Source organism: Drosophila serrata, unplaced genomic scaffold, assembly GCF_035046125.1.
Source record: "Drosophila serrata isolate PLE 108 unplaced genomic scaffold, ASM3504612v1 contig_82, whole genome shotgun sequence".
NCBI classification, from domain to species: domain Eukaryota; kingdom Metazoa; phylum Arthropoda; class Insecta; order Diptera; family Drosophilidae; genus Drosophila; species Drosophila serrata.
Window position 1 is genome coordinate 348,982 of NW_028256980.1, and position 52,431 is coordinate 401,412.

The following is a 52,431-nucleotide window of genomic DNA, read 5'->3' on the forward strand; positions in this document are numbered from 1 at the left end:
GCGAAAAGTTGTCGGTTCAACTTCTGGACTAGGAAGTAAAGGAAACGACGCTTCAAGAATTATCTCCAGAGTGGGATGATAAGCATCTTCAGGATAGGAGATAGGGTCAATTCTTGAGACAAGGGCGTTGGCGAACTCGGACGCAAAGATAAGGTCCAAGATTTTATCACTACAGTTCTTGACGTAGTTTAATTGGCCCAAAGAAAGGTCAATAAGACCTTGGACTAAGTCATGAGCTGCAGTGGGAACCAGAAAATTGGTGTCTGGTGATGGCAACCAAGATATGGAAGGAAGGTTAAAATCGCCCATAGCTATTAAATGGTCATTAACACCCAGAGTTGAGTGAATTCCCTGGATTAAGGACAGGTGCTGTAGATAAATAGTAGCGTCAGACCGGGGTGGGATGTAAGAGCATGATACATAGAGAGAATAGTCGTGAACTTGAACACGAACCGCAACAAACTCCAACATATTATCTGAGTAGGTTATGGGAACCAGTTCAGAAATAAGGTCAGATTTCACGGCAATAAGAACGCCGCCGCCAGTACGCATTTGACGGTCACGCCTATAGACAATATAGTTGCCAGCGAATAATTCGCAATCGGAAACAGAGGAGTTAAGCCACGTTTCGGTGAAGGAAATAACGTTGGCATCGAAGGAGGCACTATTAGCGTGCAGCTTGCTAAGTTTCCCTAACAAACTACGAGCATTCTGATAGTGCAAAGAAAACGAGTTAGTTAGGTTTTTGGAGGCCTGGTTGAGGGAGTCAGAGGCACTCCAGCCCGTGGGTTGCTCTTGTAAAGAAATTCGTGAACAATAGCATGTACGGGCCATACGGAAGCATCAAGAACCTTACTATATAACGTGTCGGAAAGTGCAATTTTAAAAGAGGAAATATCTCGTTTCTGCTTAAAATTGAATTTTGAGACAGAGAATTCAGTTAAAGGAACATTCAATTTGTTGCTCAAGTGAATCGCGACGTCTTTCACGGTTGCATCAGGATTAAGGCGAGAAACAAAAACTAGCCTTTTTGGGGCAACGCCGGCAAGAGGCGCCGGACTCCTTGGGGCGACACGAGAGATAGTTGAAAGTTGAACTCTGGGACTAGAAGTCGGAGGAGATGCGATGATGACCGCCGGGCCAATCGCAGAGTGAGCATCCTTCAGTTGGTTTAAGGCCAGCAGGGCTTTGTTTGCTGCGGCAGCATGCGACGTAGACGCCAGATCCATGTTGACTGGCTGCAAGGTTGGAGATGCGACGATATCACCTAGTCCAGGACAAGGGGAAGCATTCGCTGCTTGACCCGACGCAGCGACATCGGCGGCTGAGTCTTCAGCAACACCCGTGGTATGAGCATTGGGTGGGTTGCGTGGGCTAAACAGCAAAAGAGGGCTCGCAGGGTCTGCAACAGGCAAAAAATTATTAGGAATAGGTCCCGTGTTGTTATTTGGCGTGACACTTATCAGTTTCATAGATTTAAAAAAAGTTTCCGTTTTTTTGGAAACGGCTTGCCAAATCCTTGAACCCAGCCGCCAAAGATTGAAACTCTAAATGAGTTTGTCTCATAAAAATCCGCATTTCGGATTTAATATGAAGGCAGCTCGGGCACGTCCAATCCAAGCCAGCGTGATCTCATATGCGGTCGGCGATGCGCGGGCCAACATGCCCAAGATCGGCGCAGCCAGGGTGTGCGGCATTACTGCACAGCCAACAATAAACGGTGGCCTGCCGCGAAGTAATTTTGCGGCTATGTGGACAATCCGTGGCACAGCAAGTTGACATTATGTTACAAAATAATAATAAATCGTATGAAGCAACGCACAAGTAATAGAAAGGCAATTAACTTGAGTAGCGAAGGAACCGATCAAAACAAAAACAGTGCGAGAGAAATATGTAAGTTTTTATCTCAGCTCAAGAAAGTATAAGATTGTGTGATTGTTCGCGGCTTGCAGATCACTTGCAGCAACAACAACACTGAGACCGGCGCAGCAAAAAGCGATAAACACACGGCGCAAGAAAACAAGGGCGAAAGAATATTTTTCTCCGATTATGTTTTCGGAAATTAAAGTCACTATCTTTAAAATAGATGATCCAGATGTTGTGGGTAAATAAAGAATAGCCAAAACACTGATCACTTGCCAAAAATTTGGGTGTTGATTCCATTATCGAGCTAAGGGTCGATGGACAGACTCTCGTGATAATTATTCTTATGTCGTCTGTACAGGCTGTTATCCTCTCGAACCTTTTAATTATGTCGTCAACCACTAGATTCCATAGAAGGGGCGATAGGACTCCACCAAGGGGCATGCTTCTGTGAGCTCCTTTCACCACGAAAGCGGTACCCACCTACAACTTAGTTGATTTTCAATCCAAAAGTTGAAAATCCTAGGCTCCTAGGCGGTCCATTATTACGTCTGTGTTTACAATGTTAAATGTTTTTACAAAGATTCCGAGCGCATATTCCTTTTTGTGCAGGGCTTTCTCAATGGTGGCTTCTAGTGAATGTGTCCGCCCGCTGTCTCAACTGATTATAGATCCATCAGCTTTTCTTGCGTCTTAAGAAGAAAATAGGTAAGGCTTATTGGCCTGTTGTCCTTGGGACTTATGTAGCTGCTCCTTCCTGCTTTTGACGGGAAGACAATTAGCGAGGTACTCCGTTGGATTGGGATATATAGTACTGACAGCAGGTCTGTTCCTAACCCACGTTGGCTATATATAGTAGAGAGTCATTTATATCGGGGTTCCCTCAAACGCTGTGGTGCGCGTTGGCGTCTGCACTCACTAGCAGTTGCTGGGTTCTACCAGACTCCTAAGTTCTTCTGGTGGGGCTGGCCTATCGTGTGTCATGTAGGAGGAAGCTACCAGTAGGCGCTTCTTCTTGCTTTCTAGCATCACCGTAGTAAAGTCATCCGAACTGTAATGAGACATAAGGTTAGTTTGAAGTACGTGTACGGCAGTTCTGTTCCTGCTTACCGATGGTGGGTAAAATGCGTTGTAGTTTGAGGAATTTATTCCTGCGATGGCATTGTCCGAGACAATCCATGGCTCTTGGACTAAAGCTACATCGCCGTAACATTGCTCCGGGGCAATGAGGAGTTGCGCCAACGCGATTTGGCTCTTATGGGACATGGGTACCGGGTCTATCTAAACTCGACAGGTTGGTATTAACGTCAGGTCACCGTCTTCCTTCTCCTCGGACTCGTTAGTTTCTAAGTCCGTGCTCATGATGTGCAGTACCTTCCAGTCTGCGGTTGGGATGTCCGGATTTTGACCCTGCAGCAGCTTCAGCGCTCGGTCACCTGGAATAACGATGGGGAAGAGTACCTTTGACCAGAACATTTGCGTCAGCCACATTCTCGGCGGGTCATCCATACACTCTAGTATTTTGACCCCATTCAGCCACCCGGCACACTCAAATGTGGGAATGGGCGCTTCTGGGTATTCCTCCTTTCTTTAAATGGCTGGCGACACATAGAGGGGATTGCTCCCCTCCGTGCCCGCCGATGGTAGCAGTAACGCCTTCCACCGACGTTTGGGCTGACATCCTAGCCCCGGTTGTTTTCCTTCTGTTCTCCATTTTTCAGTGTCCATAAATTGGTTAGTTATACGGGGAACCATCCAATCGCATTTGATGGGTGCCGCCAGGCACCTCCAGCAGGAGAAATTTAATCGAAGCCTAAGATAGACACTGCATTACCCCGGACAGAGCGTGCGGCAATGCATTACCTGTTACTCGGGATACTACCGTGCCAATTGCCCAGTCGGCGCCTTCGTGGAGGGTTCAGCAGGAAGGTTTTTGCCTCGAGTAGATTATTTTGTAGATATATTGCAAAGGCATCTAATTGTGATAATTGCAGAGCGTTACTTATTTAAGAAAACGAGTAATTAACTGCTCCATCTGAGCTTTTTATACATGAAAAAAAAAACTGCGCCAGCGATTTGGACTTTGGAAAAATAAGAGCATCTGATAATTTCTGTAAAATCCCCATAAAAGTTTTTGAAAATATTTAAAAGAATAATAAAATATATAACAATAAAAAATAAGAAATTTATTGTGAAACAGTGTATTAAGTGCACAAATAAAAGTATTGATTATTTATTATGCTTTGATATAAATAATGAATTATATATGCATAAGATAGGTCTTTTAAATAAACATATAAAAGATTTACTTTTTAAGCATTGCAAATGAACTGTGATAGCTGATAGACAGAAGGAGCAAGCTCAGCTCAGTATTCCTCGGTTCCCCGGTTTCTCTTTTCCTCGGATGTTGTTATTTCCGGGTACCCAGGCTATTTTAACCCTGTTGCCCTTTGCTAGTCTGTTAAGTGCCTCTTTGCATTTGGCCCCTAGTGTTGATGTAGTTCTTGCTGTTGCGAGGGCTTTGATGACCGCTTGGTTGTCTGAATAGATCGTTACCTTGGTATTCCGGAGGTCTCGATTTCATGAGATTTCGAATGCTCTTAGCATTGCCAGATCATCCGCCCAATTGAACGCTTCAGGGGGTGCCGGTTCGTCGTGGGCCATGTAGCTGGAGGCTATGATTACAGCTGTCCTATCCCCTGCTTTAAACCTGGCCACTGCTAGATCTCAGTGGCTAAGGTTGGGATATAGAAGTGCGTTAAGGCTGTTTTTGATAATCATACCCGCCCTCGGCCACCTGTCGAGCTGTCCTGTCCTTTTAGAGTCATGCCAGAGATTTGCGCGTCTCTAGACCATGGCTCATGTATTAGGCCGATGTTGATGTCCTTCTCTCGGAGAAGGACTGCGAGATTTACTGAAGCGGGGTGGTGTTGGGAGTGTCGTCGTCGATGGCTATGTCGTCCAATAGCTTGTTGGTGTCGTCGTCTTCGTCTTCGAGGACATCGTCCAGCTCGGTTAGGAAGACTATTATCTTGGCCTTTCTATTGCCATACCGAACCATGTCGTCTGATTCTTCCAATAATTCTAGGCATCGCTGGCTGATAAGGAACAAGAACGGCTGGCCTCTTTTCAAATCCCTCTCCGCCTTGAGGATGGCCCAGTCCTCTATATAGACCCCTGAATTCTGTGCTTAAACACCTTTTCGTGGTTAGATTGTCCCTTTTGAAATGAGATGCGAGTCCGGGGTCTCCTTGGGATATCCTTGGCAGAGACTAGCTTCATAAGCATGAAGCCCTTCCAGGCGTTGCTAATGTAACCGCTCGAACTCTTCGAACACTGCCTGAAATCGAGCTTTGTCCGCTTGGTCTCGCAGGTCAGCTGGTCATTCTTGGCAATCTTTGCCAGAATGAACCGGGCCTTGCTGGCCTGCGCCTTCATTTGTTGGTGGGTAAACCTGGCTGGTCGTGTAAGCCACTCACCTTGAAGTGGCTCGTTTTGGTGAAGTTAATTGTTTTGTGGGCCATTTTGCGAGTGTTTCTCTTAGTACGCTCATCCGAACGCAGCAACTCGCCTTCGTCAAAGTTGTGCTGTTCTTGGCTGCCTTTGTCTGATGCACGCTAACCCCCTGCAAACGCTATATATTGTTATATATATATATATCTTTTGTAATATTATTATTGTGACATAAATACGTATAAAGTTTACATTAAATATTGGATTTAAACACTTAGTATATATATCTTGTATCTATACTATTATATAAAGAGGAAAGGTTTGTTTGTTTGTTTGTATGAATTGAATAGGCTCCGAATGTACTTGGCAGATTTGAAAAATTCTTTCACTGTTGGAAAGCTACATCATTCCTGAGTGACATAGGCTATATTTCATTTAAAAAAAAATAGGCATCCTTACTAAAATTACGATAACGTAATCCAAGGTGTTAAAAAAATATCAAAAAACTACCTTACATCCCTCTACAGGCAGCCAGCTGAATCAAAGCATTTCCTGTCAAACATTCAAAACATATTGAAATAAGGAATTGGAGATAAAAATTTTATTTTTTTGTTCAGGTTCAGTAAGAAACGAAGTCATGCCACCCAAGAAGTCGAGTTTGGGTCGTCGTAATCGTAATACAGAAGCAAAAAGACGTACGATTACGAATATAACTGACGAAGAACGGGCCTCCATCCGAGAGACTGAGCGGCTGAGAGCAATGCAGATGCACAAGGAAGAATCAGCAGAAAGACGAGCAGATAGGCTTGAGAGAAAACGATTAAGAGTTAGACAGTCGCGTTCTGCAGCAATCGATTTGATTCACTCTCAAAATAATGAACGCGACAGGGCAAGGGTAGTTGAAGCGCGCTTACAGCTTGCAGAAGATCAGATATAATCCAACTATTGATTACAGCTCGAATCGAATGTCGGTATTGGCCGGATGCATCAGGTCTGCATATACTGTCAGGCCTCTTAGATTGAATCAGACGAAACTTCGGTCCGAGGAATATATCCATTTGCGGGATGCTGTGATGAATGCTGCAACTCTCTTGAAGGATGGCAAAACTGCTCATTCTACTTTTAAACGTCCACTATCCGTCAATCTTGAACAACAATCTACATGTTCCATCCGCAAAAATGGACCTATTGGTAAATTACTACGAGACGCCTCATTGATTATGTGGGACGAATGCACGATGAGCCATAGAGCACATATAGAGGCCGGGAACAGAACCTTACAGGATCTAAGGAACTCCTCTGCAGTCATGGGCGGGATTACTTTTGTATTTGCTGGAGATTTTCGACAGACTCTACCCGTTATTAACAGAGGCACGCGAGCAGATATCATTAAGGCATGCTTAAAATCGTCTCCCATATGGACTACGATTGAAACATTAAAATTAAGGACAAATATGAGAGCTCATCTTCATGGAATCACTGATAGCGATTTCCCACAGCAACTGCTAAAACTTGGGAAAGGAATTTTTCCAACTCCAAATTTAAGCGGTCATTGTGACATTCTTCTGGATGAGTCTCTAGGCCAAATACTCCATAATTTGGAAAATTTAATAGATTCTGTATACCCTGATATCGAGAATTTGCACGAAAGAGACTTCCATTGGCTGTGTTCTCGGGCTATAGTATCACCTAAGAATGATACTGTCAATGAAATAAATAATTTGATTGTTCAAAAAGTCCCAGGCCAAACAAAAACATACAAATCGATCGACACTGTAACGAATATTGAAGATGCAGTCCATTATCCACAGGAATTTTTAAATTAGTTGAACCCTTCTGGACTGAAACAACATGAATTAACGTTAAAAATCGGAATTCCAATCATGCTTTTAAGAAATTTAAACCCTCCGAGCATGTGTAATGGGACGAGGCTGCTTATTAAGGAGTTAAAGGACAATTTAATAGTAGCAAATATTATCACTGACCCAGCAAGTGGTCAACTAGCTCATATACCGAGGATACCGATGATCCCAACTGATCTGCCAATCCCATTTAAACGGCTTCAATTTCCGGTAAAAACATCTTTCGCATTAACAATTAACAAGTCCCAAACCTTCGAATTAGTAGGGATCGATCTGCGAAATAAATGTTTTACTCATGGTCAACTGTATGTTGGTCTATCGCGAGTCGGAGCCCCTGAAAATCAATTTATTTTGCTGCCACAAAATAAAACAACATCAAATATTCTTTACAGAGAAGCACTAACAAAATAAATGTATTTTCTTTTAGGGTTATGACCTCAATAATTGAAAAAAAAAAAAAACAAAAAAATAAAGGATGAATATGTGTAATATTATTATTATTATTATAAATGTGTTAAAATTGACAAATCTAAATGTTATGTTTAATGCCCGTGCGAAGCCGGGACGGGCCGCTAGTTTCTAATAAAACAAAAGAAAAAAAATAATATAAAGGCATTCAAGGACTAAAAAATGTAATCAAGCTAATATGTAAACATAGAAACACATTGACATACACATGTATACAAATACAGAGCAATACGTGTTTTAGATCAGCTGTTTCTGCTGCCGTTCTCACCCCCTCTCTACCTAACAAGCGGTCAGCAGCACAAAATATAAACTTAAAGTTTTTTCGTGGTTGCGCTTCCGTACAGGAGCACACATATTCACATTACACATACGCACTTCTTTGTTCTTCTGTTCACTCATACTAGCAAGCGCATTCTATTTTTAGATTAGACGAATGTATGGCCGACCCAGAGGGGTCAACCTATGCTGAATAGAGCGTTCCGGCAAGGCACGCTTAGACCTTGGGCAATTATGAACGCCTTTGAACACTTCGCGATAGACGAGACCGACGGAGCCAACGAGATGGTAAATAAGCGGAACATGCTCCAGCGGAGGAGATCGCGGAAATACGTCTCACCTGCCTTCGCTTCAGAACATTGCTACAGCGAGCTAAATGCACCTCACGCCTGGCTGCACGCAGAGAGCTCTATAAAGCAGCGAGGAAGGTGCTAAAAAATGCCATTTGGGACAGCAAGCGGGGATGCTTCCTCAAGCTGTGCGACGCCGCCCTGGTGCCTATTAAATGGTCGTAAAAAGGATCAACGCGTGTGGGATTGCCTCATCGGACCGGGATGCAATAGAGGGGATTGTTAGAGCCCCCAGATCCAGGTGGTTCTTTTGTTTAGTAGTTAGATATTACATTAAAACCGCGTTCAACTCGGCAGACTGGGGATAAATCCTAAAGTCCCTGAGGCAGTTCAACATTCATGGGTACCTGGGTAGCGCACAAATTAATGATGAATTTAACATTGGAATATCCTAGACTGTCATCAACAACAATTCATCAACCATCATCAATGATTTATTAACAATTAATCAATAATTCATTAACAAATTCATCGACAATTCATCAACAATTTATAAGTAATTTAGAAATTTAAAATTTAAATTTTTTATTGTTCCTCACAGAAAACACTAAATTCCACTGTTTACCATATAATGCCACAGATACCTATATGATTCCACTGTTTTCCATACAATTCCTGTTCATATAGTTCCAATAAAATCCATTTCCACGTTTTACCAGTTAAAATACGTATATTACTCTTTATATGGACGTTGATACACTACGGTTCGTACACTTAAGTGGCCCGTATGACACCAGGCACGTGCCGGTTAGGTGTTAGTAGGGGTGATGGAAAATAAGGTTGTTTGCTTGCATGTTTACTAAGTGTGTTGATATTAAAGAGTTTTATTTGGGAAGTCTATTTACGTTGGAGATGAGTGTGTACAAATCATTGTTATTTGCACATAAGACTCTAAAATGTTAATGCAGTTCGAAGGTGGGGCAACACTAATGGTATATAAGATCTTGTACTTCTACATGGTACGTGGAAATTGAGCTGACTCAACAAGTCAGCACTTTCCACATCCCATGGATAAGGTTAAAAATAAAGGTTCTTCCCAGCATCGTTCTAGGCTGGCAAAAATTCTTCAGCTGAATTCTCCACGGGGGCGCCGGCTGGGCAATGGGCACTGTATTACCCCGTATAATGGTAATGCAGTGGTGCATGTTCGATTCAATTTTCCCGCCTAAATGCCGCAGAAAATGAATCACTAGCCATGGTTGGAGGTGCTGGCGGCAGGCATATATCGCAAGTGGGTGGTTCCCCGGAAAAAAAACAATTTTTCATAGGATGGCGACAGGAGAGGCAAATGGGGCTGGAAGGCGTGATTGCTACCACCGGCGGGCAAGGAAGGGAGCTCTGCGTGTCGCCAGCGATCACACCTCTAATTTGACGGGAGCAGGTCAAGTCAGTTGTAACGCTACTGCGAAAATAACAACAAAAAGAAGCTAAACCGCACGGGTGCCGTTGTCTATACAGACTCGGAATTAGAGAGCGTGCAGCTTTTGAAGGAAGGGGAAGAAACCTTTCTTCGCTCGCCAGAACCAGGCACAAGCTCCCAGCGCAGGGACGGGCCGAAGCGTTCAAGCGAGGGGAAGAATGCTTAGGTGCAGTATAAAGCTGCCCTTCGAATCCAGAGCCGGCTCCGGACAAAAGCTGCCCTATCCGAAGAGGAGAAGGTAAAGCTCAAATGAGCAGAGGATCGAGAAAAGAAGGCTGCACTTCGCCAAGCATCCTAGCATGGCATCAACGTCCGGTTTCGCCAACAAGGTGGAGAAGATGCTTGCCACCAAGCTGCAACGCTCTAGCGAGAGCGCCATAAAAGACACTCCGGCGAGCAAGCGGCAACGCGCGCCCAAGGAAGTAGGCCCCCCCTTGAAGGCGAAAACACAAAAGGGAAGAAAAATCGCGAAGGCCAGTGAGGTGACCAAACGACATTTGATCGTGACACTCATTGACAGGAGCGATGAGAATGGCAAGATGACCGAGGCGCGGTGGAGGACAGTGCATGCGCGGCTCGTAGAGTCATTAGTCACACGGATGGAGAAAGACCCTGTAGCGCTCATGCCCACATTCGATGGTGCAGGGTGGCTAAATGGGGTCAAAGAAAATGGCTGACACAAACATTAGGCCGGATGGAAGCGTTGTGGGACGGGGCCAAGCTGGAGGTGGTGGACAGGGAGCAAGTCCCATCCTGCCGCTGCTGCAGCATCAGAATCCCGACATCCCAACCGCTGATAGGAAGGTACTGCACATTACGAGCCCCTAACCCAAAGATGGGGGCCAGAGGACATCCAGTATCCCAGATACGGGAAGATGGCGTGGGCAAGGTAGCATTGGCGGAACTCCTAATAACCATGGAGCAAGGGTCCGCCTATGTAGCTCTAGTCCAAGAGCCATGGATTACCTCGGGCAATACCGTCGCAGGACTAAAATCCTCAAACTACAACGCGTTCTGCACACCATCGGTAAGCAGAAACAGAACCGCCGTACTCGTACGAAAGGGTCTTCAAGCTAACCTTATGTCTCATTACAGCTCGGACGACCTGACTGTGGTGTTGCTAGAAAGCAAGAAGAAGAGCCTAATGGTAGCTTCCTCCTACATGACACACGATAGGTCAGCTCCACTGGAAGAAGTCAGGAGTCTGTTAGATCCCGGCCCAAAGGACCAGCAACTGATCGTGGGTGCAGGCGCCAATGCGCACCACAGCGTATAGGGAAGCCCCGACATAAACGACAGAGGTGAGTCACTTTTAGACTTTATTCTCTCTACCAATTTAGATATAGCAAACGTGGGGGAGAAACACACCTTTGTAGGCCCCACCTTGTCCAACGTTCTAGATATAACACTCGTAGCGGGACAAAGTACCATGGTATCAGACTGGAAGGTCCTAGAGAGACCAATGCGAGTTCGATCACTCTCCAAAACCAACAGTCTTTAGAAACCCCCGCAACACTAACTGGGGAAAGTTTCAACAGTAAAATCCGATGAAGACATAGAAAAGTCCTTAGAGACCCTCTCAAAGGAATTAATAACAAAATGAATAAAAAGAAATGAAAACCCGAAATCATTTGAGTTAAGCTTAAAGGTTTTTAAATTTTCAAAAATTACTCTCAACTATATTTAATGATAAATAAAATTTAAATATATATTTATATTTATTCCTGAATTTTATAATAATAATTGAAAAATTAGAATCATCATCTTCAATTGCCAGTTTTTCATTAGCAAGAAAAGTTTAGAAATATATAATTCTTAAATATATATGGCAGTTAACACATTTTATAATTTTCACATATATATCACCATTTGCTATCGCATGTTATTTATATTTATTTCTTTTACACAATTTTGAAGTGGCTGTAGCTGTCATTCTCTTGTAATGTAGGCTTGCACTATTTAATCGGGTCACTCATGCTTTTAAGCACTAAGGGTAGGAGTGGGCAAAATAGAACCTCCAGAACACAAGCGGAAGTAAAGAGGGTAAATCAGATAAGGGGGCAAGACGTTTCTCTTTAGCAGTTCTGTAATTTGTGTGTGTTATCTTTAACCCCGTCTTATGGTTGTTGTTTCACGCGATTATTTCCCAGTTAATATTAACAGGCATTCCGAGATTTGAGCAAAATCATTATCAGACGACGATCCGATGTCGGAAAAGTATTTCGCAAGCGCTCAGATGTTTCTGTCAATTGTGTGTGGATTTTTTCAATGTTTTTTGTTAAATGTTTGATGGCTGGTATAAGGGATCGCGCACTGTTTGTGGTTTTCTAATACTTTTCTATATGTTCTAAGAAGGCATTGTCAACAACGTCAAACTTGACGAAACGTTACAACACTAGTGTTAAAACTGCACACATTTCTCGACACATCAGAGTGAGCATACGGAGCGGCAGTTTATGTACGTGCCACATATGAAAATAATAATAATTGACCGTTTCCTCTACTCAAAATCTACCTCGTCTAGAACTATGCGCTGCAGTTTTAAGAGCTGAACTAACCAACAGAGTCAGAAAGGTTTTCGCATGCCTAATGATACGGGTATCTTCGGCAGTTACAACTGTAGTCCTCACCTGGATAAATGAATCACCATCATCAAACAACACTTTTGCGGCGAACCGGATTGCTAAAATCCAAGCTGATTCACACCAATCTCAAAGACGTCATGTATCATCGGCAAACAACCCGGCAGGTGTTCTATTGCGATGGAGTGCCGCATGTTATTTAGCTGAGCATAACATCTGGGTATATGAAACAATATTGCTACACTGTTCCCGCGACATGTGGTCAAAAGTACCGACCATCGTCGCCAGCGAACTGGAACGGGTTCTGAAGCAAGTAAGTTAGGTCAAATGTAAAAGGCAGATTGGAAGCAAACTATACTATTGCAAGCACAGCAACTTTTTTCATAAATTACAACGTATTATAGCATTTATGATGCGTTCCCTTGAGTGCCAAAATTCATTTCCTGTCCGATTCCTGGCGTCATGTTCTAAAAACAAAAACAAATCTCATGGGTTTCGGTAAGAGAACTCCGAAACAAAGTAGGCAATGAAAATTCTACCTGTGTTCGGTTACTGCTGAATTTCTGACTTTAAATGACTGACTTTTGGCAAATAAGACAAAAATGGAAATGATGGAAGGGAAAAAATGTGTTTCAAAAACTAAAAGTATATCGTTTCGACATCGGAATACTCTTTTTAGAATTAATTGGAATATTTATAAATATTTTTATGTTATTTATATTTTATATAATGGATGTTTACTTATTTTATAGTATGCTGTATTGACACGTATTAACAATTAACAAATATGGATGGGTTGTATGAAAATTTCCCTTCAGTACCAAAATTCATTTCCTGTCCGATTCCTGGCGTCATGTTCTAAAAACAAAAACAAATCTCATGGGTTTCGGTATGAGAACTCCATAACAAAGTAGGCAATGAAAATTCTACCTGTGTTCGGATACTGCCAAACAATTAATTGTTGTTTTTGAAGGGATTCGGAGCAGTGGTTCCAAAATTAGATTGAGGTGATGAAAAATATTATTCAACGAACAATCGATTTTTTCACAGCTCTAATGACAGCTGAAGTATTCATAAGAGTTTTGCATTGTAGTTTATTAAATATTGTTAAAGGGTAACTGACTTTTTTTATTTTTTGTATTCAGTTAATAAATTCATTTCCAGAATCGCTTTTTAACCTGGACTCTTTTTTAACCTAGAGGGTGTGAACGGAAGGCCATTATATATCCAGTATTTATTTACTTCTTAATTGGTGTGTATAATTATGGAAAATATTGTGTATTTGATTCTAATATCCATATGTATATACATATGTATTTTAATTATAGATTGACGAGACAACAGCCGGAAAGAAAGACACGTAACATACTTTTAGGGGAAATACAAGAAGTTATGCTAAGAAAAATTGTGGTAATCATTAAACAAATTATAAAGTTTTTTAAATGAATAAATAAATAAAAAAAAATTTATTATAAATTTTGTCAGGTATTTACTATGGGGCGGGGGGTTCCGGGGATCTTCTACACGTTTTCCTCTGGGATTCCTATTTTATTCTACTCTAAATTCCACTACGATTCTTTGGTGATTCCGCCTGGCACTCCTTTAAGAGTCCTACCTGATTCTACTCTGAATTCCCCATGATTACTGCCTGATTCCATCCCAAATTCCTGGATGATTCTGTTCAGAATCCCTTCCGAAATTCCCTTCTGATTCAGGGGGCAATTCGTGCCGAAATTCACGACAAATTCCTAGCAGGATTCCTTTTTGTTTCCCTGAAAATTCCTCGGATAGTCCGAATTCAGGTTTGCTAACGCCTACTGTATGGAAATTCCTGGATGGCTTGTATGAAAGCTCCCTAATGATTCAGGATGGAGTCCGGTCCATTCCAGCCTGATTCAGACCTGAATCCTAAAGGAATGGTACTGAAGGGCTCCTATAATCGGAGGGAGATTGAAAGAGTCTAGAATTACATAGGATGCAAATGCATGAAGATAACTAACATTACGGAGCACAATCACTAAGAGCAATTGCCAGACAGCAATATTGGATTTTGAATGACAAAACAATGGCAAGAAAGAAGGAAAAAGCCATCTTTACGGAAAAGGCTCAAGTAAAAATCACAAATCAATGTAACAAGAATTAGGTGGAATTTAAGATTATACCGCTCCAAGCGCCATCATTTAAAAGAAGCTGCAGTAAAAGCTGAGGAAAGGTGTCGTGTTCAACCCTTTCAACGCTACTGGCAATGCTACTCATTTTTCCATGAGCAATGGAACAACAGACAATCGTAAACACATTTAGCACTATGATCAGCAAAACGAAGACTGCATACGTTCGCATCATCAAATAGCTTCCGATGTGGCCCTAGAAATTTCAATATTATTGATCATTTCATGGGATCTGTTCGGAGCAGACCGCTAGCGCCTGATTGTGCGCGCATGGGTGTATGGCTGCACCTGCTGCGCTCTTAGCTTTTCTCTTTTCTTATCTATTTCTCTCTCTCTTCTTCTGTCGCCTTATCTTAAGCTAAGCTAGATTGTAAGCGTTTTGATATATACATTGAAACTAAGCATTCGGTCGGTAGTTGCAGCTCCGACCAGAGAAGTGAAACGAAAATATACACAGCATTTAATTAACCTATTCGTGCTTTGTAATTATTGCTAAAGGATGGCAAATTTGTTGTCTTTCCCATAAACATTTTGGTGACCCCGAAGTGATTCTTTGGTTCGGAGCCTGCAACCCGGTGTTCGTTGTTTAATATCGTTTAAACAAATCGCTTCGCTGTCGCTTACTGGCATTCGGTCATAAGCACACAAGCAAACTCACATACACACATACCTTGTACATAACAAGCTGAGTGCATATATTCGTCCGCTGATTTTTGGTTAAATCGCGCTGATAAACAAAAGCTGTGTTGTGCCAAGCATTGTATAGAAAGGTGGCTCGCGCTTAAGCGTAGTAAATAGCGCCTATTGAACATAAATATACCTATGCATATATAGCATAGACGTGCGTGTGCCAAAACTCCGCTGTTTCGAGGCAGACAATTAAAATAACAACATTGTCGAGGTTCCGTTGCATCTCGGTGACGCTGAATTAACTATAATTTGCGCGGTGAAAACCAAACGGGTTCCTATATACCGAAGCGGTCAGACATTTTCCCTTTATTAATTCTTTTCGCGTGAGAAAATAAAGATGTCTAACACGGAAAACTCGGTTCAGCATCAAAATGAGCCGCCAAGTGACGTGGACTTCTAATGAGCCAAGGCCCAATCCCTTTTGCGGCAATTGAGCTCGATGAATTATTACTTAAATCCGGAGACTAGATCAGTTTGATGAAGCTGATTTACTGGCGCGACTGGAGTGGATTAATTTATTAAATCTGGCCTTTGATTCCGCTCAGACTTCGCTGGAAAAATTGGACTTTTCGGAGATAGCAAGCGATCATCGGATTGAATTCTCCACGGCGTTCATGTGAAGGCGAAGATAAATCGAGGTTTAGCGGCGCTTCGCAAATCTCAATTGCCGGCTGCAACCGCTGCAAATTCAACATCCATCGACATTATTAATCATCCGGATCTTTCATTCCGATCTAGGAAGCCTCGGTTGCCAATTTTGGAGATAGCTCGGTTCCATGGATCCTATTCTGATTGGCCGGATTTTATTGCGACGTTCAGCACGGTCATCGGAAATGATGAAGAGCTAAGTGATATTGAAAAATTACAATATCTAAGGTCAAGTTTAGGCGGCGTGGGTCTAGAGACCATACGTTCGATTGAGCCCTTGAATGCCAATTATAGAAAGGATTTGGATTTACTTACAAATCGATTCGATAATAAAGTTCTACATTTTCAGGCACACGTACAGGCAATATTTGGGTTAAAAGGTGTCGAGAAGGGATCAGCCAAGGGTCTTCGGGAGTTAAGCGATTGCATGAATTCGCATCTGCGAGCAATCCGTACCCTGGCCACTAAGCAACAAATCTTGGACGGTTTGCTGATTCACATCGTCGCACGAAAGCTCGAAGAGGATTTGTCCATCAACAACCTAGCTACGTGGGATTCTATGGAGTCGTTCTAGCAAAGGAGGTGTAGGATTATGGAAAATTCGGATCAAGCCTTGGTAAAGCAAACACCAAGCCGGCAGGTGGGAAAAAGCCCTGCATAAGTATAGCTTCATTGCTTCAGTTGGTAGCTCAAATCTTCCGCTATGTACGTTTTTTGATGCGAGGGATCATTATTTGCCAAAATGCTCTCGATTTTTAAATTTGAGTCCGCATGTTCGATTTAGACAAGCAAAGAAGTTGCACCTGTGCCTCAACTTTTTGCGCAAGGGGCATAGTTTGCAGCAATGCAAGTCAACGCACTGCAGATACTGTCATATGAAGCACCACTCATTGTTGCATTTTAATCAGGACCTGTACCATCCACCACCTCATCTCTATCATCCGATCCATTTCCCAACTCTCAGCCATCAACATCATTTTCATCAGCATTAGCATCATCACATTCATCAGCGCATTCATCATCCCAACCTAATCACCGTTCATCGAACCCTCCACCAAGCTCCAAAGATATTGTGCCTGTTGATAACGTGTTGCTTAAAACCGCTATTATCTATGTGAGGAATAAGGCTGGAGAATTTATGCCTTGCCGAGCAATCTTGGACTCGGCGTCTCAGATAAATTTCATAACGTCTCGTCTAGCGAATCAACTTAATTTGAATTGTCGAAAGTCGCATACCCTAGTCGTTAGAATTGGGGAATCCCCTTTGAATTCTGATAAGGCAGCCGACATTCTAGCGCAATCCCGGGATGCAAGCTATCGTGCCTCATTCTCCGCGGTTGTGACTGATAGTATCACTGAGTATCAGCCCCATTTCGATATAAACGCAGTATCATGGAAAATTCCGGAAAATATTTCGCTTGCTGATCCTCACTTCAATCGATCAGATCGAATAGATCTCATAATTGGTGCTGGACTCTTCTTTAAAATAATGGCTACGGGATAAATTCATTTGGGTAGCGCGTTGCCAACCCTTCAGAACACCAAACTTGGTTGGATCGTGTCTGGAGGGCTGCCGAGTGCGTCAACTCCTCAGTCTGTCTCAGCTGCCGTCGTCAAGGATCCTACGAATCATTTTGATGGTGGAGGAATAAGGCTGGAGAATTTATGCCTTGCCGAGCAATCTTGGACTCGGCGTCTCAGATAAATTTCATAACGTCTCGTCTAGCGAATCAACTTAATTTGAATTGTCGAAAGTCGCATACCCTAGTCGTTAGAATTGGGGAATCCCCTTTGAATTCTGATAAGGCAGCCGACATTCTAGCGCAATCCCGGGATGCAAGCTATCGTGCCTCATTCTCCGCGGTTGTGACTGATAGTATCACTGAGTATCAGCCCCATTTCGATATAAACGCAGTATCATGGAAAATTCCGGAAAATATTTCGCTTGCTGATCCTCACTTCAATCGATCAGATCGAATAGATCTCATAATTGGTGCTGGACTCTTCTTTAAAATAATGGCTACGGGATAAATTCATTTGGGTAGCGCGTTGCCAACCCTTCAGAACACCAAACTTGGTTGGATCGTGTCTGGAGGGCTGCCGAGTGCGTCAACTCCTCAGTCTGTCTCAGCTGCCGTCGTCAAGGATCCTACGAATCATTTTGATGGTGCCACACTTGCTGCCGGAGGAAGGTCAGCTGCCTTCTTGACCCCATTTCGGAAAAGTTGTTGGCCAATTGGAGGCCACAAAATCGCCAAGCTAGCCGTTCTGCCCCACGATGCCGATATAGTTGAAACAGTACCTCTTCCAACGGGGGGAGTATGTTCGTAGCAGACCGCTAGCGCCTGATTGTGCGCGCATGGGTGTATGGCTGCACCTGCTGCGCTCTTAGCTTCTCTCTTTTTTTATCTATTTCTCTTTCTCTTCTTCTGTCGCCTTATCTTAAGCTAAGCTACATTGTAAGCGTTTTGATATATACATTGAAACTAAGCATTCGATCGGTAGTTGCATTGGTAGTTCCGACCAGAGAAGTGAACGAAAATATACACAGCATTTAATTACCCTATTCGTGCGTTGTAATTATTGATAAAGGGTGGCAAATTTGTTGTCTTCCCCATAAACAGGGTCTAAGACGGAAGCCCACCAAATGGACACCACAACGCCGAACATTCAAACCCAGGCATTCTGTAATTATAACCATGAAACTATTCATACAAAACAATACGTTATATAATAACTCATCAATCGCAGCAATATGTATTTATTTTTTATAAAAATAAAGTATTTAATTACCAGGTCAAGCGCATGTGCATATTGGCTGACACGAAGTGTAATGGGCAAGGGTATCATTTCCATATATTAAGTGTTGTCTAAATTTCAAATAGATCTACAAAGTAAGTGCCCCTATCTGCATTTCTAAAACTAATTATATGTTGTAGAGTTAACCATTTTTTAAAGGTTCTTAACTTACCTAAATGGCTACGGATATTGAAATTTGTATATATATTAAAACACTGTTTTAAAACAGTGAGAGAGAGTGAAAGGCAAATAGCTTAATAATAAAGTAAATAAAGTTGATATTGATTATTAATAATATAATTTAAATATGCACGTGAAATACCGGGGTTGTTTAAAGAATAGTTATCCTTTGTTAGTACTCAGGATAAGGAACAAAACACAATTATCCGGAGAAATCTATTTAGTTAGTACGACTTCCCGTTTCGATCACAAAGTTCGACCATCGTTTTTAGATTTACCAAAAATAACTTTCACTTTGCCTTTTGTGTGCACTGGGTTGAATCTGATTCCCTCTTTCAACATTCTCGCCTCTCAAAAGAGGTGGAGGACCGCCTCCAAGGCCATGTATTTGGCGTGGTGTACGTAGATGCATTCTATTCATGTCTGCTCTTGAGTCATATACATATACGTCGTTTGGTTCGACAATCTGATGGGGCCGGTCCGTCTTCCACACGTGATTGGTTGTCATCTCCCGAAGTCATACGAGCGGAGTTGTCATGGTGGGATCCTGAAGTCAACCAGCGAGAGGTTGTTGTCGTTAGACCCTAAAGTCAACCCGACCGAAGTTGTTATCGGACCCGAAAGTTATCTCGAGAGAAGTTGTTATTGTTGGATCCTAAAGTCAGCCAGAGAGAAGTTGTTGTTGTTGGACCCTTAAGTTAGCCCAAAGAAAAGTTGTTATTGTTGGACCCCAAAGTAAACTCGAGAGAAGTTGTTATTGTTGGACCCCAAAGTCAACTCGAGAGAAGTTGTTATTGTTGGACCCTAAAGTCAGCCAGAGAGAAGTTGTTGTTGTTAGACCCTCAAGTCTGCCACAGAGAAGTTGCTGTTGTTGGGCTCTCAAGTCAGCCAAAGAGAAGTGGCCAAAATACGGCTGTGCTCCGCTTTTATTAGGGCTTCGATAGTGGTGTCCAAGAGTTAATCCGAGTTGTGGTTGTGTTTCACCAGTCACAGGCTATTCCTTCCAAGATGAATGGCATTGTCTGTACCAGTTGATCCTTTTGTATCCCGTATCCGGTGGCCAAATGTTCCATCTTTTCCAGGAACTCCAGTGGGTTCGTTGTTCCTTGGTATTGTATCCCCCTGCTTCGAACTCGGTCTGTCTTTCTGTCTCTACTTTCCCTCCTTGGTTTCCTTTGTGTTATCCATGTTTTGTTTTTCCGACTTGGTTATCACAATCTCGGGTGTCGTTGTCGGGATTCTGTCTCTTTTGTATTTTGCCGCTAGATGTGTTAATCTTTATTTCACCGTTTCAGTGTGATCACTTTTTTTTAACGTTACTAGTGATGGTTGCAACTCCTCGCTCTTTCCTGATGAGTCTAAACAAACTCTCTCTCTCGCTCTCGAATTCTGCTAGTTTCGGTTTTAGTCGCGATGTATACCCAGCCTGACATTACCCCTTCCGCCTTGGATTTTCCTAGCAACCACTGTTCGGGCGCCACTTAACGGTCTGTCGTCGTTCGGGTATTTCGGGGACGGCCAGGATCCGTTTCACGAATTTCTATTGGTTCCGGTGTTAATGCTGTTAAGATTTCCGACCCGATTCCCAAAAGGAACACAGTGAATTTATGCCGTAAACGTGTCTAAAGTCAACTCGACAGAAGTTATTATTATCGGACCCTAAAGTCAGCCCACGGAGAAGTTGTTGTTGTTGGACCATAAAGTCAACTCGAGAGAATTTATTCTCGATGGACCCTAAAGTTAGCCAGAAAGAAGTTCTTGTTGTTGGACCCTTTAGTCAGCCCAAAGAAAATATGTTGTTGTCGGACCCTAAAGTCAGCCCAATGAAAAGTTGTTGTTGTTGGACCCTAAAGTCAGCCAGAGAGAAGCTGTTGTTGTTGGACCCTCAAGTCAGCCTAAAGAGAAGTAGTTATTGTTTGACCATAAAGTCACCCAGAGAGCAGTTGTTGTTGTTGTTAGTCTCTCAAGCCAGCCAAAAAAATATTGCCGAAATACGGTTTTGTTTCGCTATATATAGGGCTAAGAGGGGTTTAATGTTCCCGCCGCCTTTGCGGAATTTCCCTTTCGTAGTGTACCCGTGCCGGTGCCTGGCCTAGTGTGCCATCTTAGGCGCGCGCGCGCTTTTAAGTATAAATTTTCCTCTTGCTCCCATGCTCCAGCTATTTATTGATCCTTATTTCCTTATATTATACTCCTTATATATATACAGCCATTTATTCCTTTTTTTTTTTTGTTTTTTTTCGCGCGTTACGCGTCACAAATAGTCCAGAGGCTTGATAATAGCCAATCTGCGTTGGTCTCTATTCAGAGCAGGCAAAAGCCGGCCCCCAAGCGTGAAGTTACACGCCGGGAAAAATTTACTGAAGTACTATGATGCGCGACTAATGCTGTCCAAAATGCAAATATAACGAGCTTTTGACACCAGTGGGTACCTGTCTGAACGGATATGTCAGCGAATGGACTGCTATGTAGTAGAGCATTGCAAAACATCGGATACATATCGACGTAAATTTATAAGTCAGCGTTATCCATCAAGTATTGTAAAAATTATAAAAAAAAAGTCACTTAAAATTTGCTCAAAATCGAACCAATTTTGCCAAAGTAGATTGGAAACGAGTTTTCTGGTCTTATGAGTTCAAATTTAATCGTTTTCAGTATGATGTAAATGTTGGATTCGACGCTCAGAGAAACCATGTACAATAAATAATTTAACACGACTATGGAAATACATATAATGTTTTTGGGATGCTTCACATGGTGGCATCTAGTTGAAGCAATTATGAAGAAGGATGACTACCTATAAGTCCTTGAAACTAATCTCTCAACTATTCGTTTTTCAACAAGGTGGTGATCCGAATAACACAACCAAATTAGCTAAGGAATGGATTAAGAAGCAGCTGTCCTCAATCCGATTGAAAATCTTTGGTCTATCGTAAAAAAACATTCACAACTTTTGGGGACGTGTTGCAATTAAATGGAGCAGAATTCGAAAAGATATTATTGAAATTATACATACACTCAATATTGCTCGCCACTGTATATGGATGGCAGTTGAAACTTCAATACATTCAAGTTTGAACTGCCATCCATATACAGTGGAAAATACAAAGAATTTATTATTTACTTGTTCTTTTATTTGTTCCTTAATTAAATTTGCGTTGCTCGAACATGGTGGTTTGCTTATATATGTAGTTCACAACATGGATAACGAAATGTGGATTTATCCCGTAATAAAAATTAAATTAATTACTACTTCGGGAAATTAAAAGTAGTATGTAATTAATTATTGTCAAACTTATTTATTACGGAGCCGGAAAGATGGAAATAAAACCTTGGCTCTTGGTCGGGAGAACAAGCAGTGCAACAAAAAACACGGACGCTGTTTCAATTCAGATTCAGGATTCATTGGCGGTTGTTGAACTAATTTTTAGTTAAGAAAATTATCTACCTCAGATGTTTATTTATTGCAAGCCGTAAAGGTGGAATTAAAACCCTTCTTTTCGCGGAGAAAAAGCTTAAAGCAAAGACACTGCCGCTGCCGCAAATTTTTAACTATTTAAAGCCTTAGAAGTGGCATTAAAACACTTAGTTCCCAAGAGAACTAAACGGCAACAAGAACAACAAGCAATTACAAAAAATTCTCGCATTTGCGTTTTGGTTTTGCTCACTTTGATTTTTTTATTAATTACTTTATTAAAGAGTTGAGACGTCTTATGCTAAGATTAAATTCACCGGTTCTCAATCTGCTCTTTCATTTTTTTTATCAGCTCGGTCAAACTTTACCGTGCTGGACGCGCAGTGTTATAAAAACTATTTAACTCGTTGTAGGGCCCAGTTCTCACAGGACCCAAAACAGTTTTATAATTTTGTTAACACTAAACGTAAGCCTAAAAGAAATCCTTCCTCGCTTTCATTTGAAAATACTACCGCAAATAATGATCAGGCTTTAGCCGATCTATTTTCGTAGTTTTTTTTAAACAACTTATTCAAACTCTTCGAATTTACACCAGACTTATTCCTATGACATACCCAAATAAAACCAAATTTTCTGTCCTAGCCTAAACGAAAGCTTTCTTCTTTTAGATCTTCATCGTGTAAAGCAAGTTTAGTTGCCAGGTCCCGACGGAATTCCTGGCTGTGTACTCAGGTATTGTTCTTAGGCTATGCTATCCCCTCCTGCTACCTTACCCTTAGAAACCTCCCACTTTCCCATTATTTGGACGGAATCGCTTATTATTCCTCTCCGCAAAAAAGGAAGCAAATTGGATGCAAGGTAATTATAGAGGAATTTCTAACTTATCGGCTATCCCTAAACTATTCGAAAACATAATGACTTATCACTTGCAGCACCTTTGTAGATCAGTTATTTCTCCATGTCAATATGTTTCTATTAAGCGAAGATCAACAACAACAAATCTTTTGAAGCTTTCTTCCTATACTATAAAGGGCTTCCTTTTATATTATAAAGGTCTTCCATAATAATCGATACAGATTTCAGTAAAGCTTTTGACTCTGTTAACCATTCTCTACTTGTAAGAAAACTCGATTTAATGGGTTTTCCAAGTGATCTTCTTATTTGGATCTCAAGTTATTTCAATGGCAGGACGCAAAAGGTCCTATTTAAGAATAATTTATCTAATGCTCTAAGGGTTACATTGCTTACATTATTTATAAATGACCTGCCCTAAGTTTTGACTAACTCCAGAGTTCTTATGTACGCTGATGACGTCAAGCTTTGCGTGCAATACAAGGCCAGTCGGATTTACAAACAGATCTGAAGAATTTTCAAACTTGGTGCCGTGTAAACTTATTAAACTTAAATGGCTCGAAATGCAAGCTAATGACATTCTCTCGTGTCATCCCTAAGCTTGCTACTTACACTCTGAACTGCTGCTCTTTGGAAAGAATTAATTCAGTTGATGATTTGGGCGTCCGCTTGGACCCAAAACATGACTTTATTGATCACTAGTAAGCCCGACGACCTCCGTATTGCCACCAGATGGCTTCGTTTTATGTAACATTTCGTTTGGTGATTAAAAAATTAAGCATTTTTTTTTTTGTTTTATATTTGAAAGGTAAAGTCAACTTTTCCACTTGCGCAGCACAATCCAGCCGTTTCTCTTTTGAACTTGAATGCATTGCAATATTGGGATATAGTCGTCATTCTTCCAATATCTACATTTTCATCATCACTGTAGCTCTTAGTGGAATCTTATTAGAATGCAAATCGATTGTATGATGCCATTGATCTTTGTGTCCTCACGCTTTGTCTGATTAAGGCATTATCTCTAATTATATTTTGTCTTTCTTTGCTTACGTTGTGTGAATTCACTTGTTGATGATGTTGTTAGTTCGCACGTCGTCCTTTTGAACTATAACCTCAAATGCATGATCCACATAATTAACACATTTCAACTTACCACCTTAAATACAAACCTACACTTTATTTATTTTATTGTTTCCAATTGAAATGTACTTGATATATTGGTTTGTAGTTAATGCTATATATCAGAGATGGATTTCCCGCTTTTCTGTTTAACGGGATAAAAAGTATCTCATGTTCGTTTCTTGGCTCTAAGGTACCTCCGTACCTATTTTCACCCAAAACTGTTTTGCCGATCTTGACTGGTGTAACTTACACGACCTTCTTTTATATCTATATATATGTCGCCTCATAACATGAAAACGTCTTGACCGATTTGGCTATTTTTTTCTTTTTGTAGTTTTCTAATACTCTGTAGAAGGTTCTTATGGAAACAAATATTAATAAAATCTCTCAGAAAGATTGAAAAAAATAGATTTAATTTGCATATAAAAACGCGCGTAACGAATGTCAACGTTATTCAATTAAAAAAAAATCTGTGGTAATCTGTGACACCACATATATAACCGTTTCAGATTCAAGGGAAAATAGCTGGCGAATTAAAGAATTACAAATCAAATGATTACTAATGCAGATGAATAAGTTGTTTGAAAAAACTGCGAAAATAGATCGGCTAATGCCTGATCATTATTTGCGGTAGTATTTTCAAATAAAAGCGAGGAAGGATTTCTTTTAGGCTTACGTTTAGTGTTAAAAAAATTATAAAACTGTTTTGGGTCCTGTGAGATCTGGGCCCTACAACGAGTTAAATAGTTTTTACAACACTGCGCGTTTAGCATGGTAAAATTTGACCGAGCTGATAAATAAGATGAAAGGGCAGATTGAGAACCGGTGAATTTAAATTTAGCATACAATCTAGATTTTTTATTCTTAAGTCGGCTGAACTCTTTAGTAAACAACGGCGGTTTATTCGAGCTTGGCGGATAATATAACGGAACACATTCAGTAATAAATGAATTCATGGAACTGTAAAAAATATCCACGGCAACTGCCATGTCAGTGCACATGTATAGATCGGACCAATTGAACTCGTTTATTAAATTATTCAGCTGTTCAAAGTCCGTCTTACGAAGACAGGACTTTATTGGCTGGACGGTCAGAAACATTCTCTACGTCACACCCAATATCAAGGGTCACATCGAAAGTTGGATGATAAGGATCTTCGGGCTGCGTCAGGGACGCCCTTCTTGCTAAACTGACTCTCGCAGGATCACAGACGAAGCAAAGATCGAGCAAGAGCTGTAAGGAAGCTGTAAGGTTGACTTGAGACAGCAAAATGTCGAACAAGCCAGCGAATAAGTCATGTTGTGTAGGTGGATGGAGAGTATTGGTGGAATTATTTGAGCACCAAATAGCACCAGGGATATTAAAATCTCCTAGAACTACCAACTGGTCTCTATCCAAAAGTCTACTGGAATCCATCTGATTAGCGGAAAGGTGATTCCAATAGATAGGATGTTCCGACAATGGAGGTATGTAGGAACAGGTAATAAAAGTTGAGCTACTTTTAATAGATAGCTTCACACAGAGGAATTCAACATCGTTGCATTCCTCGAAGGTTAATAATTCTGACGTGAGTGAGGAGTCCACCGCTATAAGAACTCCACCCCCGCCTGATAGGGCGATCTAGCCATTATACTGTGAACACAGCTGGAAAAACTTCGGAGCTCAGAATCTCCGGCTTTAACCAGGTTTCTGTGAGCACAATAACCTGAGATGCAAACGAAAGGCTATTAGAATACAAGTTAGGGAGCTTACTACGAAAGCCTCTTGCATTCTGATAGAAAATACCTAGGGAGTAGGTTAGTTTTTTGGGTCGGGATTGAAAGGCGTAGAAGGCGCAGTGGTATGATCAGGCCTGGGAAGAGTTATTCCTACAGGCCGCTTTTTCTTTAAACAACAATGTACTCTGGCCAGAAGTTGGGAGAGCAACTAGTGTTAAAGAGCGTGTTAGGGACATTTATTTTGATAGATGAAATGTCCCTTGCGTAAGAAAATTTAAACTTTTCCAGCTTTGTCTTAATTTTATCGGCTCTGGTGTTGCCTTGTATAAAGGCGAGAACAACCTCCGATGTTTGATCAGCGGAGAGCCGCGAAACAAAAATATGTCTCGTCGGTGGAACCGCTATAAGGGCTTTTGGCACGGCAGATTGGTTATCTGACGTGCCATTGTCGGCCGGTATTCCGGGCCTAACACCCTTGGCAGATATATTTGTGTGCTCGGGACTTTGAGGGGTCAATATTTGCGACCCCCCAGGGGACAAAACAGAAATCACCGGCGGTACGGGCACACCCTCTGCACATTCGGGTTCCGAATCTTTTCTAGCGCTCGATCTCAGCACCCTTGGAATTAATGCTGAGGTCGAGGGCTGTGCCGAGGGAGGCTGCTGCTGAAAGCCCGTTGTAGGTAGTTGGGGTCCGTTTACGTGCTGGCCACCAATAGCAGTTTTTTTGCGCCTAGGAGACTCATATAACAACGTAAGGCTATTAAATTGGGTGTCCAGCGCCAAGAACATATCAAGAGTTTTACGAAAACGCGTTAAAATGCCCTTAAAACCGTTTTTGGTTTGCCGCAAGAAAGACATTATTTCCTTTTTTACGTCCACCGTCCGAGCTGCATTACCAATACACTTGCCGTGCATGACGTTGTCGCACAGCCAGTAGCCTATTGTAAGGTCACCTGCAGAAATAGCCTTCTTGCTAGTTTTGGCGAAACAGACAATATTTACGGACATTATAAGGACTTACCACTGTACTTGTACTTGAAAAAAACAACACAGCTATGAAGATAAGAAGTGAAGAGTCACAGCGACAGCGAGAGAGTGGAAGAGCGTGGGAGATAAATAGAAAAATCGTTTAGCTTTTGCGACGGCGCAAACAAAAGCTAAGCGAAGAAGGAACAAAAAGGGATGCAAAATATGCTAAAGCTAGCACTAGCAGCACGACTAATTTGACAAATAAAACCAAATTTATACACAATTCAGAATAGCTGTATGCACACGCGAAGTGACCGGGAAGTTATTAACACAAAATAGAAAATTTAAGTTAACCCCGGTGGTTATTTTCATACTTTAACACAAAACGAGAGCGCAAGAAAAAAACACATCCGTTCACTTTGAAAGATGGTTATGACGGCACGCCCTGGCCCCCAGAGCTCGTGCGGCTCATGCCGTTATGTTTTGCAATAACACACAGTCTGTCGGCATAGGCCTCAGCCAACATCTTCACATAAACATAATACATATTTTTTAAACCTGCAAGTCATACATACAGCAGCGTGCTTGCTCAAGGACCCTGTGGAAATTCAAGTACCTGGGCGGTTTGATTTCTAGGGGGTCAAAAAAAAAACGATATGCACGTATTATTTTTGGATTCTAGAGATCAAAATAAAAAAAATTTGCTCAAGACACCATACCTCCAAAATAAATTATGATGTCCCTGGTTTTAACTCGTAGGTACCCAAAAAATCCAATTCCAAACAATCTTGTTTTGACCCACTTAGTATTCCCCAATCGAGTCCAAATGTATGACCGATCCCCACTTACTTTGGAGGGTCGACCTACCCAACTAGTCTAATCGCATTCTACACAAAAAATTAGGGGTTGTCATCCATACATTCCATTACCGTAGGATGCACCGGTGCCATGATAAGTAGTTACCATTGCAACAAATATCACCACTGTATTAATTCTTATGCAATCTCTCTTAAACACATAATCCGAAAATCATATATCCTAAGCGATTTTTAGATCGACCCACCCTACTGTGTACCCATGATCCACACCATCGGTTGCTGATCCTGTAGAAATCCAAGTACCTCAAAAAGCTTAACACGTTCATCTACTTTTCGGGAGTTAGATAAATAGACGGGTGACATACATTTACTAGCAAATTCGGCAATGAGAGAATGGCGAAATTCAAGGAGAATTTTGCAAGCCCTGTGTGCAAATATGTGGGTAAATATTCCGTCTTTTGGATGGAGATATAGCTTTGTGGAAATATATTTTTCACACGGATGCACTATGTGGTAAGGCGATATACTCGAAATTTGTGTAATTGTAATGAAAATAGTCATAACAAGAAAGGAAGCTAACTTCGGCACGCCGAAGTTTACATACCCTTGCAGATAGAACTTCGATGATTAGGAAGCCATACAATATAAATTATATATATTTGTGTTAAAAAACAATGAAGTAATACCTGCTTTCATTTCATTCACCTATACATATTATACTTGCAGTTTTATATTCGCTGATTTGCATTTTTCCTCCACATCAAACGATCGTTTGTATGGTACCTATATGATATAGTCGTCCGATTTTTATGAAATTTAACACAAAATTTAAGACTTATATAAAATGGCTATACCTCAAATTAGATGAAAATAAGCTGAAAACTGAAAAAGTTATAATTTTAATTGTATTAATTCCTCGATCGTTCCTATGGGAGCTATATGATATAGTAGTCCGATTTTCATAAAATTGTATGCAAAATTGTAGAGTTTAATAAAATGGCCATATCTCAAATTTGATCCAATTCTATTGAAAACTGAAAATGTTAAAATTTTTTTTGGAAAAAATTTTTTGATCATTCCTATGGCAGCTATATGATATAGTCGTCCGATCCGGCCCATTCCGACATATATACAAAGTTTCATTCAGATAGCTTAAAAACTGAGAGACTAGTTAGCGTACCGTAACGGACAGACGGACAGAAGGACAGACGGACAGACGGACATGGCTAGATCGACTCGGCTGTTGATCCTGATCAAGAATATATATACTTCATAGAGTCGGAGGTGCCTCCTTCACTGCGTTGCAAACTTCTGACTGAAATTATAATACCCTGCAAGGGTATAAAAACAGCATGTTATGTTTTGATACCAATATTTCTTTAAAATATTGCACCTCGTTCAGCAGAAATTTGTGATTGAATTGGTCTACTTCATAAGCCACTTTGGAATTATCTTAAAAATGGATAATTATTTGTAATCAATATTTGCACCAGTGAAAGAGGTAATAGAAAGCTAAATGTTGAGCCTTTAGTTAGAAATACAAATAATTATGAATATTATATTGTAAAAATTTAAGGAACATAAATAAATTTGCAAAGTTTTTATTGAATATTTTTGCTTATTTTACCGCAGTTGGATTACATAGCTTTTTGCTTTGTCTTGTAGTTCCTTCTGCAGTTCCTAAATGATATCACCCCAGTCGTTATTATTGGGCGTACCCTTGGAACCTGTGATATATGTATGTGCCTCTCTATCTTTTGTGTTAAATCACAACTTTCAGTCACCACACTCTTGCGCTTCTATAAAAAAAAGTAATTTGCAGCTTATAACTATATTTTAAGATGAGGCGGATTTCCCACCCAAAGAGAAATAAGAGCTGGATTTTTCCTTTTCCAAATACTGTAGATCCTTCTCCAACTCTAGATTCTGCTGCTAGTAAAAGCTCTTTTCGAAAGAGCTATTTGCCTTCGGGCCTGCAGCATCTCACCCTTTTGTATATACTCAATTTTGTTTTGCTTTATCAATCCTATGATAGTAGCGCATTCTGTCCCGCACTGATATCCATTGGGTTTCACCATAAAATAATTCAATTTTCTTGAGAAATTTTATTAAAAATTAATCACTAAATCTTATTCTGTAACACCGGCAACGCTTTGCATTTTACGCTTGGAACATTTATCCTCCCGATTAAAGAATCAAATAATAATTTTACCTTCTCTTTTCTGTGTTTTTTTTTATATGGAGCTTTGGCGCTTGAAGAATATTTATTTATGTTAGTACTAAGCTTAAAAACATAATTACTGATTAATGATTAAGTTGTTATTGTAAAGGCAGGAATGAATGGTAATGATATAAAATTCTTCGGTCAGTAACTTGCTCAGTTATAAAGTTAGAATAAATATTGTTCATGCAAAGCACCATACATAAAATAGAGGTAGCTAACCGAAAAAGATCTTCTGACTTTTCATTCGCCCGGGTACTAACATACGATAAGATGTTTAGAGCGAAAAATGTGAAGCGTTGCTGGATTAAAAAAAAACTAAGCAGCTGTGGTTTGCTAAGCTAAAGAAATGAATCAAATATATTTTGAAAGCCAAGATGAAGGAAAATTTAAAAAAATAAATGATTCGGATGCAGTGCTTTTCTAGGCGGCAAGAAGAGTTTGAAATTATTAAATTCCGCAATGAAAGGTTAAACTTATTTAAAAAATACGAAATTAATCTATTATTGGGAGGCGACAGTGTTGGTGCCTCTGATTATTTGTCTTTTTCACGATAGCGGTGAAAACATAAATACATTTTAACATCACTACATTAAGTTTTTTTTACAAAAAAAAAGGACTGTCAGTGTCAGTCCCTTTTTGTTCCTTACGTTCAACTTCTTTGGTCACACTGATTATCGAGCGAAATATATAGCCATTTTATTACCAATATCCTATAAGTGGATTTATCTTATGTTAGCTTGGCCTTAAATGATAAATGATATTACGTTTTGTGTAGAAACATACAAACAAACGATAAGATTAAATAAAAAGCAAAATATTTTACCACGAACTAAACCTATTTACCTGCACTAAAACTATTAATTGAAATAAAAAAACAACAAATTAGTCCATAGCGCATATGCGTTCTGTGTGCCAATTTCGAATATGGTAAAAATTAATAAAGAGTGCATTAATTTCATTGTTTTGATCGTGATCTTTTATAATTTGGCATTGTGGTTATAATTACTAAATCTATATATATATAAAAGCTCTGTTCGTGTCTACATCCTTCATAGACTTGAAAAGTTCAGAACCGTCTAAGCCCAAATTTTTACACAACATGCGTTGAGGTTCTAGCTCGGTTATTGTCTACTTTTGATGTTGATAGCTTATCTGCGGTTGCGAATATATCAATTTTTTTAGCGTTTCTCCGTGCCCCTACTGCTGCGCCCTCTACAGGCAGCCAGCTGAATCAAAGCATTTCCTGTCAAACATTCAAAACATATTGAAAGAAGAAACTTGAAAAGTTCTGAACCGTTTAAGCCCAAATTTTTAGAGAACATGCGTTGAGGTTCCAGCTCGGTTATTGTCTACTTTTGATGTTGATAGCTTATCTGCGTTTGGGAATATATCATTTTTTTCGCGTTTCCCCGTGCCCCTACTGCTGCGCCTTCTACAGGCAGCCAGCTGAATCAAAGCATTTCCTGTCAAACATTCAAAACATATTGAAAGAAGAAATTGGAGATACAAATTTTATTTTTTTGTTCAGGTTCAGTAAGAAACGAAGTCATGCCACCAAAGAAGTCGAGATTGGGTCGTCGTATTCGCAATACAGAAGCAAAAAGACGTAAGATTACGAATATGACTGACGAAGAACGGGCCTCCATCCGAGAGACTGAGCGGCTGAAAGCAATGCAGATGCACAACGAGGAATCAGGAGAAAGACGAGCAGATAGGCTTGAGAGAAAACGATTGAGAGTTAGGCAGTCGCGTTCTGCAGCAATCGATTTGATTCACTCTCAAAATAATGAACGCGACAGGGCAAGGGTAGCTGAAGAGCGTTTACAGCTTGCAGAAGATCAAAACCTGCAATACAATCGTCTTGCATTCAGATATAATCCAACTATTGATTACAGCTCGAGTCGAATGTCGTTATTGGACGAATGCATCAGGTCTGCATATACCGTCAGGCTCTCAAATTTAAAAACGAACCAAAAGGATTGTGTTGCGCTTCCGGGAAAGTGGAATTGCCTCAACTTGAAGCACCACCAGAGCCTCTGCACTCTCTATTCGCTGGATCTACTGCAGAATCGAAGCATTTCCTGTCGAACATTAGGAAATACAACTCTTGCTTTCAAATGACGTCATTTGGTGCGGAAATTATAACTGCACAATTCATGCCAACTTTTAAAATCAAAGGACAAATCTATCATAAAGCCGGTTCCCTGCTTCCGTTCCCAGACAGCGAACACAAATTTCTTCTTCTTGGTGATGATGGAAATGAAGTAGATGCACGTTATGGAATCAATACCTAAATACGCTGAAGAGGCACATTATTTCGCAGCTACAGAAGCTTTTTCACGAACGGAACAATTTGGTGCGTTTATTCAAAACAGCAATCGATATGATGCCTTCGGATACCCATAAAATTGTCATTCATGCAGACAAAACGCCTGCTGGAGAACATATCAGGAGATATAATGCTCCAACTATAGACGAAGTGGCAATTGTCATAGTCGGGGATCAGTTTCAACCTCGAGATATTGTTCTCCATCGACGAAACGATCGATTGGTAAACGTCGCAGAAACTCACCGTTGTTACGATGCTTTGCAGTATCCACTAATCTTCTGGAATGATAGATCCAGTCAATGGTGTAGAAACGAATAAAAAGTGCAGCGCGATGAACTTTTACTCATACAGGTTAATGGTTCGGAGGACCGATTGCAATCATATATTGAAATGTCGTCAGTTGTTTCATCAGTACATTGTCGATATGTATGCAAAAATTGAAACAACGTTTGCTGTTCCTCCGATTGAATCAGACGAAACTTCGGTCCGATGAATATATACATTTGCGGGATGCTGTGATGAATGACCGTAATACAACCAACGTTGGAAAGCTCACGATTTTGCCATCCTCATACATAGGTAGTCCACGCCACATGCATGAATATGCTCAAAATGCCATGGCATATGTTCGTTGCCACGGCCGTCCAGACTTATTTATCACCTTCACATGCAATCCAACTTGGGACGAGATAGTACAGCTGTTATTTCCTGGACAATCGTATAGGGATAGGCATGACATCATAGCCCGTGTTTTCAGACAAAAGCTCAAGTCACTGATGGATTTCAATGTGAAACATGGAGTTTTTGGATCTGTGCGGTGCTTGATGTATTCAGTAGAATGGCAGAAGAGAGGATTGCCGCATGCGCACATACTGATTTGGCTGAATGATAAAATTACTCCAGACGAAATTGACAATGTGATATGCGCTGAGATTCCACGGGCAGAGGTTGATACAGATTTGCATGCAGTTGTCATCAAGAACATGATCCATGGCCCATGTGGTACCCTCAACCGAAGTTCACCAAGCATGGTAGACGGGAAGTGTTTCCAGCGATATCCTCGAGCATTTACAGCCAACACCGTAACAGGGGCGATGGATATCCTCTGTATGGGAGACGGTCAACTGAAGATGGAGGGACTTCGGCAAATTTAAACATGAGAATTGGTGATATTGAGATAGACAATCGTTGGGTGGTTCCATACTCACCACTATTGTCAAAATCATACAAAGCGCACATCAACGTAGAATATTGCAATTCCGTGAAATCGATTAAATATATCTGCAAGTACGTGAATAAAGGCAGCGATATGGCAGTTTTTGGTGTTCAGGCAGAAAATGGGGACAGCAATGCAGTACGAGTTGTCGATGAAATATCTCAATACCAGGCTGGAAGATACATAAGCAGCAACGAGGTTGCATGGAGAATTTGTTCACTTGGCAGTCCATTTGGAGAATGGTCAACTTATCTATTTCACAGAAAGAAATGTGCAAGAAAGAGTCCTGAGTCCGCCAGCGACAACTCTGACTGCCTTCTTCACCTTATGCCAGGAAGATGATTTTGCCGGAACATTGATGTATTCAGAAGTGCCCTCTTAACCACAATATGCCACAGAGAAACGTGGCAGGGTACAGCTAGTTTATTTTATAATTTTTATTAATATTTGTAAATTAAGAAGTTAGTATCGATTAAATAAATATTTATGAGTGATTTAAAAATTATTTTATTGATCATTAATTTATTAATTTTTCTCTACAAACAGTCTACTATTGTTACAAATTGTAAAAATTTGTGAGGCAATCGGGTATCCATTTGGGATAAGAATTTTGGATGGCATAAAAACAAAATAGTTAAATAAACCCAGACCCTGACTACCATCAGATAAAAATGTAGCTTGCTGCAAAACTCAATATATATATATAAGAGAAAAGATATATTAATTTCTGGTTTTGCGCTTTCTTGGGTACTTAGATAAGCTTAATATTGCTAATGAACTAAATGTTGGGATCAACAAACTAAACAGTTGTGTCTTTCCTTATAAAGTTTGATTTCCTACATTAGTATGCCGGTAATGATTTTTGATCATAGATTCGGGTAGTTGCTGTACTTAAAAAAGTTTGAGGTCTGGTCAGTTCATATCTAAATGTCGTCAAGTAAGAACAGTATATATCAGTTTAATGTGTGCCATTTAGATTTGTGGTATATTTTTACATCATGTAGGTATGTACATATAATATTTTTTATCGTTTATGAGTGCATATTAATGTGTTTATTTAAAATTTGAATTTTGGATGAGCATTTGTGTCGGGTTTCGCTGAATTTGCTATTTTTATTAAGTGCTTTCTGGACTTTTTTTTTCAAATCTAAGACAATATAAAACGGTCTATTGATTTGTAATTAAATATATAGTAAATAACAAAATAAAAACATCGGAAGTAGCATTGTTATTTCTGGTGCTCAGTTTGTTAAGCATAGATTTTTCGCGTATCAGTCAACAGCATAAAGATAGGCTGTCTTGACTTTTCAACAATTTTTTGGCAAATATTTTGAAGACTGAACTGGTTATAACAATGGGTGCCTACTTGTCCCATCCGAAGACAGATAAAGCGTCTACAGATGAATTCAATGATTTCCTTGCCGTTGGAGCTAGCTCAATGCAAGGTTGGAGAAATAGCCAAGAGGTAAAAAGTAATTTTTTTTACATACTCATCAGAGATCGGCACCGGTGTCTGGCTTGAGCACTACAAGTATACTCGATCAAAATGCGGTGACGGTGCTACTAGCATCTCATAATATGCGGTTGCGGTGTTTTACCACTCCAAAATCTACTCTATATTATAATACGCGGAGTTCTTGTACATTCTTTTTACATATGTATATTCTTTATTTAGTTCTGTAATTCGCATTTTGAAGAATGGACTTACATGTACATACGTTTAATATGTATGTACATATAAGACGACATGAAGTTCTTAATTTGATACTTTTTAAATTAAATATTTTAATTATTCCATTTATTTTAATAAACATTATTTTGCTTTGCTACTTTTTAGATGTACAATTTATCAATTCTAATTATAGTAAAACACCAATGAATTTAAAAAAATTAATCGTTGCCAAATCAGATAGCACCAAAAATGTTGATGTTGTTTTTTACCACACAATTGTGTATAATGATTATGTTCTTGTGCATGTGGCTGCCGCTCACATGAGCAAAAGGTTTTCAAGCACCACCCTACAATACCAAATGTCACCAGTAGGCCAATGTCATCAACAATTCATCAACGTGATTGCAACCTTAACCGAGACGATGCTTGTGGCGGCAATCGTGCCAAACTCAACTTTCGCGCTTTCATTTTCTCTCGATTGATGAAAAAAGATCGAAAAGGCCTGCCATCAGTAAAAACATGTGCATACACTCAACCGCAAATCTCTGCGTACACCCCAAAAAAAAATTTCAAATTCAAATTTTTAAACACAAATTCAGTTAATTATTAACATTTTAGAAAAAATTTTTTTTCTAACATACTCTTTATTAAACTGTCTTCAATGACATATTTTTTTTAGAATTATGAAACAATGCTTTATATTTTATTTTTTATTTTAAACTTAGCACTAAAAAAATTCCCCCGCAAAAGTCTGCGTACAGCTGACGAAAAACTATTTTAACTTAATAATATACTTATTTTAATATCTGGAATGGTATCCATTCCTGTGTACAACCTCCGTAAGGCGTCACGGCATGGAATCCACCAGATTTTTTGGTTCCTCGCCTGTAAATTTGATCCCTTTCTCTGTAATGCAGAGCTCGCAAATAACTGTCGACCGTTTCTCGTTGTCTGCAAATAAGTGTCTTTTCCTATCTTATGTTAGCTTGGCCTTAAATGATAAATGATATTACGTTTTGTGTAGAAACATACAAACAAACGATAAGATTAAATAAAAAGCAAAATATTTTACCACGAACTAAACCTATTTACCTGCACTAAAACTATTAATTGAAATAAAAAAAACAACAAATTAGTCCATAGCGCATATGCGTTCTGTGTGCCAATTTCGAATATGGTAACAATTAATAAAGAGTGCATTGATTTCATTGTTTTGATCGTGATCTTTTATAATTTGGCATTGTGGTTATAATTACTAAATTTATTTTATAATTTTTATTAATATCGGTTATAATCGGTCGACAGTTATTTGCGAGCTCTGCTGTAATGACATCCTTAAGCATTTTTTCGACGTTATTGTATGTTTCCGGATCTTGCACTCTCCCTTAAATGATATATGCTGGGTGGGTGTTTGCGTTTAAATTTTAAATTTTTAAGGAGTTACAAGTAATATACATTCATGTATGTACATACATATGTATGTATTTTATCTGGAAAAACTGGAAAGAATGGTTAAATTGTGTAGTTCCACTTATCGCGTGGGAGAAAGATAGTGGAATTTATGGAAATTAGTGGAACTATAATAAAAACAGTAGAATTATATGGAAAACAGTGGAATTATAGAGGTAACCATGGAATTACATATGTACATACAATGTGTCAAGAAACTGTTTACACACTGAAAATTAATATTATTTTTTGACAATGCGTGCAAATATAACGCTTTTAGTAAGGTTTTAAAATTTTTTTTTTTTTTCAATTGATATCTATTTATTGGATAATTCTTAATGATAATATTAAAAAACATAAACAAGACAATTCAAGATTTAACAAAAAATAACCACATTTTTTACACTGCCAATAAACTCTTTACACAATGTACAAAACTTGCAGCTTAAAGGATATATTTAAAAACTTTAACAATAATTTTATTAAGTACTATTTACAAAGTACTAAACTGGGTGCCCCCCCCCCCCAACATTGTAAATAGTTTTCCGGGATACCCGAAACATGTCGGCCAACTCAGCTACAGATTTTCCAAGTTGGTGGTTAAAATAAACTAACTGGACCACGTCAAAGGTCAATCTAGCTCCAGGCATTTTTATACCCTTGCAGGGTATTATAATTTCAGTCAGAAGTTTGCAACGCAGTGAAGGAGGCACCTCAGACCATATAAAGTACATATATATATTCTTGATCAGGATCAACCGCCGAGTCGATTTAGCCATGTCCGTCTGTCCGTCTGTCCGTTTCTACGCAAACTAGTCTCTCAGTTTTGAAGCTATCTGAATGAAACTTTGCAGTTGGTCTTCTATATACTCTCACTCGTATATATGTCGGAACGGGCCGGATCGGACGACTATATCATTTAGCTGCCATAGGAATTATCGGAAAATTAAAAAAAAAAAATTATAACATTTTTAGTTTTCAAAAGAATTAAATCAAATTTAAGATATAACCATTTCATATTATTCTACAATTTTGTGTAAAATTTTATGAAAATCGGACTACTATATCATATAGCTCCCAATTAATACAATTAAAAATTATAACATTTTCAGTTTTTAACAGATTTTCATCAAATTTGAGGTATAATATATATATATAATATATATATATAACTAGCTATACCCTGCCACGTTTCTCTGTGGCATATTATGGTTAAGAGGGCACTTCTGAATACATCAAGGTTCTGGCAAAATCATCTTCCTGGCATAAGGTGAAGAAGGCAGTCAGAGTTGTCGCTGGCGGATTCAGGACTCTTTCTTGCACATTTCTTTCTGTGAAATAGACACGTTGACCATTCTCCAAATGGACTGCCAAGTGAACTAAAGCTGGATAGCGTTCATGAATGGGGAACGAAAAAATTCTCCATGCAGCCTCGTTGCTGCTTATGTATCTTCCAGCCTGGTATTGAGATATTTCATCGACAACTCGTACTGCATTGTTGTCACCATTTTCTGCCTGAACACCAAAAACTGCCATATCGTTGCCTTTATTCACGTACTTGCAGATATATTTAATCGATTTCACGGAATTGCAATATTCTACGTTGATGTGCGCTTTGTATGATTTTGACAATAGTGGTGAGTATGGAACCACCCAACGATTGTCTAGCTCAATATCACCAATTCTCATGTTTAAATTTGCCGAAGTCCCTCCATCTTCAGTTGACCGTCTCCCATACAGAGGATATCCATCGTCCCCTGTTACGGTGTTGGCTGTAAATGCTCGACGATATCGCTTGGAACACTTCCCGTCTACCATGCATGGTGAACATGGGTTGAGGGTACCACATGGGCCATGGATCATGTTCTTGATGACAACTTCATCCGTATCAACCTCGGCCCGTGGAATCTCAGCACATATAACATCGTCGATTTCATCTGGAGTAATTTTATCATACAGCCAAATCAGTATGTGCGCATGCGGCAATCCTCTCTTGTGTCATTCTACTGAATACATCCAGCACCGCACAGATCCAAAAACTCCATGTTTCACATTGAAATCCATCAGTGACTTGAGCTTTTGTCTGAAAACACGGGCTATGATGTCATGCCTATCCCTATACGATTGTCCAGGAAATAACAGCTGTACTATCTCGTCCCAAGTTGGATTGCATGTGAAGGTGATAAATAAGTCTGGACGGCCGTGGCAACGAACATATGCCATGGCATTTTGAGCATATTCATGCATGTGGCGTGGACTACCTATGTATGAGGATGGCAAAATCGTGAGCTTTCCAACGTTGGTTGTATTACGGTCATTCATCACAGCATCCCGCAAATGTATATATTTATCGGACCGAAGTTTCGTCTGATTCAATCGGAGGAACAGCAAACGTTGTTTCAATTTTTGCATACATATCGACAATGTACTGATGAAACAACTGACGACATTTCAATATATGATTGCAATCGGTCCTCCGAACCATTAACCTGTATGAGTAAAAGTTCATCGCGCTGCACTTTTTATTCGTTTCTACACCATTGACTGGATCTATCATTCCAGAAGATTAGTGGATACTGCAAAGCATCGTAACAACGGTGAGTTTCTGCGACGTTTACCAATCGATCGTTTCGTCGATGGAGAACAATATCTCGAGGTTGAAACTGATCCCCGACTATGACAATTGCCACTTCGTCTATAGTTGGAGCATTATATCTCCTGATATGTTCTCCAGCAGGCGTTTTGTCTGCATGAATGACAATTTTATGGGTATCCGAAGGCATCATATCGATTGCTGTTTTGAATAAACGCACCAAATTGTTCCGTTCGTGAAAAAGCTTCTGTAGCTGCGAAATAATGTGCCTCTTCAGCGTATTTAGGTATTGATTCCATAACGTGCATCTACTTCATTTCCATCATCACCAAGAAGAAGAAATTTGTGTTCGCTGTCTGGGAACGGAAGCAGGGAACCGGCTTTATGATAGATTTGTCCTTTGATTTTAAAAGTTGGCATGAATTGTGCAGTTATAATTTCCGCACCAAATGACGTCATTTGAAAGCAAGAGTTGTATTTCCTAATGTTCGACAGGAAATGCTTCGATTCTGCAGTAGATCCAGCGAATAGAGAGTGCAGAGGCTCTGGTGGTGCTTCAAGTTGAGGCAATTCCACTTTCCCGGAAGCGCAACACAATCCTTTTGGTTCGTTTTTAAATTTGAGAGCCTGACGGTATATGCAGACCTGATGCATTCGTCCAATAACGACATTCGACTCGAGCTGTAATCAATAGTTGGATTATATCTGAATGCAAGACGATTGTATTGCAGGTTTTGATCTTCTGCAAGCTGTAAACGCTCTTCAGCTACCCTTGCCCTGTCGCGTTCATTATTTTGAGAGTGAATCAAATCGATTGCTGCAGAACGCGACTGCCTAACTCTCAATCGTTTTCTCTCAAGCCTATCTGCTCGTCTTTCTCCTGATTCCTCGTTGTGCATCTGCATTGCTTTCAGCCGCTCAGTCTCTCGGATGGAGGCCCGTTCTTCGTCAGTCATATTCGTAATCTTACGTCTTCTGTTTGCTTCTGTATTGCGAGTACGACGACCCAAACTTGACTTTTTGGGTGGCATGACTTCGTTTCTTACTGAACCTGAACAAAAAAAGAAAATTTTTTTCTCCAATTCCTTATTTAAATTTTTTTTGAATGTTTGACAGGAAATGCTTTGATTCAGCTGGCTGCCTGTAAAGGGCGCAGCACTAGGGGCACGGGGAAACGCGAAAAAAGTGATATATTCGCAAATGCAGATAAGCTATCAACATTAAAAGTAGACAATAACCGAGCTGGAACCTCAACGCATGTTGTCTAAAAATTTGGGCTTAAACGGTTCAGAACTTTTCAACTTTCTTTTTTCAATATGTTTTGAATGTTTGACAGGAAATGCTTTGATTCAGCTGGCTGCCTGTACAGGGCGCAGCAGTAGGGGCACGGGGAAACGCTAAAAAAAATTGATATATTTGCAACCGCAGATAAGTTATCAACATCAAAAGTAGACAATAACCGAGCTGGAACCTCAACGCATGTTGTGTAAAAATTTGGGCTTAAACGGTTCAGAACTTTTCAAGTCTATGAAGGATGTAGACACGAACAGAGCATTTTTATATATATAGATCTGTGAATGTAAAGCTGCAAATATAATATGTATAGGTGAATGCAATGAAAGCAGGTATTACTTCTTTGTTTTTCACACAAATACACAAATACATATAATATGTATAGGTGAATGCAATGAAAGCAGGTATTACTTCTTTGTTTTTTACACAAATACATATAATTTATATTGTATGGATTCCTAGTCATAGAAGTTCTATCTGCAAGGGTATATAAACTTCGGCGTGCCGAAGTTAGCTTCCTTTCTTGTTAAAAATTGATATTGTCGCTTTTTGGTGTGTGCTTTGAAGATTTCACAATAATATAAAAAGGATGCATCCATGCGAGCAAAAGCGTAGGTAACAATAAAGTACCGTTTTTTTTATTAAGTATTAAAACAGAATGGAAAACTTAAGTGTGTAAAGAGTTTCTTGACAGTGCCAAAAATGTGTAAACTCATTTGTTGTTGCTTTGAAGCTGTTCCTTTGGTTGTTTTGTTTTTGTTTTTGTTTTTGTACATACTCATTAAAAATAACTTATTTATTATTTGTGCATTCAAAAAAAAAATCAAAAACATTTAAAAAAAGGCGTAATTTTTCCATGCAAAGTCAAAAAATATTTTAAATTGTCAGTGTGTAAACAGTTTCTTGACATACTGTATTAATTAGTTATGCATTCAAAAAAAAATCAAAAACATTTAAAAAAAAGGCGTAAGTCAAAAAATAATTTAAATTTTTAGTGTGTAAACAGTTTCGTGAATAACTGTATATAAAAAACAGTGGAGTTGAGTGTTTTATGTGGGGAAAAACAAAAAGTTAAAATTGAAAATTATAGAATTAACAGCAAATTATGTATATTTTTCAAGTCCAAAAAAAAGCTAAAGACATTTTTCAACCTAAATTGTTGATGAATCATTAATTGTTAATTGTTGATGACAGAAATTGGTATGGACATTCGTCTATGTTTTATCAACAACACCGCCTTGACTGTTGATAAATCGTTCATGAATTACTGAAAAATGGTACAGCAGTGCAGGTAGTGCTCATATTTGGCAACGTTGACGCTTTTGGTGTTTTGAGCGAGTCTACAAAATATGTATGTACATTGTCTGCAGATCTCTGATACATACATACATATATGCATGCATATTAATTTATTATGTCCTGTGAGACTGGTATATTAACTTACCAAACTTTAAAAAATTTCAGGATGCACATAACTCCATTTTGAATTATAACAAAAATACTTCCTTTTTTGCTGTGTATGATGGTCACGGTGGAGCTGAGGTTGCACAGTACTGTGCCGACAAGTTTCCAGAGTTCCTTAAAAACCTAGAATCATATAGAAATGGACATTTTGAAAAGGCTCTCAAAGATGCATTTTTAGGGTTTGACAAAACTCTGCTGGATCCGTCAGTAGTTGCTATCCTAAAAATATTAGCAGGCGAGCATAATTTCGCCGAGGGAGACGCGACTGATTACGATGACGATGCTGAGGAAGATTTAGCCGAGTTGCAGGAGGAGAGTAACTTGCCATTAAACGAAGTTCTAGAAAGGTACAAAGGGCTTCCGTTAACTCATGGTACACTTAATCTAACATCAGAGGGCAGTGTGTCCAAATTGCAATCCCCATATTTACGAGGACGTCGTGCAGCGGCAGTAGCTGCCGAAGCTGTTAATAAGGCTGTAATGGACCCCACAGCGAAACCAGAAGGTTCTTCCACTTCAGCTGCAGCTGCTACCATTGCACCTGCAGTTATCGGTCCGTGCTCTAGTTATTTAGAGAGGGCAATACAGTTATCTGTGGATGAGTCCGCTGTGAGTAGTAGCAGCAAAAGCAATAATGATTCAACTCACTCTGTTATATGCAAAGAATCCAGTGGGAAAAATGCTGACGGCTCCCAGACAAATAAGAATGGGAGTGTTACTTCCTCTAGGGCTAATGCCACTTGTAAAAATAATACAAATAGTATGGAAACTGTTTTATTTGGGTCCAAAGTTTTTGGGAAAGGAAACTTGACCGGCCAATCCAAAGAAATCGATATAACTGGAATTTCATCTACCAGTAAGGAATCTAAAGACTTCTTGAAGAAGTTTGATTGCATCCAGGATGACGATACCTCCACCGATGATGATGTCGATTACAAAGAAAATGACCCAGTCGAGTCTCCAAATATATTAGGTACGGACAGCTCAGATGATGATATTGATGATGAAGTTGAAAACATTGATGGAGACGAGGAAGATGACGAAGTAAGTTATAACATATTATTAAAATCTATACTAACAAGTTTATATGTAGGAAGACGAAATTAGCGACGAAGAGGAAACAGATGAAGATCAAAAAGCCAATGATCATTTTTGCGCCAACATGATTGAGGAACCTGGAAAAGACAGTGGATGCACTGCTGTTGTCTGTTTATTGCACGGTCGCGATCTGTACGTAGCTAATGCAGGCGACTCTCGCTGTGTCATATCCCGAAATGGTCGAGTTATTGAAATGAGTATCGATCACAAACCAGAAGATGATGAAGAGGCCGCGAGAATTATCAAGGCTGGAGGCCGAGTCACACTTGATGGCCGTGTTAATGGCGGCTTAAATTTATCTCGAGCCCTTGGTGACCACGCGTACAAAACAAATATTCAATTGCCAGCTGAGTCACAAATGATATCCGCGTTACCAGACATTAGGAAATTAATAATTACGCCAGAAGATGAATTTATGGTATTGGCCTGTGATGGCATATGGAATTATATGTCTAGTGAAGAAGTTATTAGTTTTGTGCGATTGAGGTTAAAAGAAAAAAATAAGAAATTGTCAATCATTTGTGAAGAGGTAAAGTATTTTTTTATAAATTATTTAAACCATTTTTATATATATTTTGGAGAGCATGTTTTTGTAAGGTGTTCAGAAAAACTGATTAATAATAATAACTTATTTATAAGTATAAAGTTCTTAAAGGAAAAATGGATACTGTAAAATTTTAGCGAGTATTGATTCCAAAAATTTTTTCGTTAATTTTTATTTTTAAATATATTTACTAATTATAACTGAAATGGTATATACTTTTTGGCTTGCAAAGTTTGCTTCTGTTCTTGATTTGTTCAAAAATGATATTCTTGCAGGGCATTAAATTCAAAGATTAAGCCATGTCCGTCTGTTTTTCAATTTCCGCTGAGACTTAATTGAAATTTCCTAGAAAGTATTCATCCCAGTACACCACGAAGCATTTTTTAAGGGATTTTATAAGTCGTGCACCTTAAAATATTCAGGAAAACTAATTCAAAATTTTATTTTATATTTATATGCGGTTCTACACCGCATTTTATTTAATAAGCTCTAGCCCTTCCGCCACACATTTATAAAACTGATCCGTTTTGCACTGTACTAATTTTAATCTTTGGTTTTAGATATGTAAACAAAACGATCGTGCGAATATACTCTGAGAAAAATCGGATAATATTAATTCCTATTAGATGGCAGCAGGGGTTAGTTAAGTTTGAACCATGTTTTCTAAATAAGCCTATTCAAAGAATATTTTTTTTTGTTTTAATATGTACCTTAGAAATACAGCTATGGTCATATACTTGGCACAAATTTTTATACCCTTGCAGGGTATTATAATATCAGTCAGAAGTTTGCAACGCAGTGAAGGAGGCACCTCCGACTATATGAAGTATATATATTCTTGATCAGGATCAACAGCCGAGTCGATCTAGCCATGTCCGTCTGTCCGTTTCTACTCAACTAGTCTCACAGTTTTGAAGCTATCTGAACGAAACTTTGCAGTTAGCTTTCTATATACTCTCACGCGTATATATGTCGGAACGGGCAGGTTCGGACGACTATATCATATAGCTGCCATAGGAATGCTCGGAAAATTTTTACAATTAAAAATTATAACATTTTCAGTTTTCAACTGATTTTCATCAAATTTGAGATATAGTCATTTTATTATACTCTACAATTTTGTGTACAATTTTATTAATATCAGACTACTATATCATATAGCTCCCAAAGGAACTATTCCTTTAGTTTATAAATAATCCTTTTTTCTGTCAAAGTACAAGTTTTTTCCGTACTTATTTAATCTCAACTATAGTGCAAATAACATAAATCAAATAACAAGTGATATAATAATAGCAGAAAGTGTAAAAACTGCGTTTTTAAATAAAAAATAATAATTTTTACTAAAGTGTGCCAATTATGTGACCACCTTAAAACGGCGGTTGATTAATATAACGGGACAATGAATAGTACACCCTAAAGTGTATAAGTCCAGTATATATTTACAGTAAAAATATTTCTTCTAGGAGGCTTACATTTTGTTAAATAAATAAAGAAACAATAAAAAAAACAAGAAAGGAAGCTAACTTCGGCACGCCGAAGTTTATATACCCTTGCAGATAGAAATTCTATGACTAGGAATCCATACCATATAAATTATATATATATTTGTGTTAAAAAACAATGAAGTAATACCTGCTTTCATTTCATTCACCTATACATATTATATTTGCAGCTTTTCATTCACAGATTTGCATTTTTCTTCTACATCAAACGATAGTTTGTATGGCACATATATGATATAGTCGTCCGATATTCATGAAATTTGACACAAAATTTAAGACTTATATAAAATGGCTATACCTCAAATTTGATGAAAATCAGCTGAAAACTAAAAAAGTTATAAATTTAATTGTATTAATTTCTCGATCGTTCCTATGGGAGCTATATGATATAGTAGTCCGATTTTCATAAAATTGTACACAAAATTTTAGAATAATATGAAATGGCTATATTTCAAATTTGATTAAATTCTGTTGAAAACTAAAAATGTTATCGCCACCGCGATTGTCAGTCTTCCGACAACAGCCACCGCCATTCTCATTCCTCTCAAATTTCTCGATCGTTCCTATGGGAGCTATATGATATATTAGTCCGATTTTCATAAAATTTTACACAAAATTGTAGAATAATATGAAATGGCTATATCTCAAATTTGATCAAATTCTGTTGAAAACTAAAAATTTTATAATTTTTTTTGTAAAAATTTTCCGATCATTCCTATGGCAGCTATATGATATAGTCGTCCGATCCGGCCCGTTCCGACATATATACGAGTGAGAGTATATAGAAGGCTAACTACAAAGTTTTATTCAGATAGCTTCAAAACTGAGAGACTAGTTTGCGTAGAAACGGACAGAAGGACAGACGGACAGACGGACATGGCTAGATCGACTCGGCTGTTGATCCTGATCAAGAATATATATATGTACTTTATATGGTCGGAGGTGCCTCCTTCACTGCGTTGTTTTTAACACAAAAATGTATAATTTATATTGTATGGATTCCTAGTCATAGAAGTTCTATCTGCAAGGGTATATAAACTTCGGCGTCCCGAAGTTAGCTTCCTTTCTTATATTTACATAAAGTATTGAGTAAGACTAAAAATGTTCCTAATTACACTCTGGTAGACTTAAGTAAAGAAGATTACAACCCAGTAAAGAATTACATCCAGCCGTTCATCGTTTTCTACTCAAACTAATGTCGGTTTTAATGGTATTTGAAGGAAGCTTTGCAAATTGTCGTTTTCTTTTTATTGTCAAAGCTTGCAAGATTAAACTTTTTATTATGTAGCTGCTACAGATAAGATCGGGAACTAATTACACAGTTTCAGATTTTTAACATATTTTCGTGTACTCTGTTATATGGAAACTTTTAATTATTCAGAAATTTCAACATAAATATTTTAAATCGAATTGCGAGGATATAGGATCGAACGTTTACAACTTTGGTTATATATTATTTTGTATGTTACTTTATATTATTTATTGATTTCATAAGTTTTGAGTCTGCGTTAATAATCTGTATTACAAATTATTGTAGCACTTAGCAATTAACAAATATTTTATGGTTGAAAAATATTTAAACACTTGCAGGATATTATATTTTTAGTTATAAGCTTGCAACGCAGTAAATGAGTCATTTCCTATAATATGTATATTTTTGATCATCAAGAATGATCAGCGTCAATATCCGATTCGATCTAGTCATATCCGTATCTATTTAATATAGTCTGTTTTAAAGTTATTTTAATGAAAGTTTGAATATAGACTTCTACACATTCTCGCTTATATATATATGTCGAAAAGAGCCAGATAGCTGCCAGAGAAATAATAATCATTTGAATAAAAAAATTAATAGTGTAGCTTTGTGAGTTTTCAACATATTTTCAGAAACTTTAACATTTCGATTTTAATTTTATGCAAATCTGATGATTATATAACTGGCATAGAAACCATCAGTTACTGTAGTGAAAAATTCAATTCAATTCAATTCAATTCAATCTAAATCTGTAACTTTAACACTCTAAATATATTATATATGGAATTTGACAAAAATTAAAAACAAGGGTTTAACAACTTAATATTTAAAAAATTAACAATTTATTTTGGAAAGTTACTGATTTGCAAAAAAAAACGTATATTTTTAGCTCTTTGACAACTGTTTAGCGCCAAACACTATGGGTGATGGAACTGGTTGTGACAACATGACTGCCGTGATTGTTCAATTTCAAAAACCGCTACAAGATCTACAAGCTACCATTAACCCAATTGAAACAGAAGATGCAGTAGCCAACAAATACGAGAGCTGTGAAAAGGTTGCAGGTGCAGGTGTCGATCGTTGCGTGCTTAAACGGTGCGTTTCGCCAGATACCGTTCCCGATAGCAATGAAATAGAAAGAAATGCTGTTAAAACGAAACGGCTAAAGATCGAAGAAAACAAAGTGAAAGGAGTTGACCCTACTATCGAAAATCTAAAAGAAGGAAAACGATAGCTTGAAGGGTAGTTATGAAGCTAGAGTTGTTGTTTCCTCGTAATATTTATCGTTTAGTGTAAACCGCATTTTAATCGTACTACTTAAGATCTGAGTACATTATAAAAAACCATACCATATAAAAATTTTGACACATATTTAGAATATATGCAAAGCTCATTGCTTAAGGTAGTATTTTCATTATTAAACAGCTACTTAACAATAAAAATAAAATACATACATTAATACAAACATACGATTTAATACACAATATATAAAATAAAAATATACTAAAACCTCACTAAAACAATTTTTCTAACACACAGTAAAATAATAAATTTTAATCAAATTAATTTTTAGGGTATTAGAGATTTGGGTCAAAGAGTCGGGGATTATTGGACTTTGATGCACTACGGTCAGTACACTCGAGTGGCCTTTTGCGACACCAAGAAAAAGTAGAAACAGAAAACGAGGAAATACTTGTATGCACACTACGTCTTACGTCCCTTAGCCATAATATTTAACGTCAGTAAACATTTTCTTTAATCTTAATAGTTCTATACAAATTTAACTTAATGGATTTGAACTTCTTCCGAATATTTCTAATTTCTTAATGTACAACACCTAAGATGGCTTCAAGTGCACGTCGGCCTCAATCAATGACCACGGCGTTATCTAAACTTATAGTAATAGTATCTAAAATTGACCTCTCTATTTTGGTAAATTCGGTTTCAAAGTACGGGCGCTAGCATCAATCATCCAATTATCTTAGCTTTAGTAGGCACTAGAATCAAGCGTTACTTTATATTTTTACATCAATCTCTTGAGAAACGCGAATGGAAATTCATGAACTTGGTTTGGTGACTCACTGCATTTTTTTCCCCACGACGAATATCGATCTTCTGAAAGATTTTATCTGTAAAGAAAGAGTGAGGTATTCTTTCGGCAAAGAAGGAAAATCCACCAGCATCTCTCTCAAGAGCGATAGCACCCGCTTAGTTCCAATTCTGCCTATTCTATCAATTGGCTCTCTTTAACTTATCCTAACTATGAAAATATTTAAGGCTAAGCTTATCAAGAGGGTTTACAGGCTAGGTAGAAATGGCTATTCAGCCGAATTAAGTTTATCGAGAGTTCACCGAGCCGGAGGCACATCCTCCCAATTGGCAATGCGCGCGCCCTAGTACATGAAGAATCCCTCGACGAAGCGTCCGACGCCTTTGATGCTCAGCTCGAACTTAGATCTCCATTAGGTCTTCACCAACAGAGGTGTTTCTCTAAAACAACTCGTTCGCCTCGAAAGGTCTGTGAGGCCTTCCGGGGAGAAATTCTCGAAATAATACGAACACAGCCTCGCCCAGCCGCAAACTCAATGCTCATGGCGAGAACGCGAAGGCGGTGGCCGAAATCACACCTGCAAACAGTTTAACATTAAACTTATACCCCAAAGACGGCTTCACCGTTTTGTTACTTTTGGATTTGACTATCAAATTTTTGCACCAAGTGCGAACACTGCTGCTGCCGACGCCGGCGTACAAAGTTTGGCATTTACTCTCTTTCTGTGAATATAGGTTAGTCAAGGCGAGACGGAATAATAACCTTTGCCATTAAAATTCAATTATAGGCTACTCGTAGCACACACACGTCTATTCGCAGATAAATCAAGAACAAAATAGGCCGAGATCAAAAATGGCTGGAGGAACTTCGCGGCCACTGACATATGGCAGGAGTCACACTTGGCAACATTATTTGCTAACAGCTGACTTGAGAACTATCTTCACTAGGTGGCAACGTCCTATTTTAGCTCCCCTAGTTAATCGACTTTCATTGCGGGTTTTTTAAAACTGTCGCTTCAGGCCGTTACAAAGCCCCCCACCAAAATCAGGCTAGGTTGTTTTCCTCAGGCACCCTAGATGGATTGCCCTGAAGCGGCATCACTTACGAATGTCCTTGGCATGAAAGTTGCCTAAGAGACGACCCTGGAGGTCTTCCAATTCGTAGTATGAACTACCAATCTTCTTTCTCACTCGAGCTCTCACAAACGTGGGTCCAAATTTAGCGTTGTATCCGGTTTGAAAGCAACTTTGCTTAAAGTTACGGCGGAACACTTCTTGCCCTTCCGCAAACGTGACTTCTCGAGAACGAAGGTTGTATCGTTTCTCGATGGCGTCGTGAACCTTTGGCATCTCTCTAGTCGCTTTTTCCCGAACTATATCAAAAGAATACTGCCTGTCGTACACTAGAGATCGATCGTCTAGCAAGTTCAATTTTCTTAGTAGCGAATAGGTGGACCCGGACATTATCATGTGTTGACCAAAAGCCATGTAGTATGGGCTAGTCCCAATACTGGAATGATATGAAGCTCGCAATGCACAGCATATCTTATCAGGGCGTAAGTAGGATCGAATTCTTGCTATCACGGAGCGATTTACGCCTTCCGAAGCATTGGCTTGCGGAGAATGCACCGCGGTCAACGTCTGCGATATATTGTACGTCTCCATTAAGGTTCGGAACGTCTCTGACCGGAACTGGGATCCATTGTCAGATACGACAGTCTCTGGAACCCCATACGTAATGAACAGTTCTTCTTCTAAATATCTGACAATAACGCTAGCATTTATTCTCTTGGCAGGTCTTAAATATACGATTTTTGAGAAGTGATCAAGGATAATGAAAATTCCTATGTTCCCACTCTTGGAACGGGGATAAGGCCCCAAGAAGTCAACATATATGCGTTGGAAAAATCTTAAAGTTTCCGGTGCTTTTCCCAACGGCGGCCGTAAAGCGTGATTCGATGGCTTCGTCATTTTGCATGTCTCGCATGCATTGACATGCGTCTTCCCGTCCGACCCCAACCGAGGCCAAAAGTAGTACCTCCTTAGCCGTTCCACGGTTTTATGGATTCCTCCATGATACGATAAAGGACCGTTATGACGGTAACCATAGCTTTGAAGCATACTCGTCATGTACTTGTTCTCCAGTTAAGTGTTCAGCTCGACTTTCAAATCAGTAAAACTTCTCGCATTGGCGGTGATCTAATCCACTAGGTCCTTCTAGGAGTCAGATTGGAAATGCTTTGAACTCAAATCTAAATGCAAACCTTCGGATAAGTCCATCATGGCCTGTTCGAAGCAGACCGCTTGTGCCTAATCATGCGCGCATGGGTGTATGGCTGCACGTGCTGCGCTCTTAGCTTTTCTCTTTCGTTATCTATTTCTCTTTCTCTTCTTCTTCTGTCGCCTTATCTTAGCTTATGCTAAGCTACATTGTAAGCGTTTTGATATATGATAAAGTCAAGCATTCGATCGGTAGTTGCAGCTCCGACCAGAGAAGTGAAAACGAAAATATACACAGCATATAATAACCTATTCGTGCGTTATAATTATTGCTCAAGGGTGGCAAATTCGTTGTCTTCCCTATAAACATTTTGGTGACCCTGACGAGATTCTTTGGCTCGGAGCCTGCAACCCGGTGTTCGTTGCTTAATATCGTTTAAACAAATCACTTTGCTTCGCTGTCGCTTACTGGCATTTGGTCATAAGCACACAAGCAAACTCACATACACACATACCTTGTACATAACAAGCTGAGTGCATATAGCCGGTCGCTGATTTTCGGTTAAATCGTGCTGTTAAACAAAAGCTGTGTTGTGCCAAGCATTGTATAGAAAGGTGGCTCGCGCTTAAGCGTCGTAAATAGCGCCTATTGAACATATATTACCTATGCATATATAGCATAGACGTGCGTGTGCCAAAACTCCGCTGTTTCGAGGCAGACAATTACAATAACAACATTGTCGAGGTTCCGTTGCATCTCGGTGACGCTGATTTACCTCTTAATTTGCGCGGTGAAAACCAAACGGGTTCCTATATACCGAAGTGGTCAGACATTTTCCCTTTATTAATTCTTTTCGCGTGAGAAAATAAAGATGTCTAACACGGAAAACTCGGTTCAGCATCAAAATGAGCCGCCAAGTGACGTGGACTTCTATTGAGCCAAGGCCCAATCCCTATTGCGGCAATTGAGCTCGATGAATTATTACTTAAATCCGGAGACTGTAGATCAGTTTGATGAAGCTGATTTACTGGCGCGACTGGAGTGGATTAATTCGCACAGAATTCGCTGGTAAAATTGGACTTTTCGGAGATAGCAGTGATCATCGGATTGAATTCTCCACGGCGTTCATGGATGTGAAGGCGAATCTCAATTACCGGCTGCAACCGCTGCAAATTCAACATCCATCGACATTATTAATCATCCGGATCTTTCTTTCCGATCTAGGAACCCTCTGTTGCCAATTTTGGAGATAGCTCGGTTCCATGGATCCTATTCTGATTGGCCGGATTTTATTGCGACGTTCAGCACGGTCATCGGAAATGATGAAGAGCTAAGTAATATTGAAAAATTACAATATCTAAAGTCAAGTTTAGGCGGCGTGGCTCTAGAGATTGAGCCCTCGAATGCCAATTATACAAAGGCTTTGGATTTACTTACAAATCGATTCGATAATAAAGTTCTACATTTTCAGGCACACGTACAGGCAATATTTGGGTTAAAAGGTGTCGAGAAGGGATCAGCCAAGGGTCTTCGGGAGTTAAGCGATTGCATGAATTCGCATCTGCGAGCAATCCGTACCCTGGCCACTACGAAACAAATCTTGGACGGTTTGCTGATTCACATCGTCGCACGAAAGCTCGAAGAGGATTTGTCCATCAACAACCTAGCTACGTGGGATTCTATGGAGTCGTTCTAGCAAAGGAGGTGTAGGCCAACGTAAGAAGGAGTGATCTGTTACAATGGTAAACGCGTGACCCTCCACATAGGCTCTAAAACTCTTAACCGCTACTACAGCTGCCAGGCACTCTTGTTCAGTTTAATTTCTTTGGGCTCGATTTAGTTTATTTAAAATTAACGCACTTGGTC

General features: G+C 39.3%; 2 protein-coding genes, 2 long non-coding RNA genes and 1 pseudogene across 6 annotated transcripts; all 5 read left to right on the top strand.

The window, feature by feature from the left end:
- The first annotated feature begins 5,721 nt into the window (after positions 1-5,721).
- LOC147644852 (uncharacterized) lies at positions 5,722-7,649 on the top strand. The gene is made up of 2 exons (XR_015273228.1): positions 5,722-6,211; positions 6,272-7,649. It is a non-coding gene; the product is annotated as an uncharacterized LOC147644852 (long non-coding RNA).
- Positions 7,650-8,076: 427 nt separating this feature from the next.
- LOC147644853 (uncharacterized) lies at positions 8,077-11,310 on the top strand. Its single transcript, XM_086839869.1, has 2 exons — positions 8,077-10,719; positions 10,788-11,310. Exons 1-2 carry the CDS (start codon positions 10,387-10,389, stop codon positions 10,866-10,868), a joined length of 414 nt encoding a protein of 137 aa, XP_086695995.1. The 5' UTR covers positions 8,077-10,386; the 3' UTR covers positions 10,869-11,310.
- Positions 11,311-11,996: 686 nt separating this feature from the next.
- Positions 11,997-13,750, top strand: LOC110176971 (uncharacterized). 2 transcript variants are annotated; one of them, XR_002319288.2, is made up of 4 exons: positions 11,997-12,150; positions 12,217-12,587; positions 13,420-13,526; positions 13,603-13,750. It is a non-coding gene; the product is annotated as an uncharacterized LOC110176971 (long non-coding RNA). The 2 variants fall into 2 exon arrangements; XR_002319287.2 differs by having other exon boundaries at positions 13,439-13,526.
- A 1,719-nt stretch (positions 13,751-15,469) lies between these two features.
- On the top strand, positions 15,470-16,441 carry LOC147644854 (uncharacterized; annotated as a pseudogene).
- A 17,898-nt stretch (positions 16,442-34,339) lies between these two features.
- On the top strand, positions 34,340-47,809 carry LOC110176881 (putative protein phosphatase CG10417). 2 transcript variants are annotated; one of them, XM_086839824.1, is made up of 4 exons: positions 34,340-34,429; positions 41,897-42,940; positions 42,990-43,523; positions 47,185-47,809. In XM_086839824.1, the coding sequence occupies exons 2-4, from the start codon at positions 42,377-42,379 to the stop codon at positions 47,527-47,529; spliced, it is 1,443 nt and encodes a 480-aa protein (XP_086695950.1). In that variant the 5' UTR covers positions 34,340-34,429; positions 41,897-42,376; the 3' UTR covers positions 47,530-47,809. The 2 variants fall into 2 exon arrangements, with proteins under 2 accessions (XP_086695950.1, XP_020799057.1); XM_020943398.2 differs by having other exon boundaries at positions 34,386-34,890.
- Positions 47,810-52,431: the final 4,622 nt, after the last annotated feature.

Excerpts from the sequence above, each read along its gene's own strand:
- LOC147644853 (XM_086839869.1), top strand. The coding sequence starts at position 10,387 with ATGGAAGCGTTGTGGGACGGGGCCAAGCTGGAGGTGGTGGACAGGGAG. Across the intron at positions 10,720-10,787 it reads ACGCGTTCTGCACACCATCG|CTCGGACGACCTGACTGTGG; the intron begins GTAAGCAGAAAC and ends GTCTCATTACAG.
- LOC110176881 (XM_020943398.2), top strand. The coding sequence starts at position 34,780 with ATGGGTGCCTACTTGTCCCATCCGAAGACAGATAAAGCGTCTACAGAT. Across the intron at positions 34,891-41,896 it reads GTTGGAGAAATAGCCAAGAG|GATGCACATAACTCCATTTT; the intron begins GTAAAAAGTAAT and ends AAAAAATTTCAG. Across the intron at positions 43,524-47,184 it reads TGTCAATCATTTGTGAAGAG|CTCTTTGACAACTGTTTAGC; the intron begins GTAAAGTATTTT and ends GTATATTTTTAG.